Consider the following 72,089-nt stretch of genomic DNA (forward strand, 5'->3'; position numbering starts at 1 on the left):
CAGGGCTTTTGCTCTGAAGAGCCATGAATGGGGCCATTATGAGGGGCCGACAGATAATTAAGATTCTGAGAGGGGCAGGCTGCTAAAAGCGTGTTTAGTGAGGAAATTACAAGGCCAATAAAAAAATGTCTTTGCGAGTTCCGAATGTATTCTTTTCTTCACTGGGTCTAATTTTTCAAGGTCTGGCTGGATCGTGATGAAGTTTTCTTTCATCCTTTTTTTTTGTCTCTCTCTACAACAGGAGCTGAGGCTGGAATGTAAGTCCAAGTTAATGAAGCAGCCTCAAAGTTGAGGAGGAAGAGAATAAACTGCAGCTCTGAGGCACAGACCATTGGAGATTCCTCTTTCAAACCCTGCCTTTGCCACTCACTCGAGTTATTTGATTTGGGAACAAGATAAGAATTCACAATATCTGATTTGTAGAAATAACCTGGAGGAAGGAAAATCAGTCAGAAATACTAATTTCAGATATAATTTTTGTCTCTCAGTTTTCTAAAAGTCTTTCTCGTGTCTAATAGCATTAAGCAAATACAAAGTACAGATTTTGGGGAAGTTGTGCACCGACTGACAAATGCATCTCCAAATAGCCCACAGTTCAGCACTTCTTTTTCTGTCAATACTCCGTGACCAGGAAAGGTTTGGAGCATAATTCTCTCCCAGTAATCTATCTTCTCCCTTTCTCTCTCTCCCTGTCTTTTTTTTCCTAGTAAGAAATAGACCTGGAAATTCATTGCTGATTTCCCAGGAGTGTTATTCATGCCAGTTTATTCATGTATTTATTATTCAAGTGCAAACTATTGCAGTTCCTTGTGGTAAACTGCAAATCAAACTGATAGAGACAGAGGGCTGGCTGTCACACCAAGTGCTGATGCTGTGGCTGCTACTGCCCCTAAGTGATTAGGTGCGAGGACAATTCAGCCTCCTCGGTGCTCAGGTCTGCCCAGGCCTTGGCTAGAGATGGAAAAGAACAGTGTGCCTTCACCAGGATTTAATTGTCTTCAGCAGGACATTTAATACAATTATGTTTTAACATGTGAGCATAGTAGTTTATTGTGTTTAAGTGCTGGAACTGCAGCTAGGAGAAATCTATATTAAGGCTGATAAGAAAGGGGCAACTTTGACTTGGAATGTGGTCAGTTGCAAAAAATAAAGGATGTCTCTAATGTAGTACTTGTTTCTTGGCTTCCTTGTTCTTATTCCTGATTTTTCATGGCCATTTCTCATAATTTATTCACATCCATGTTCACAGTCCTTTGTTACTGTGTGAAAAACCTTCACAAAGGCAGTTCATTGATTACACAGAGGAAAAAGTGAAATTCCTGTCAATGCTGAAAGAAATCAAATTAAAAGAGTTGTAATTTTATTTTATTGACTTAGTATTGTTTCCTTTCATAACAAAGGATAAAAATGTGAGTTTGAAATCGTTGTGTTCCTTTGTGTGGTATCTTGATTTTCATACAGATATGCTGATTTACACTAGCAGAAGTCCCAATTGCTTATTCAAATGCCATCTTCCTATGTCATCTTGGTAGAGACATAATGTTCCTGTATTTTTCATGTGACCTTGTCTCATCTGCAAAGCTCAAATTTCATTGCCACTCTGGGAAAGGTTACTGGTGAGAAATGTTTGAGCCTTAAATGGATTCTTAAATTTGAATAGGACCCATTTTTTTATGTGTTGAAAACCAGGCTTAGATCCAAATACCTCAGAAACTTGAGAAGATTCAAACTTGATTTAGGCTGAATTGTGCAACTTAAATCTATTTCAAGTACGTAAATAATTCAGTGTGCAAAGAGTGTAAATCCACATGTACATGTGTGTGTGTGTACACACAGAGGCACAACATATGTGTATTAATACATAACCACACAAATGTACATGTCTTGCGTTAGTCTCACACTTGGAAAGAATAAGTGACTTACATATCTTTCACCAGAATTCCTTCAGTGTTTACTCTACTTCCTTAAAGACAATTCAAATTTTAAAAGTTTTTAAATAATTTCTTGAGTAGATAAATAATTACTGATGAGAGAAAATCAAACCAAAACAAAGGAATCAATTTCAGTTTTTTGGAAAATTTCTCTCATTGGCCATGAACTAGATTTTAGACATAAATGTAAGTAAGGTATTTTAAATGTTTAATAGTTCCTTATCATTGTTCTATATGGAGGTCAATATAGATTTAAGTTTGAGTAGGACCATGAAAAGAAGAAAGCCCTCTTTATGTGGCTAATACAAGGTAAATAAATTTTGGAAGTGTGATGTAGTGATTGGCAGGCAGAGGGAAAGGGTGTTGTGTGGGATGGATGGCAAACCAGGGAATCAAAATGTGGAAATGAAGTAGACATAGAATGATTCTGGTTGTTTTGGAGAAAATCTCTGTCTGACTCCTGGTTCTGCAGAAACAAAGACAGGGTGGCCTGGATTTGAATCCTTTTTTACCAGCAAATCTGGTCTTCAGGATAGTTTGCATAACCCATTCCAGCTTTGGCTCATGTCTGTTCTGAATAAGCAGTTAAGCAGTTTGGGTATTTTTCAGTTCCCTGTGGGCTGGCAGAGAAAAGATATGCAGCACAGAGGACTGAAGGAGAGGATTTGTTTAACTTTTGCTGGCCTGCATGGATGCACCTCCCTGAAGCGTTCAGCCACCCTCATTCCCAGCAGTAACTGGTGTACCAAGTAGAAGGTGCTGGTCTCACAGACAGAAAATGTTTGGTGCTCAGTGCTTCAAACACCTATTTACAAAAGTTTAGGAGCACAATGGAGCTGTCTGCTAAAAACTCGGGATGCTCTGAATCTGGTGCTGGTTCCAGCTTGGCAGGAATGGCTCCAATGGGCACAGGGAAGACAGAGAAAAGCAGACAAGTGTTATATCCCTCCCCAAACCCTTATTTATGAGCTGGTGCTAAACCTCAGCTGTACGGCAGATTCTTCCTATGAGAGTATCCAAATATGTTGTTAGCAAACCAAATCACAGGAGCCAAATTTCATCAGCAGGTTTGTGGCTGAAGCAGTGTTTTTGAAGCAGGTTTTTTTTTGTGTGTAATTTTTTCCATATGGATGTGACTTTGGGAACAGGACACCAGATATTAAACGGGAGAAAATCAAACTTTGGCTTAAGTTTGTCTCACCTATAAACATATAGAAGTTTAAAAAAAATTGACTGAACTGTTGAGAAAGTGCAAGGCTGGTGTTCCTCAGTGTGCAAAGATAAATACTTGGTTAATACCTGCATTCTAAGGACCTGGACAAGACTTAGTCCTTTGGTGCAAAGTGCCCTGCAAATCCAAAGTATGAGACAGCTCCTGTCTGCAGGAATTTGCCTTCTCTGCTCATAACCTGCAAGCAGGGAGGATATCCTGCCTGAGGCATTGCAAGCGGCTAACTGGAAAGCTGAAAGCAGAACCCAGTTCTCCAGCCCAGTGCCTTGCATGATGAGCTTCACTCTGGATTGGTTACTGTTTTCCCACAGCAGTGCTCTGCTGCACTAATTGGGATTAGGTCCCCATTGCACTTAATGCTTCCTGAGCACAGAGAAGGAAGCAAATTCTGCCATGAAAATCTCGACAGTTGTAGCTGCTTAATTGATGGGGTTATTTTAAATCCAGTCAGTTAAATTGCTACGGTCACCCTTTATTATAGCCTAGGCAATTTTATTTCAAGTTAGCTTTAATCAATTAGGAATTGATTTTAGCTAAGTCAGTATAAGAACATCTGATCTGGTTTAACAAAATTGGTTTTAGAGAAGTGAAATGGGTGCAGATTCAGCATGAGCCCAAAGTAGGTTTGCTTTCTCTTTTTGCCTGCTAATGATCAGGTACAAGATATCCCAGTAAAACCCCAGATCCTGCACAGCTTCAGCAGATCCTATCCCAATCTTAAGCCCTGGCAAAATAAAACATACAGAAAAGCAGATAATGATGGTTGCCTTAATGCAGGACTCTCTCCTCAGCAACTTGCACACATATGCACAAGCACATCCTCGTCCTGACTGCTCTGGTCAGTGCAGGAGCTTTGGGAGCAGCAAGGGACATGCAAGATAAGAACTTGCTAACTCTGCCTGCCCAGGCTGCAGCCCTCCAGGCCACTGAGGCAGCATCTTGGTCTTCCACTATGTTTTTTTTTCAGCCAGTTTAGTGTTTTGAAGAGGTTTGCAAAGGTGGCTGAGCTGCAAGTATAGCAAGGAAAGGGGCTGGGAGCAGGTGGAGGTAGGAAGAGAAAGCAGCAGTTCTGCTTCTTGGCAAAAGTGTGGCACTGTATTGTGAAAATGGAAATCCCAGGAGAACTGAGAATTATCAATAGAGAATTTGAGCTATCACAGTTTCTAATGATGTCTTGCCTTCAGGGCTACGAAACATTTGCAAGATTTTATGACACTTTTGAAGGTTATTTCTCCAAATGACTATTCTGATATTTTTACCATACTGTAAATAGATACTAAGCTTAAAAAAAACCCCTATCTTGTTCTCTTCAATTTGCTGCTTTTGTTTTTATCATGATTGTTAAGAGTTCTTATCTAGAAACTCTTTATCACTGAATGTTGGAATCTTCCATTTCTGTTCTCATAAATGGTAAGAATAAAGCTACTGAAGTCAAGGACCCACTATTTCTGGTACTATCAGAAGAAAAAAGCAGTATTTCTGCCTGGGACTTGTTTACTTTGTGCCAGAGCCATTCCCATCCTTGACTTCTTCTGTAGGTACAAGTAGTGTTAATGAGGTGTTAATGTGCATGTAGGCGTCGAAGACATAGATTTGCCTTTGATCAGTCGGTGTTGTTTCCTTTTTTTCTTCCTTTCCCCCCCCCCCCCCCCAACCTCGAAAAGCTGTTTGCACTATGAAAGCCTTCTGACTTAACAGAAATTTTTCCAGGAGCTGAAAGAAATCTGAAAACAATGTCTAGTGAAACTCCCACTGACTGGAGTGGGGTCAGTACTGCTCCTTTGATTACAATTGTTTGAAGAACAAAAACACTCCCAAGTGTTTGCCTACATGTAGTGTTTGTACTGCTTTAAATATAGGCTTGAAACTAGTATGTTGAAAGCAGTATATAAACCCTAGTACAATGCAATTGTGCTATTATCAGGAATTTATGCTGATCTTGTTTGATCCCACAAATGCAGATCATACCACAGTCTCTCCCTATCTGTATTAGTATAATAACTTCAATGTTTTAGTTTTTTTAAATGCACACCTAAGGAGTTAACTTTGCACAGAGATTGGGTGTGTTAGTTTCTTGGCTTATAATTATTAACACACACGAAAAAATGAAAGCAAGACATTTAAAGTGAGAAAGTTCCAGAAGATAGAAAAATTATGCTCTCATCTTATTGATGTGGGCTTCCTTATCCTGTTGCCTTTGTTATCTCTCTTATTCACTCCTGCTGACTTAAAGCAGCATCACCTCCTGTTTATCTGAGTCTCATGAAAAAAACAATTGATTGGGGGGTGTGTGTGTGGCTTTCATAAAGCAAACACGTACAAAGTGAAGTTGAAAAGGTTCAGTGCTCATCCTGGGACTCTGGGGCCTGGCACAATCATATATTCCAGTGGAAGACTGCGTGGGTTTCTGCATATGTCTCTCTTGGGACATCCTGTTTGCTGCAGTCATGCCTTATCAGCGGCCAGGAAGAGACTCTACTGTCCCAGGTGCTGCAGAGCCAAGCCAGAAGGCAGGTCCTGCTCTCTGCACAGCAGCCTGAGCCGTGCTGCTGGCCTGGCCACGCAGCAGAAGGGAGACGTGGAGCTCACAGTGGGAGACAAAAGCATGGTCACAGCAGCCAATGTGCTGGCACTGAGGCTGTGGAGGGCTGAATATGGGAGGTTTCCCGAGAAGAGAAGCTGAAAAAGAAGAGGGAAAGTGAAGTGAGAATGAGAAGCTGGGAAAGATGTATGCTCCAAGAAAACTGTGATGCAGGCTGGAGGAAGCAGCCCACTGGCACAAATTGACAACCCAGTCAAAACTGTATAAAAGGCTTCAGGAGCAGCTGGAGGCTCCCAGTGATGATGGCTCTGTAGCTTTCCCTCCTGGCTCTCTACTTTTCCCTCCTGGCTGGGGTCTCATTCAAAATTCAACTTTCTCCCACAGACCACATGGCAGGATGGGAATCAGGCTTGAAACGTGGAGAATTGATTTAAAACAGCCAAGCTGGGCTCCTGTTCCAAAATCCTGCTTTAGAGGATTTCTGTCTCTCCCTTGTAACTATAGAAAACCCTGGTTTGATTATCCTTGCCAAACTTCAGTCAACCTTTGGAAGTGCTTCTCTTCCTCCTTTTTCCTAACTCTGACAATGAGGTAGGAGGGTAGGAGAGGTGGCTCATTGCAAAAAGCTATGTCCAAGGGTTCTAAAGATTTAGAGTAGCTGGAGGACTGGGTCCCAACCCCCTGAGTCCAGAGGTTTCTGCCTTATCTGCCTGTAATGAATCCAGTTCTGCCTGCTTGTTTAGAAGAACACAACAACTCCTAAAAATAGGAAAGGGAAAGTGTAAGCATACTAGCAAAGGAGAGGCATAGCAAACTATGCACATCTCTGTGTATAACTCTTATTTATAAGGTTTTTTCCCTGAACTTAAGCAAGCTTGCAGCAGCAGAGGTAAATCATGTGGCCCTGGAAGCCTTTGCTGTTTCCTACATAAGCAACAGCTTCTATTTCTTTCTCCCCCGCCCCAGTTTGTTTTGCTGTCCCAGTTGGAGTTTAATGTGCTTTGCAGTTTCCTCTATTTTTCTTTTTGAATGTGTTTTGATTTTTTCATGTTGAAGTCTCTGCTGACAAAAGGTGTCAGCCCATTTAACAGCTGCTGGGAGACAAGAGCTCCGTGGATACAGACAGCATGGCAGCGTGGGAGGCAGACGAGGCATCCTTTGGGCAGGCAAGCACCATGTGTCCTTGGCCTCTGGGTCCATTTTCCCCTTCAGCTGGGATGCTTAGAGCACGTAATGGACAATGCTGATTTTTGGAATGGGAGCTCAGTGCTTTGGATGTGAAAGCATGCTGTGTGTTTTCACACCTGAAAGCTCTTCAAGGAGACATCTGAGATCTTTCCTTTTATGCGCATACATTGAACTTTCTTTGACTGGCTTCAGACTATTTTTTTTTTACCACATATGGTGATTGCTTCCAATGTGTGCTTATAGAAACTGGAGACATTTACATTCCTAGTTTAGGGAAGACTTGACAGATATTTGATTTGAGTTGGTTTGTTATTTCTAGTTCTGGCTTATTGCAACCACAGTGCCTACTGCTGTATCTCTATTGATTGCAGACAGACATCCTGAGGGATAACTCTGTCTTCTCTTTCATTTAAAAAGGAGAAAAAAAGGCATGTCTCCAGCCCTAGTATTTGTGAAGACAGACACAAATACCTAATGCAGGCTGTTTGATGAGACTGAAAGTGTGTTACTGTGAATTCTAAAACGTCATCATTTATTCACCCTGACTTCTCTGTCATTCATTGAGGTACCAACAACACTAATGTGCAGAACTGTGCTGAAAATGCTGCAGAAGAAGAGTACCTGCAATTTTTTAGGTTAAACTAGCAGGAGAGTGCTGAAGTGAAACCCTGAAGGTCACCCAATCTGAATTCAAAACTCTCCCAGCTCTAGAGCAAAATTGGGTCTGACACCCCCTACTCACACTCCCTTGTTTCTGTCCAGACAGGCAAATTCCATTTGTCCCCTGGATTTAGCAGGTTTGGGAAAGTTTCCTTGAGCCTTATCCAAAGAAGAAATGAGGAGATTTGGTTTATATTTGCATGTCTAGAGCACAAGAGTCCTTGAGAGTTTTTCTGGCAACCCAGATGTTTTTCCTACTTGAAAAAGGCCCTGACCATGTCCCATTGTGTCAGTAGACCAGGGGCGAAGGACAAGTGTGGCTATCTGCTGGCACTAAAGATCTTGCTTCTGTCATTATAGAAACTTAATCAAAGAGTCTGTTCCAGTTCTTCAGCATTGCATTCTCTTTCCTGACATACCTGGGCTGCTGTTCTGACTTTCCTTTAAGACACTGCAGGGTTTGACTGCTCTGAAAATGAAGTCAGCTTGTACTCTCAGCACAGGTGAGTAGCCCAGGGGTTCACCCCTGGCCTCTCTGTTGTACGCTGCCTAAGTGTTTGTGGGGGTCTCTGACGTATTGCCCCATGCCTCCTCATTTAAAGCCGGCATGGCCAAGTTCTCAAAAACATTGAAGATTCCCACAAATGCAGGACTCTGTCTCACAGGGTGAGAAGAGAGTCAGTCGTCAGCTTTTTTTTTACCTCTTTCCTACAGCTCCTAGAAGTGAAAATGAGGCTAGGAGAAATGGCAAACATCATACTCCAAGCCCTAAAAATAAAAATTTGCGGTTGCTGTGGTACAAATCTTTTAGAGCAACATGCTTGCTCTATTTCATTTAATGAATTGATCTGATGGCTTATGCTCCTGTGAAGCTGCTTCCTCTTGCTCATTTAGTTTTCCTTGTTCCCTCTAAGCCCCAGAATTTAGACCTTTCTTGTCACACTACCTGTCTATCAGAAGGAGATCTCCGCTCATTCCCGCCAAATGAGAGAAAATCAAAGTCTGTGCTGAGCAGCAGTAAAAGAGCAATGTTGCTGCCTGGAATTACATCAGGAGCTCCTTCCGTATTAGACCGTGTAAGTGCTACAGCAGGGAAACAAGTAGTGAGCCTGTTCAAAAGCCTATGAATTCTTTCTTGCATTAAGTTAATTAGTGAGAAATGAAACAAGAAGCTGGTGCATGAAAGAAAAGGATTAGGTATCTTGTATCTTAGTAGCTCAGTGGAATTGCAAGGAAAAGGGATCCAACTCATCAGTGATAAGAAATAAGTGTTTTATCCTTGTTTCAATTTTGAGCAAAATTAGCTCTGTGTTTTACCTGCTGATGGACAGAGAAGATTCAGCTGCTGAGGCAAACATGATAACAGATAATCCAGGAAAATTTGTGTGACCACTCAGTGTTCAAGCACAGTCCCGTCTGAGCCATGTTCTACTGGCTGAGAAGCACCATCTAATTCCCTTCTGCTCTCACTCTAACTGGCTGATTCAGGGAGTAGGAAACTCAGAAATGAACACACTCTCTCCTCCCCAGCACTTAGCAGCACCAGGAAAATATGGCAAACAGATGGGAGTCAATGCATCATCCAAATGAAATCCCACCCTTCAAGAAAATGTGCCAGCTGAAGAGGAGACAGGATTCTTATTGGTGTCCTTTGCCATAGATAGCAAATGTGAATTTTTTGGCTCAAAGATAGCAGTGAGTGCTTTCCTTTTTTCATCCTTTGGGTGCTTGTCATCTTGGCCAGGTGGTCTTTGAAGCTTGGGACATGCAGAAGCATGAGACTTTCCAGAGAAAGCTCCAGATGCCCTTGGCAAACTTGTTTCTCCTAAATCCTCCTTTCCTGCTGTGTCTGTGGCTTGGGTTGAAATTTTCACAGAAAAACTTGCAGGATAGTTAAGAAAAATCTAACAAGCTCTTGAGCTGTATTTTATGTGGACAAGATGTATTTCCATCTGGAGTTGGGGTGGCAGCTTTTCCTTGCCTTGCTGACAGACTTCATGTTGTCATGAACAAAACTTGCTTTTAATGGGTATTGGGTTCCCTTTCCCCTTCATGTGTTTCAATTGTGACATTTGGAAATATTACTCAGGAAATCTCTCACCATCTGGGTCTCCAGCAGCCTCAACACCTGCACCACTGATGTACCTTTGCCTCTCTCAACAGCACGCCCATCTCTTCCCCTGCAGCTGTCCCCTTCAGGTTCTCTGCCTCAGTCTGTCAGGATCACCAACAGAAGCAGAATGACCAACAGAAACCAGCTTATGGATCCTGTTCAGTCCTTTTTCCAGCATATAAGCTTGACAGGGGACTTCTCTATTTGCTCAGTTTCCATTACTTGCCACAAAGTGGAAAACGTTCCTGCAACATTTGAGGAGGTACAGATTTACCTGGAAGTCTATCCACCTGCTCATAGGGAGCAAGATGTCACTTATCTTCAAAACTCACAAGACAAGTACCTCTTCAGTCTGAGTTTTGAAGGGGGCAGCTTAGGGCTGCATCTTTCCCTTCTCAGCTACAGTGCAGCCTCACTATGCCCAGAAAAAAGGCTCTTACCCTCAGCTCCAGGATCACCTCTGCTTTGCTGAGCATCTCCATCAGCAGCAAACAGCCTACTGAACAGTCCTCTGCCTCCACTTCATCCCCTGAGGGTTCAGGTGAGGGTGGCTAGGAGGATGCTTTTCTGTCACCTCTGGAACAGCACTGCTGATCTCTTCTCAGGGCTGATGGTGAAGCTGAAGTCACCCCATGGGGTACAAGTGCACACTCACACACTACTGCTCACCTGAACAGCCTGCTGGCACCTTCATTCACTGGGGTGGCTTCCTGGTCTAGCTAGGCTCTGAAGGGCTTATCTGCTCCACAATAAAGCTGGGGACTGGCAGGAAGTCTTGACTAGCTGTGCTCCTTGATCTGCACTCAGGGTCCCAAGCAGGGTAAGCTAACAGACTAAAAGTGGTGGGTGGATATGTGCAATTTTAAATGTTATACATGTTCATAATTATATATACTATGTATTTATATATGTATATAGTTACATACAGATATAAAATATTTGTGTATACTTACTGAGGAGAACTATGAGCATATCACTCAGAAACCATCCAAATTATAACAACACAGCAGAAAGCTGGATCAGCTCTACTGAAGCCAATGGAACAATGAATCAGATTAATGTGCCATTTTCCTTGGGTAAAGAGGGATATTTACATGAAGTACAGCATTTCAAAATGGTCAAGGGTGATTTTAAGTCTGTGAAACATTGTTGTTTAAATATATGTGTAAAATTTCCTTTTATAGCTGGTAAGACAGTTGCTAGGGAGTTTACTAGCATGAGTGGTCTTTTCCAAATTAATGTTATATTTTAATTAGAATAAGTACTGTACAGCTAGAATACAGAGAGAATATGGAAAGAGCATTAAGTTCACTCCAGTTCCAGGTTTCACAAGTAGGTATCTTATGTTGAAAGGTGGACATACTATGGGAGTCCTAAGCACTGCTAGCAATTCCATCTATCTAGTGAGTTTATGTAAAATCATTGACCTTGATCTGAGGATAGACCTCTTTAACACAATCAATACAGGTGCAATCAGATAAGAACATTCTACTGTTTTATTAAAGTGCATCTAATTCAAAACTCAATAACTCTCACAAATCCTTAATCAGAGAAGACATCCTGGGAGGTATTTAGGTGAGTGATCTTATAACTCTTGCTCTCTCCTTGTTAGGATGGCATTTTACAAATAGACATGTCTGTTTCCTCCTTACCCTCCCTGCCATAATTCTTTCACTATACAGTTGTGTTGATTATCACACATTTATCAAGTATTTTTGCCTTCATTTATTTAGACAGACTGAGTCAAGTGACAGCTTCTCTTTACCCTGTCCCCCTGTGTCAGTGTGGCCAAGCATACAAATGCAAATGTGGCTCGTTTGCTGGCACGCTGGGTCCTGTCCTCTAATCCTTGGCTTAGATGTGTGGCGCTATAGGAGGTGCAGTGTTAATGCAGGCTCTCTAGCTCAGGGTGGCCGGGGATAATGAAAGAAAACAGTCCATGTGCAGCATTATGTGATAGTTTAAGCAGAATGAAAGCCAAAGGCAATGACTGTATTTTTAGAAATTATTTTAGATCAAAATGATGCATACAGAATAAGACAAAATAACCGCATGGTAGAGAGCTCTGAGAGCACTGCTTACAGTGAGGTAATTATTATTTTTTCCAGGTGATCCTCAGCATGTTCCTCGATAATGCAAAACAAATTGTAATTTGGAGCAATTGAGCTGAAGGCAGATTTCTTTTTCAGTCATTTAAGTTCGTGTATGGCAGACTGAGGGGATCAGGTCTTTAGTGTGAGTGTGAATGGCTACACATGCCTAACTAGACTCCTGGTTCCCTGCATTACACAAAACAGCACTTAGCCAGTCCATAGGATAAAATAAGAAAAAAAAAATCAAATTGGTTTGTAACAATGTACAGCACAGAGAGGCTCAAGAGGTTGCAGTACTGAAACAGTCTCCTTAACATACATGTCCAGTGAAAAGAGAGGATGTCTGGATTGTGACTCCTCACAGTCACATATTCCAGTTTGATTCTGATCCCTTTACTCCCTCAGACTTAACCTTGAACTTTTATTCCAATAACTATATATTAGTTATTCTAATAACTTCTTCCTCAGTCTATTTCTACCTCAGTTGTTTTAAGACCTAAGTCATTTGTTATCTTGTTCAAGATGATGCCTACAAAGGACAAAACTACCAAGTTCCAATTCCCACATGCACAAACACACCAAGATCTGTGCTTTCCAGGAGCAGAATTCTGTGTCTCCTATTCCAAGTGGGCCAAAGTAATATCTCCTGAGGTAGAAACAACAGGATTTGAAAGGGGATGGACTGGGCTAGTTGGTTGTGTTCTGCTCAAGTTCTGCTGTCTGGGAAAAACTCAATTATCATCTTTTTCTAGCAAGGAATGTAGCCTGGGTCATCTTCTGTTCTAAGGAGACAGACTGAGGGCAAGAGTGGCAAACAGCAGAGATCCAGGCAACCCTCCTGAAACTGGTTTGGTGATGCTACTACAGCCTATGGCAGCAGAAGGAAAGAATTGATCCTTCCTGCCCAGCCAACACAGTAGTAATTGCCATTATAGTTGTTCTGTTCACACCAAGAGCATGAATTTCCAGGGCTCTGGTACAGGCAAAGCAGGGCTCACAGTTACTTTGCTGTTTCTGGCTGCCTATTAAACTAGATAGCTTTCTGCTTGGCTTGTGCTTCATCCCTGCAGTCTCCTCTGCTCTCCATGTCCAGAAGTGTGCTTGCTCCATGTAGTGATGATGGCTCAGTGCTTCCTGAGGCACTTCAATACCTCTCAGATACAGCATGATGCTGTGTTGTCTTAGCTTGGGTCCTGAGGTCACTGAAGAATTAGCACTGCACAGTGCAAGACCCTGTCACTTCATCAGCATCATCTTCTCCAAAATGCTGAGGTGATTTATCAGATTTCACACAACTGGAAATAAAGTACTGAAGAAAGTGCTATGCATTTGTGTTGGGTTTTTTCCTGGTGTTTTGGTTGTATGTTTATTTGTTTTATAATACTGAGCTTTTGATTACCTCAAATATCTCTTTAAAGTACAGTTTTGAAAGAAGATGTGCTGGACAGTGGAATGGTTAAATGCAAAGGCACGCTAAGTATCTTGGCCTTTGCCACAAAAAGCATTGCTGATTCAAGACATTACATAAAAGCTTCTGCTGCACTGCAAACTCTCAGTAGTTAGTCTAGCTAGCCTTTTCACTCTCCTTCTGCAAGGCTAAATAATGCCCTCCTTTTATTTTTTGTAATCAGAATTTATGTCATATAATCTCTGAAAAGTACTTTTTGTGTGTTTCAACTTTGATAAATGCAGCCACCAGTGGAACAGAAATAAAATTAAAATTTATCTCTGCACACTTCTGTGTGCTGGGCCTACAGTTCAAAAGCAGTGTTATTTTGGAGAGCTTGGCGAGGGGGAGATGCTGGTGTTTGGATGTACATAACACTTTAGACAAAGAGTTAAAAAGGAAAATGCTATTTCTTAATGCTAAAGGGAGAAACAACAGTGAAAGAGACTGAAAAACCGTCCAGATGCTGCATTATATCCACAATGATATGTAACTGTTCTGTATTAATGAAATAAAGCCATAGGCTCTGACTAAGTTTGTGCTTTTTACTGATCTGTTGGGCTCTGAAGGATTCCCACCCCCAATGGAAAATAAGGATACAAGAGATCTAATTATAAATGGGAGCTTGAGAGGCACAAGACTTTAAACTCTTCTTCTCCTTAATAGAATTTGCTGTGGTGCTAAAATAGTATTCCCCCCTGTTATTCTGACATGAAAAACATTAGTGAATATTTGATTTTATTGTGGAACAAATTATGGTAATAATGAGTCTTTGAGAGAAAAAAAAATGCTCAAAATGGTACAATCTCATTTAAAATGTGCATGTGTAATACAGAAGTAGCAGATACACAAAGTGTTGTCTGCTACTTCACCAAGAGACTGTAATTTTATGAGCTGCATGCTCTTTCAGCATGGTGCTCAATACGTACCATTTGCCTGTCTCAAACCCACTCTTACTGCAAACTCCTTTCTTTATATAATTTGGGCATTGGGACTGTATGAACTGTCACGTTTCAGCTCCTACTCAGCAATCCAAAACTGCAAGGTCAGGTATCAGTGGGCAGAAAATTCTCCCTATCTTTCCAACTGATTCTCAGACATGATGGCATCAAAGCCTGATCACTTCCAGTCAAAACGTGAACAGCCAAGCAACCATTTATGCTGGATTTGTTAAACTTATTAATTTAATTTGTACTTACTGTTACAAGAATGAACTCCCAGCAAGAAAGTAAGGAAGAAACACTGGAGATGAATGACTTAGAAGGATTATTTAAAAACATTGTTTTTTGGCTATCAATACACCCATTGCTGAAGTGGATGCTGTCAAGAGAGATGTCTCCTGCTACCTTTTGCTTTTAACATTGCACTGATTATAGAAAAGTGTATGAGAAAATAGCTTCATCTTGCTTGAGGATGAGATGAAGAGTGACTAAGCTTCCAAAATCCTGCTCTTGCAAGGACACTCTCTATACCCTATACCTTGACAGTAGGGCTTTTGACCTCCCTTTGACTTTTTCCTTGGTAAAATGAAAATAATCCTGTACTTGCAAGATTTAATAACAGGAATGTGTCAATGAAGGTAAGAGGTACTTTGGTGCATGCTGGGATCAACAGGAAAAGTTTCAGTCGTTCCAGTAGGTCAGGTCACATTGTCAGTATGGGAAGCTGTAAAATAAGTTTTCTTGTCCAAATGAGACCAATGGATTACTTGGTATATTCTCTGGGAAGCAAAGAGGTGGTTCTCCTGTCACATCTTCTCAGGCTGCAAGGTTTAATGGGAAGTTTCTGTAGAGGAATGTACTGAATTTATATTCTCGACACACTGGAACTCCCTCTTCAGCAGACCCTGCCCACTTTCCAGAGTGTCCTGGCCCTTTTAGATGTCTGTGAGTATGATTCCAGGTAGGTGTATGTGGCAGGGGTGAGGGGAGAGCTACTTTTTGCCCCCATAAACTCTCATAATGCCCTTATGATGGCCTTTATCAGAAGATATCTCCCGAAAACTGCAAGGTGACCCTGGCTCAGCCTTTGCAAATTTCTGTGCGCATTTTCAGCTATTTTTCTTTTGCTGGCTATGAATGAAGATTCCCAGATTCCCTGAAGGTCATAGCTCAAATAAACCCTTAAAAACCAAAGAAGTTCACTGAGTTTTTCATCAGCATGAGAGGACAATTTTGTTTTTCTGTCTTTAAAATCAGAAGTATGTCCATGTTTTGTATGGTTTGGGTCACATAGTTGAACACACATGTAGACATTACAGCAGGGATAAAATTTTCCTGCAGATGTTATTAAGGTGACTTTTGCTTTATTTTGTGAGGCAGAGATTCTCAATGTTACTGTCTTAATGACAAATGAATGTGAATGACGAATGTCAAATGAAAGATCTTTTTGTTATAGCTGGGTTGTCTTATTTTTATAAAAGCATCCAAAAAATAAAAATAAAGCAGGGTATAAGTATACGTTCTATTCCTCAGAATGAATCATATAAGCCCTTTGCACTCTGTTGAGTGATTAAATGAAAATGACTTGGGCCAGTGAAGATGTGAAATGGATTTTTGTCACTGAGCAAGCCTACTGAAATCACTCTGTTTCACAGAGCCAGCAGCATGATGTTTAAATGGAGTTTGTTTTGGAGCATGGGTCACTCTGGGGCAGGTTTGCTCACATAAGCTACACACAAATGTAGGCTAAAGAAAACAATAAATGTGAGCTGCCAGAAGATCTTATTAAGAATTTGCAGAAGATCTTACTCTTAAATAGGATGGAGGAAGGAAATATCTCACAATCAAAGGCTTCACTATCTTTGTGGTTAGCCTTTGTCCCAGTCAAAAATGTAGGACACTTTTAATATAATCTCACTGTATAATGTAATCAGACTGTCTGAGGGATATCTTATGCTACTCTGATAGTCAACAATCAAGTCTGGTCAAGGACAGTCAAATTGTTTTATAGCACATAACTTGGCAAGGGCTAAGGAAAAACGTGTATGAATTTAATGGCTCAAGGCTTTTATTACTTCCCCAATAGGTGATTTTAAAAATGTACTTCCTTGCCTTCATGTCAAATGCAAAGTGAAATGGATGGCCTTAAAAATCATAAGTTGGAGAGAGAAAGAGAAAGAATAACATTCCTCAGATGTGAGCCTACAAATTCAGGTCCTAAAGAGGACCTGAAGTCCAGCAAAGGTTGTCCTAGAAGACTCAGGACAGCTGTAAAGGGTGACACCACAGGACACGTGTCAATTCATGTGCAACAGACCTGTTATTAGAGGACTAGCTCATGGAAATTTCAGTAACCACACAACTGAGGAAAGACTACTGCTCTGCTGCTCTAGAGGTACTATAGATGTCCTGTCCATCTCACTTAACCTTCCTTTAATGGAGACAAGTCCAGAGGGACTGAATCAGAAAAACAAGGGATTTGCATGATTCATGTATGAGAATGAAAACAAATGTTTGATTTGGGAGAGAAGTAACAAGTTTGGGAAATGCATTCCCGTTCTATGGAACTGAAGTTTTTTTCCCTAAATCATCATCAGATTGAGGATACAAGAAGCAAGCCAGAATTAGTTTTTTCCCTTTGATTACAAGGTCCAGGTTACAATGTTAGTAAAGTGAAACTTGAGTGACAGATTTAATCTTTATTAAAATTCTGCTAGCACAATAGAGCTAGAAATACTGTTCATACTAGATTTGGAAATAATTATACACTGACCAATATACTGCACTTTTAAAGCATTTGTAAATGTTTTCTCTTGTGTACGTCAGGCAGCCAGAAGAATTCTTTTGTCAACCCACAGCAGCGCCCCCAAGTGTAGAGATTATTTTGTTGATTTGAGATGAGATTATTTTGCTGATTTGAGATAGTAAAGAGCATGACTAGCTGGAGTACAGCTACCCACAGTGCAGCTTCAACAGGAGGTCATAGCTGGTATGTTACACTCCTGCATAAGTACTACACAGTCTCTGTCAGCTGAGAACAACAAAACTTTATTTTAATTTCTGTCGCAAAAAGGCACAGCTCTGGTGCCAAGCCTCAGACAAGATTGGCCATTGAGTCAGCATTGGTCAAAAAGGCAGAGCTCCTCCAGTTAGAACATGACCTGCAGAAACAACCCAGCTTTTCAAAGACAGTTTGGTCTTTGACCAAACCCTGTGCATCCTGTAAAACTTGGCAGGATCATGCTGAAATGGCTTTAATGCAGGATTTTGTGGAAGTGACCACTGACTTCAGAATACTCAGACACGTGAGGTAGGCTGGCTGACTTCTGTCAGGAGATATGTCCTGGAGGCACTACTAGAGATATTTCTTCTAGTGGAAACAGACATGAACATTGAAGACTAATTTGTAGTCCAATTTTTTTTTTCTAGATTATCTCTGACTTTTATCATGAGTTTGACATCGTTCATACGGTCTTCATAAATTTATGCTGTACAGTTAAAGTTCTTTGAGGAGTTTAAGTTTAAAGTAGAACTGAAATAATTTAAAGGACTTTATAATGACATATTGGAAGCACAGCAAATCCCTTGATATCCTAAATGGATGGAAACATTCTAGAGTACAAATGAGTTAGAGATTAATTCATGGCACCTTGTGCAGTCTTGGGGAATTCCATGTGTTTGAAATAGTTTCACAGCACAAGCAATCTGCTGGACAGTAGAAATGTCCTTTCAGCCTCTCCTCACTTCCCAAAATGGCGGGGAAGGAATCTTTCTTCCTTTGCTGTCCTCCCCACTGCAGCCTTTTTATTGTCAAAGAAGTTAAAGGACATTCCTCTCTGTACTGCAAGTTATGGAAAACATGTCATAATAAGAATGCAGAACCCAGGAAAAATACTGGTTCACACTTAAAAAATTGTAGACTAAAAATGGCTAAATGCAGCTGGCCATAGAAGGAAGGTTTAGGATTACAGATCTGCTGAGACAAGTGACCAAAATGTCCAAAATGTCCCATGGTAGTTAGAGCCAGGAAAACTTTCTATGTCCTTAGATGCCCAGCTGAAATTAAATAAGAACTTGGAAGCAGATTTGCATCTTTTGTTTGAAAGAACAAATTGAACTAAACAGAGTGTTTTTAGAATCAAAAAGAACCTCTATATGGTGTCATTGCTGGAGAATCTTCAATTGTCCTCCACTCTATTTTTTATTTCTAAGAGAAAGGACATCAGGACTGGGGATTCCAGGATCATTCAGATGTCTCCTCTTCCTCCAAATGATCAGCAGAAGCTGAAACTGGTATTTCCCCTAGGGAAACAATATTTTTATTTATGTGTTTATTATTATGTCTGCAGAAGAACTATGTGAAACACCTTTTACCTTTCCCAGTACTTCCTTTGATTGAAACCAAGTACATCCTCTTGCAGAGACTCCAGGCTAAGAAAGCCCATGTGCTGCTGAGATTTTGGAACATTGTGATGGGCTCACTTTTGTGGTGGGTTAGGCTTTGGCAAACACCCAAATTTCCATCCAGCTGCTCACTCATAACCCTTCTCCATGAGGCATGGGGGGAAAATAGGATAAGAAAGTTCATTGGTCAACATAAAGACAGGGAAATTGCTCACCAGTTACTGTTGTAGGCAATACAGACCTGGAGAATGTTAATTTAATTTATTGCAAATTAGAATAGAATCTGGCAGTAAGACACAAAGAAACACAAAGATATATCCTCCCATCCCCTTCTCTTCTCTCCCCTCCCTTCTCCTCTCCAGACTCCTGTAGATGGTCCCCAAGTGGTGCCAGGGGGCAGTTATGGTCAGAACGTAGAGGTTTGGTGATTTCTCTCTCCTGCTCCTTTCCTCTCACACTTTTCCTGTGCTTTCATGCATATTCTCCTTCCAGTCTTTAGTCCCTAAGGAAATATCTATTGCCTCCTGGGCTCTCCATGGGCTACAGTTCCTTCAGGTGTACCTGCTCCTACTCTGACCTTGCTGCTCCCTCTGCTGTTTCTCATTCCTTTTAGCTCTCCTCTCTCCCTCTGTGTTACCTTATCACAGAGGCACCATCTGATGAACTTGTCTGTGTCCTGCAGGGGTCTGGCGGAGCCAGCTGGAGCTGGATGTGTCTGCCATGGGTCAGCTCCTCATCTCTTGGCTCAGACTCATCCCTGCAGTCCTGCCTCTGCCAACAACTTGCTATGGACACTCAACTTTGAAGTTAGGCAAGTGAGGCAAATGTTTGTCTATTCTGACCAGTTAGCTTTGGAAAATGAACAGTTTTGCTCACCGCACTGTGACTAGACTTCACTGTGACAAGACTTCTCTGTGACAGACAGGAGAGCTTTTTGTGTTACTGGTAACTAGGTCTAATTGTTTTAACTGTCCTGTTCAATTCAAAGCAGGCAGTGACTCATCCAGCCTGCACCCCTTGTCGTGCTGTGCTCCAGGAGAGCTCTTGTTTGTCCTGCAGCCATGGGGATTTGGGCAGGTGGCACATAGCTGGACTTCTTGGCATTCCTATCTGAAAGCACACCCTGCTTTTCCTTCTGAAAAAAAGATACAGAGCTCCTTCCTAAAACAGTGTTGCCCAACCACCTTTGGGTGATTGTTTTAGATTCTTCATGAATACCACTTTCTGAGCACTAACCTCCTACCCACACTGTGCTGGATTTATTTGAGCTGTGGGAGAACTGGCAGACAGCTGATGAAAGAGTTGCTGTGAGGTGGGCATAGGAGCTCCTGCCTCACCATTTCCTTTGTGAAGACTAAAGGTGCAAGGGTGTCAATCATCTTCTATGCATGTCTGAAAAGGCTTTCAGAGCTCAGTATTTTTAGCTCTTCAACAGATTATCTCTTTTATTTTTAGAGGTAACAATAGCTCTTAGGTTAAGAGGGAGACAAAAGCTTCATTAGTTTTAGAATTTCAAATGAACTCAGTAAGGGATTGAGGAGAATATTTTTTTTTTCCACAAGAACCTGAAGAGTTGCTTAAAGGATGTTGTGAAAAAGAAGGGAAAACCTCCAGCTTAGGGGGTCTCTGTGCTCATGATATGCATACAATAGGAGATATTTGTTGAAATATTTTCCTTTTTCTGTAGTGGAGGTTTTGCTAAGGGGATGTCATCTCCTTACTCTCTTCCACACTCTTTCTCTTCTGTTTTTTTAACCTCATCCAGATTTTTTTTGTTGTTATTTATTTTGAGGGCTATCCAGGGTGTTATTTGATTGAAGTTTTCCCCCTCTAAGATATGATAAATTCAACCACTTCCTTGCAGATTCCCTGAATCAGGAAACTGGTTCTCTACCATGATAGTGTTTGGGAATGGAAGCACTTTTTTTAAATTGATATAAAATCCTTTGTGCTGAAGCTAAACTTTTGATGAAGCTCATTGATGCATGATACTCATCCAGCAGATCCTGGATGCATCAGTAAATCAAGTGGCTGCTCCAAGAGAGAACACTTGGGACAGAGTGGACCAGGCTCTTTGGTGTCTACTCAGGAGCATTGCATTTCCATGTGGCATTTTGCTTTTTGTTTGGGGAATGCTTTTTGTTGCCATAACTGAGTTACTGCTGAAATCCTCTTCCTTTGCACTTTCTATACTGTGCAAAAGAGAAAGAAAGGAAGCATAAAAATGTATATTAGAATTACACTGAGCACATTTCTTTTGAAACTACAATTTATAAAATTGAGTACATATGATTTTGCAATTATAAATCTATTAAATAAATGCATTAGTTAAGAAATTAAGCTTTCAAAGATGTTCATTATTAACCAAATGCATTTTACAGTGTTTAAATGAACACTTTTTCACATTGTGTTAATATCCATTAGCTATATTCATACTAGTAATGCTAATATTGTGCAAAGCCATTAGTTAGCTTCAAAGTCAATAATGGATGATATTGATTCCAAGCCTTCACTGCACTAAAAGATACATATGGGTTGCTTTTTTTTATTATTTTTTTTAATTGGTTTTTTTTTCTTTGGTAGAGTGAGAAAGATAACCTGAGTTTTCACTTGGATATTGTCAATGAATCTGTTTATGCTGATTACACAGATGAATGTGGAGTCAGTCAGTTATTAAGAGCCTATGGACAACACAGTGCTCTGCCTCTGTCTACTTGGAAGCAGAAAGTGGGTTCAAAATGGATTGCCCTGCTCCTGAGGAGGGCTCTGAATATATTTCTTCATGGACTTTATCTCAGCTGCCTTGCAGATACAACTTCTTCACTAGTAATTTCTCATTAAGAAGCTTCAGCAACACTTCTCAGACAAGATGTTTTTAAGGAAAATTCTGGAATATTTCATTCAATACATTATCTGAATGGATTTTCAGACAGTTAATCCTGTTATTCTTCCTCTCAAAAACATTCACTGTTATTTTGTCAAATATCTCTCTAAGATGTAATCATTGTTCGGGTGGCGGATTGAACTAGGAATGGTTATGTATGTGCTGCATTTTGCTCCTTGCTTTAGGAAAACTTTTATAAGATTATTTGCAAGTAAAATATTTTATTATAGTAATATCAGGAGCATTTTATGCTACTAGTAAAATGTGTGCATTGTTTTAGAGGCTGGATTTTAAAACTAACCATATATCTTGTAAATCAACAAACAGAAAGAAGAAACTGCCATGGTTGTCTCAGATATTAAGCATACAGATTTTAGTAACAGGGTGTCTATGTTTAATTTTTAATTTATTTAGCCACAATATCTATTCTAACTTAAGGCTTACAAAAGGCAAATATTATAAGCTCTTTAATACAGAACACACACACATAGACATTTGACTTCCAGTTGGTATGTTTCATCTGCTTCCTCTCCTTTTGCAGGGTGTTAACTTCTGGGAATAAACTCCTCTCAGCTGTAAAAATGAACCCTTAGCCCATGTGTGCACAAAATGGATTGAGTTCATTGTGGCGCTGATTTACTGTAACTAGATGCAAGATTGATGCATCCAGGAGAAACCATTCCACATATCTCATCTGTCTCTGGAACTGCCCCTTTAATCTCTTTACTAGATTTGATTGTTCTCTAACAAACCAGCAGATACCTCTAGAGCAGGTGAGATCCTTCTTTCCATGAAAGACCCAGATGGGATGAGCAGAGTTATTGTGGACAGGACAGATTAAAATGTCTCAACTTAGTGTAAGCATCAGCAGAAATGGGTTTGGGGAAAAACTCCTTTGTCTTCTTATTCTTGCACTGACGACAGGAAAAATGGAGTGGAGGGTAAGACCCAATGCTGCATTCTCTTCCTGTGATCCTGATGCTCTGTTTCTCTGTCCTCATTCAGGCTGTGACGTGAAGACTGACTTGTGGGACTTTTTCTGACGTGTGGATTTGGGGCCCCATAAAGAAAATAAAATCATAATGCAGCACAATTAGAAAGCTGATGACAAATACAGCTCCGTGGAGGATCATGGAGTGATTCCTCACCAAAGTGAACTAAACCAGAAGTAACTCCAGTAAGGCAGGCAGATTAAAACCTATTTGGAGGAGATCAGAAGTGCGCCCTATGTGGGAAAACACAAAGCACTTCAGATAATTGTGTGGAGAGCAGGGGGTAGAAAAAAAGTAATATCCTACCTGGCAGAAATCTTGATAACCTGGAAAACTAGGTGAAAGCCAGGAATGTAAACATCCTGTCTTGAAAAAACAAAAACCTCCAGACAATCTCTTGACATTTAAGGAAGACTTGATCTCCTAATGAAATAAATACCAGAGAAGACCTAACATATCTGAATAGTGCTTGTGGAGGTTCCCCAGGGAAAGAAGGGAAGAAGGAAGATGGAGCATGCATAAGAGCAATCCTCCTTTGGTGCTGGGAGGAAGGGACTGCCGGCTCGGGAAGCCAACTTGGAGCAATCAGACAGAAGAACAGTGATAACTTTTTATTTCATCCCATGAAGTCAATGGCCTGGACTTAGCTCCATTGGTCAGAGCATTGTTCTAATAACACCAAGGCTGTGGGTTCAATCCCTGTATAGGTCGTTTCCTGAAGAGTTTGGCTTGATGATTCTAGAGGGTTCCCTCCAACTCAGAATATTCTGTGAATCTGTGAAAAAATTATTCACAAAAAAATGCTCCTACAGAAAAAGGAGGAGGATGGGTATTAATCTCCTGCAGATCAAGGAAATACTTTGGAAACACAAGTCAAGTCTCCTGGGGTTTGGATTCTAGAAACAGATTCCTCTTTCCAAAAAAAAAAACAAACAACCAAACAAGAGTTTGGGTTTAGTCCATGGTACTGCCATTTGGGGACCAACTATAATCTGTTTAGGCTCATATTCTGAATTTGCAAGTACTGGAATCAGATGCTGACAGTTCTCACTAGTGCATAATTAAATTCTTATTCCCAGTTGAAGCCATTGGCAAAACTTTCACTGACTTCAATAGTGCTGGATTAAGCTTTCACTGAATGACATGAGAATTTGAAAAGCAAAATCAATCCAGATTTTGCAAAGAGCCGCTTGTCTTTGTTGTGGATCAAACCAAAACCATAAAGAAAAAAAAAAAAAAACCAAAAACTTTGCCATGAATGAAATAGGAATAAGAAATCATATTGGTATCCTGAATACTTTTCCAGAAGATAGACAAACTGAGTCACTTGGAGGTCTACAGTAATAATAAGAATTGTGGAAGTACTGTGTAGCAAAAGATATTTCTTGGTTAGTCTGCTCTTTTTGGCACAATCCTTCTGGCAGAAATGTATAAATTTATTTTGTTGTTGCTCAAGAGCTCCTGGTGAGTAATTCCTGCTCTGCAGATGGTATATGATGTAGATGATTTTTCAAGTCCAATTTCAAACTGTAGTGCTGTGGTTTATCACAAAATGTTTTGCTGTAGTCTAATGGCTAGAACTCTGAGAAGCCAGATTCCACTGTTAAATTTCAAATAAATCCCATCCCTTCCTAGGTGTGTCTCTCATTATAAATCTGCAATTTAAAACCAGTGAGAAACAGGAGTGCTTGGCTTTAGAGGAAGTTCTTCCTTTCCAAGCCCCATCCTACACCATGTGAGTGAAGGCTGCAGAAGTTTGGGAAACTGGTAAGACTGCAGAGATTTTTCTCAGGGAGAGTGATACAAAATAAGTACCATTCATCTTACAGTAACCCCCCCTCTAAAAACCTGAAAACCCCCAACAAAACAAACCCAAACCAAATTCAATAGAACAGACTAACCTTATGTAGAAATAGCAAATGTATTCGGTCTATTAATAAACCACAGTTAGAGATGTGTGGAATGGAAGGTGACCTGAGTTTCCCTTGATGATTTAGGGGATTATTCTGGTGCTCACTGAACAGAAGCTTGTCAATAATTGCTGCTCCCAAACCTATGCTTTGTCATAGCGGTGACCTCTGGTCCATGCTACGTTTCCCTTAGGATCAGAAGGAAATTCTACCAGGAAAGATCAAGAGTCCATTTCTTCAGAGATGCAAAGGCTAGGAAAAACCCCATTAACATGATTTGCTCCTGCTCTGCTGTTGTTACATTCTTAAAAGAGGACTGGACTTTCCATTCTCACTAACTGAACTATATCGGTAACACTTCATCCTTCAGTCCTGTCTTTGAGTTGTCAACATTTTTCTTTGGCTTTAGTGGTGACATAATGGGCTAAGTAGGGCTCAAACAGATACTGCATTTCTAAGGGGGGCACCAGAATAGGATTGCAACTGCTGTGATCACTCACCAGCATGCCAGGCCTGGACTGCCCTTCTTGGCTGTGGGCTTGCTCTCCTGTCCCCCACTGCCCCAATATTCCCAGCTCCCCATCCCTTGACAGAGGGAGTTGTCAGCCTCTGCCTTAGCCACATCTCAGTCTCCTTTTGCCTCCTGCTCCTGCCTGCCATGGTCCAAGGGTTCCGGGTACACAACTACAGTGTGTAAATACGGTTATGCTTTCTAGCACCTCCCATAAAATAGTATCAGCTCTATTTGTGTATCAGTAATTTCTGACTACACCTGAAGATTGGAAAACATGTATCCAGTCAAAATGTTTTTACTTAGTGTGTTTTGCTTTCTGAGATAATTTATCCCTGCTTTTATTCCTATTGCATTTCCACAGTTTTCTGGCAGGTCTGTTTTCTTTTTCTGAGTGCATGAATTTTACCCATCAGATTGCACAGGAGAAGAAAACATTTATTTTAAAATGTTTATGGGAATAAAATAATAATGCTATTATCTACACTCTTGATTACCAGGATTATCTCATATATATACAGATCCTCCAGATAGGCAGATTAAGTGATCAGAAGGTTCTTAGTGGGCCCCAGGCTCGGAGCATACACTAAAGAGGATCAAGGCTGCTTTAATTCATGTGCTGCTTTGCTAATGCTCCTGCTCTTTCTCAGGAGAATTTCTGAAATATGTTATCTGGGTCCCAGTGTGGTCCCAGTGAATTGGATAGACAGTCTTTGGCTTTGATGGACAATAAACTGGGGCTGACTTGGAGCAATAATGTGTAAAGAAACATGTATTTTGCTTATCTGGGGCTTGAGCCATCACAGTCTTTGCTTTTCACATGTGTTGGCAGACCTTGAGTATCTTGTTCTTGCTCTGTGTTGCTAACAAACGCCTCTGGAATCTAGTGAGAATGCCTCTTTGCAGCCATTCACAAATCCAAGGTGTTTGAGGGAGCACAGGAGAGGGCCAGCTGTGTCCCTTAGAGAAAGGAAGAAAAGGAAGGAAGGAAGGAAGGAAGGAAGGAAGGAAGGAAGGAAGGAAGGAAGGAAGGAAGGAAGGAAGGAAGTGGTATAAAGGCTTTTGCTAACTGATTTAACAGTTTTTAGGCAGGCAATGGGACTTTCTTATAAAGAAAGTTGCTGAGAAGCTGACATTTCTCCATGGCCCAGCTAGGATGTAGCAATTTGAACAATGAATATAGGAAACCACCCTTCAAATATGATTTATCCACCAGCTTTTTTTAAAAAAAAGGACATGATTGCTTTCTGACTAGGATATGTGCTGTGAATTGCTCAAGAATTTTGAGAAACTTCCTTTATAGAGCTTGAAAATACAATAACATAGAGATGAAAGTCTCCTTTAGAATTAATGATGGGGACAGAACTGAAGTGACATCCATGTTGAAATGCCACTATCTTAAATTGTTATTTTCCAGTTACTGTGTTTCTGAATGTGCCTGTGGCTCCCAGTCTTTGTCATGTCTGCTAGCAAATATTGGAGCTAGAAGATGACAAGAAATGTGCAGCAGTGGAGAGTGTTATGGGGTAGGAGTGAGCTTTTGACACTGAGCCTAAGAAAAAAAAGAAATGGAAAGATCTTTTTGCTTAAGAATATAAAATTACATGAAAATTTGGGCTGATAAAAGAGAGGTAGAGAAGAATAGGTGAATAGATAAAGTGCCTTGAAAGGAACAATGAGGGTGGATGCAACTGCTGAGGAAGGGAGGTCCTGTGGATGTGAGAAAAACTTCACTGCACCTCATAAACAGAGGTAGAAGACTTGAGTTTAAAATTCAGGAGTAGGAAATCATTGGAAAAGGGCTCTAGAAAGTCAAGGCAGCCAAGAAGGGATGACAATAGTGTGAGTTCAGTAGCAGCGTTTTGAAAAGATTAGGCTGTAGTGATTTCATCGGGTAACATTCCTTTCCTCACTTCTCTTGTTTCACAGGGAGGAGGGTAACCTCTCATTTATTTATAACTATTCCCCATGTGAGATGAAAGTCAGAACTGGTTATGTTTGGCTCCAGAGTCCACCACAGGTATAGGATCCTGTGAGAAATCCTTACTTGTCAGGCAACCTTAGGCCATTGCAATAAACTCCTTTAAGACCCAGCGACCAACCCAGTTTAATTTGACCTTCCATGAATGCTGGCTTTTGCTGTAGGAGCAGTGCTATGAAGCAGAGGTGCACTTGTATGACTACATCCTCAGAGTGAAAACTCAGCCTTCCAAAATAGCTTTTGTCAGTCCTTTTGGTGGTCTGCTTAATGACTTTGCCCAAATAAAAGGAGCATACCTTCTCAAAATATGATAAGGGAGGCAGAAAGCAGTGAAGCAGTGTTCTCTCCCAAGGGCAAAGCTGAGAATCAAAAAAAAAAAAAAAAAAAAAAAAATCACTGTCAAGCAAGACCCTTCTTTCTGTTTTTAATTTCAGATTTCAGAAAAGCTAGTTTGGTAAAGCTTGGACTGGGTGGCTTTCAAATACAAATCCTCCAGGCTACTTTAGACGAACTTGATATCGTCTTTGAGTCAGACTAGTCTCTTAAAATGCAGCAGGACCAAAAAAGGACTTGTGATTAAGGAGACTGCACATCCTTGGTGTCCTGGAAGCATGCCAGGGTATGAGATGATATTTCAGTCCTTTGCATTCCTGAGAATGTCCTTTTGTCCCATGAAAGGCTGACATCGTCCTGTGTCATAACGAAATGATGAGACAGGGAGGGAGGTGTCTGTCTAATGAATCAGTCTGGAGACCAGCTAGGTCTGCTGGTGGGGTGATTGACTGTTGCCTTTCTGGGCTCTCCGATGAAGGGGTGTCGGTCTCTGATGCTCATTCCTGTCCTCTGGCTGCCCCCTGTTGGCTGGTCCACCACATCGGCAATGGACCTGGCATCCCCCATGAGCAGAACTTGGAAGGGCTGGACACAAATGAAAAAGATTTTCAGAGGAAGTCATCACTAAAGTTACACAATCGTCTTTTTGTGTGTCCCTTAATGTGAAAAAAAGTGTTGCGGTGGGGTTTTCTTTTGCTGTTGTTTCTGTTTTTTCTCTTGCCAAAATCTGTATGGTTAAAGTTTAAAAGGGTGATGACTACACAATTAAACTTTTGGAATGCTGTGCTGGAAGCTGGCTGCTGCTTTCATTTCTGCTTAGACTTACTTTCATTTCTGATTCATATTTTCTTTTAGTGGCTTTCTTGCATACAAAACTTCCTGTGCCAAAATCATTGCTAACTTTATAAGTATAAAATGGCTGCATCTGCTAAAAATCACCCTTGTGTGAAATAGCTGCATTCAAAATTCCAGACAAGTAAACTCTTCTCAGGTTATATTAAACACATAGAAATGTGCATTCCAGAAGTTCTACCCTCATCTATTCAAATGCAAGTTGTACTGCAGTGGGTGGGAACTTCAACAAGCTTACTGAGGGGAGAATTGAGGCATTTCTGCTGTAAAGGACCTGGGCAAGACGTCATTTTTCTGCTACCAAAACCTATCTCCCCATAGATCCTCTTTTAGAAGGACATGAGAACTCTCTTCCTAGATTAGAGGGCCATCTAGCTCAGTATACAAGGCTGACAGGGCTACCAGCACGCGCTTAGGAAAAGTACATCAGCACAGACATATACAACATGATCTTTCCTTTGGTGAATCCTCTTAACATCTAGAAGCCACCACTTTTGAGACTTATTATGCAGAGGCTGGGTAAGGTCTGTCACTGTTACAGCCACCAATGAGCTAACTCTGTGTCTAAAAGTTGCCCTGTTACTCATGGATATTCACCAGTAGCCCTGCTAACTTTGGGAACTCCATGCAGCTCTAGATGCTCGTCTCTACTGTATTTGACTAATATAACGTAAGTAATGCAGTGAGCTAATCTCCCATTCTGGAGCACATTCCAATTCTATTTTCTCAACTAAAATTCTCTCATGCTGCTCCTCCTCACCCTGGTGTGTGTGGGCAATTCACATCCAGCTGTGCATGGCAGCTGGCCCACCTCACAAGACAGCTCTGTGCAGCTGTTTTTTCAAGAGATGCCAGGTGGTCAGTCACCTGACAGGCTGTCCATATTGTTGTTTGTTATGGGCAGAAATTGTGTTCTGTGAGTCTCTGCAGTGCGGAAATACATGGAATGATGGTTCTGGTTCTTTTTTGGTGCTTTAAGCACACAGAAGGAGCAGGAAGATCCCTCTTCATGACTCCATGCTGTGTGCAATGGACATAACTCCATGATGGATCCCAAGGTGTCTACAGGGATGATCACAGTAACTTAGATTTTAACCTTAGCAGCCTTACCCTGTGTGACCACATTACAAGGTATAGAATTTGGAACTATTTTTCGAGCTCAGTTAGATTCCTGGGAACAGCAGCAATCCAAGATGCAGAACTTTCCCAGTCCTCCAATTTAAAGTGACAATGAGGTGAAATGGAGCCAAGAAGAGCCAAGTAAGAACCTCCAAAGACTCAAGCTGTCACAAGGACCATGTCCTTTTAGCAGAGGATGCATCGGAGGCCAAGAGAAGTGGGATAAGCGACAGTGCTATGACACATTTCCCCATGAGAAGCAGAGCCCTGCTCCCTAGGCTTTCTGAGAGTCCTCTCTGGTGGCTGTGCCAATACGTTCTGCACTGCACCCCAAGACAGCTGGAGGCTGGGTAATCTGACCTACCTGGTAGGGATGTGAGACTTTTCAGCAACTGCTGACTACAAAAGACAAAGATCATGCTGTAAAGCAGAATTACTCTTTTGAGACAGGAAATGGATAGAAATAGGATTCAAAGCTCATGCCCAGAAAAGGTAATGGGAAGAAAACATGCACACAATCTATGAGCATGGATTCTCTGGTCCAGCAGGTGCCAGTCTGCTGCATTTGCAGATGGTATATCAAGGGAGCCCCAATGGCTAGTTAGAGCAATTCCTGCACTAATGTGAACAGAGATTTTGATTTCACGGTCTGAAATAAAATGACCCAAATATAATTATGCAAGCTTATTAATTTATTTGCTATGGGTCGGTAACCCTTCATAGTCTATGGCATGAGGTACATGAAGGGCCAGGGGGATTGAAACTCAAATTTAGCAGAGTCGGATTCCTATATGGAAATTGGAAGAAACGAAGCACTAAATTGCATGTTTTATGATGATATCTTATTAAGAAAAAATTAATGCCCAACTTTGAAAGCACCAAATTCATTCTGAGCAGAAGCAGTATAAAAAGAACAGCTTCATGAAGGTTTGAACTGAACAATATATAAGCAAGTTACGTCCCCCTGTCCAGTACTGGAAACACGGACAAACCTTGAAAGTTACCAGCTCAGGATGGCCAATATAACATGAGCTTTTTGTTTGCAGAGGCAATTTCTACAGTGGTGCCAGAGGCAGATTTAGTAAAGCCAGGGTACTGCCAGGGTACTGTGTAAAGCGTGCGTATTGGTTTTCAGACAAGTTTCAGGAGAAAATGCCCAGGAATGAACATTTCCTCTAAGCATAAAGGGCTTCAATAATTCCCTTTTCTTTTACCAATGAGAGAAATGGATACCAGGGGGTGAAAGTGAAAAAAACACAGTTTATTAACAGAAAAAAAAAAAAAAGAAAGAAAAAGGAAGGGTGCCCACAAGGCACAAGAACAGAAAGAAAAAAAAATTGAATAAATGCTAGATATTGAAATTGTGCATGGCAGCCTGTGTTCCTCTTGATGACATCTGATGCTTTGTCCTCGGGGCTCTGTGAGCATTTCAGATTTCAGTATACAGAAGTATTAAGATCCTTCTCCTACAAAATGGGAACGGGGTTATTGGATCAGACTTCTTCCATTCCCAGTGCAATAGGCTGTGATGATATAAGGTGTGTGCACTGAGTGAATGACTATGGTCTAAACACACTGCACGATGTTTGGAAGCTTAAACAAGACAGAGAGCCTGTCCCACACAAAGTCAAAACAGAACACAGATGAAAGGTGTCAGACATTTATTTGGGTGCTGCCAAACACATGTGGAGCCTTTATTGACACTCTCAGGAAATAGGACACTGTTACAGCTGTGTGCCAGAGTGGAGGAGCCCCTTGATCAATGTATGGATCACAAAATTGATTAGGATCTCAGAATGTTCTGAGTTGGAAGGGACCCCAAGGATCATCAAGTCCAACTCTTAAGTGAACGGCCCACATGCAAAAGCTGGGCCTGCAGGCCCTCCCAGCTGGACCTACACGTCGTTAGGACCTTCACTTAGAGCACCTCACAAGGGCACAAACTTTGACCACTGTGAACTTGATTTGAGCCTGAGAGCCAGAAGCAAGAGAACTGCACACCTGCCTCAACTCTTCAAACTTCCTCTTAAGGGCTTTTATCTTACATGGTAATAGAAAACACTACCTTGTGTTTCTTCCTTCAAAACTGTCTTGTTATGTCTGATGGAAAATCAAGGGAGAAAACTTCCCAGCAGGGATAAAAATTAAACCTAATTAATTTTTCTCTACTTTCTCTGTTCATGAGGAGGTTACATATGATGGCTATGTCAGTGACAATGGTGGAGTTCATGGTTCAACCTCAAAACACACTTCATACCTATGGAGGCCACCTAAATGGCATTCTGGTGGCCTCCATAACATAGGCCTGATCATAAACTCAGTATTAGACAAGACGGTTAAGTGTCTTTCCTCAGAAGAAGGAGCTGTGAGGTTGAACCCTTTTAGGTATAAAGAATATCAAACTGGAACTCACTTCCTGGGTAAGCATCCTAAGGTGATGGGAAAGGACTGTGCCTGAGGTGTGATAATGTTCCAGTTCCTCTTCCAGAGTTACTGCTAGATTATTTTTTTGAGGTATATACATCCAATGGGAGCAAGTTCCAAAGCTCAGCTTTAGTTTTATAGAATTTTTTGTGCCATATACTGTAATTAGGACTAACCTTGATAATGATGATTTCTCTAGCCTTTTGATGGAAAACAGCCTTGCTGTTAAATTAAATGACTGCCTTTTTTCTTTTTTTTAAGAGGCTCTGGACTACTACACATGGCTGTAATGCTCTCCGAAATGGAAGTAAAGATGATGCATTTGACTTAGGCAATAAAACTGAATTCTGCAGGTGATTATTTGATTGCAATTCATAGAAGTTTATTATAGAAATGTAAGAAGGAATAACAGCATCACTTTAGAAGAAGATAAAAAAACCCCCTGACCCTAATCTTCTCTCTGCACTGAAATGTAACCCAAAGTTATTCCAAATTAATTTTATAGAAGGAGTCTTATCAGGTCTCTACTCATGCTTGACATTTTACCAAGTTCTTTCCCTCCTGGTGCTTTTCTCACAGGACACAATGAAATTTAGCATTCATAAATTGCTCAGGGCCTTTTGTAAAATCCCAGTCCATGATATCAGCACCTTCTCTGCTTGTTCTGAAGATCTTGTTGCTGAACTCAGATCTTTCATCAGTCTCTAGCTGGGGTCTGCTTGACGTTGCATCCAAATCCCACATCTTCCAGGGCTGATAAGTTGCTGAGGATGATTCAGCACCTCAAGACACACTGAGCAATGGGCTTTTTGATGGTGGTGATAAGGAGCATGCAGAGAAATGTGAAGACTGGTTTATGCCTCAGTGGCTTCTGTGTAACACAGAATCATAAGATAGAGTCATTTATGTTGGAAAAGAGTCTAAAGAACATTGAGCCCAAACATAAACCCAACACTGCCACGCCTAAACCATGTCCCTACGAGAGCATACCACATCCATTAGTAGCCATTTACCTTACCACAGTAGGTAGCACAGATAAACCAGCATTGCAATAAAAAAAACCAAGCTTGAGGGATGCTCAGTGCAGCTGCAGCAGAATGCAGCAAGGCATGGATTGCACCTCAGGCTGGAGGTGCTGAAGTAGCTCACACAGATCCATGCTATATCAACCTTTAGGGGTATACAAGCTCTCTGGTTTAAGGCTCTGTCTGCATGATCTCTGCCTTCAGTGCTGTATACTCCACGGTTGTAGAGAAAGAGTGGGGACAGGGATAACAGAAGGCTTTGGTTAAGCATTGAGCTAAGGAATAGATGTAAGCCTTCAATTTTCCCTACTCTTGAGATGTTCAGTGGTGATGCTCAGCTTGTAGGAAGGAAACTGTAGGAGCCAAAACCTGACTCTGCTAGGGGAGGAGGTTGGGCTGGCAATGGTTAGGTTAAGCCCCTACTCCCAGGAAAACACTTAGGAGAAGCCCACTCACCATGGCTGCATGGGCTGGACATTTTAAAAGTGGAGTTCTTATCTGATAGCCTTTCCACAGTTTTTTCCCCTTGAACCTGCATTTGGCTGCCAAAGGACAGCTGATGTACTGGCGGTGTTGCTCCCACAGTGCCACAGTCGAAACTCTTCTTCTGTTGCATAACAGAACTCCTCATCAACACCTCATGGCTGCAGGGTCAGGATTTAATTAAAACATCATAAAGATGTCTTTGGGGAACTGGACACAAGATTGTTCTGAATTCAATGCAGTATTGCAGGAAAAATGTGTCTACTTGTGTGTACCAGTGCAAAATTCAGGTAACCAATAAAGACTAGACAAAACATATAGGACCAAGTAGATGATACAGAGTAAGCTTGGTTTCATCAAAACATACATAAGGTGGGCTAATTTCCAGTAAGCTTTTGTAAGCAGCATTTGCTTGAATTCTACTTGAGAATAAAAAGATGCTGCCAAAATAAGAGTGTTGAAGCCTGAGAAGGGGAAAGAGCAAAATCAGTCTACCTACTTGAAATCTTGTTTGAAACACCTTAAAAGGTCTCTGATGTCAGGTAAAGTTTGTAAACAGAATTTAATTCCAAAAAATCCTAGGAACATAGTTAGTGACTAATTTAATTAGCTTCATTTTGTTATAAAATACCAGAGTATGAAGTGAAGAAGGACAAACTGCTACCACAGTTAGCACTGTGCCTTCACCTTGAAAATTATAAGGACTGTGTTTACTTCTGACTCTGGTCCACTCCTGTTAAGTTGGATGTGTGGTATCTCCCACACCCCTGGTTTTGAGCTTTATTCCTGAAAGACTTGATTCACCACCAGATAACTTACTTATATTTCACACTGCCATAATTCCACTGATTTCAGCTAAATACTGTGAAGTTATTTGGTGATGATAGAGCAGTAATTAAAAACAAAAATCAAAATCTTGTAAAAGTCTTATGGATCCTTTTTGATTTTAACTAGTTCTTTTTAACTATTTGTGGTTTCGGCTCTTAAGAATTAAAATGATCCACTCAACAGATTGACAACAATGCCTTTGTCACCTTTTTCTGGTCTGTGTGTGAGAGAGAGGGGAAGGGGTGGGAGTTGTCCCTGAGTTACCCGAGTGATGCATTTTGTATGACATTTACTATTTTTTTAAAGGAAAAATTGTAGAACAATGTTTCCTTTCTATCCCAAACTAAGGTTCATGGCCAACTTTTAAAATATACATATTAAAATCAACCCTTTAGGAAATTTGTAGTATGAGCCAGTCAACCCTCACTAAGCCATATTTCCTCTAGTAGCAAAAAAAAATCATATCTCTGGGGACAATATTCCATTTATTACATTCTCGGGGGAAATAAGGGATAAGAACTGTAAAGATGAAGTTGGCAGCCAAGGCTGAGGATAAAGACTCAAAAGAAACCCATCAATTCCCAAGGGAATGTGCAAATTCCTCTAATAGACCTGTGTCATCTTTACTGGAAGCTGTTTAAACATGCCTAAGACTGTGAATGTTTGGCTGTACAAGTGTGCCTCTGTTAGAAGCTAACAGCGGTTTCAGCGGGTCAAATGCCTGACATAATTACTGCCTGGCTCGGGGTGCTTGGGAGGCTTTCTCCTCCTTCACACAACTTCTCCCATGCCATGGTGATGAATGGCTGCTTCACTTCCTCAGCACCACCAGCTCTTTGCTCACACCAGCCAAGGGACTTTCTCTGCTCCATTGAGTCTGAAGGATTTAAAGTGGAGGCTTTTGTCAGATATCCACAAAATGCCTTTCTGCTCCCTGAACTTCTTCATAAACCATGACTGGTCTACTTGTTTTTCATCACATAAAACTCCATTTCCAGCACATAGATTCCTTGGGTCTCAAGCAAGTGTGTGCTCTGAAGCATTAAATTTCAAGCATGGGACTCATGAGGGTCACGTGTCATTTTGCTGTCATTGTCTTTCTTGGGGTTTTCACCCTAATAACTGCAATGGTTTTTCCAACATTGTAAGATGCAAGTTGGAGTATTAAATATTATAATAACAGCTTAGATTTTGTTTTCTCCTATCTCACCTTTGTCTCATTTTCACAAGTTGTTTTTGTTGTATAAAAGATTCTGCCCTGTTTTTCCTTGAATTTATTGCTGTCCTGGTTAATAGGCAATGTTAATTAAGTCAGCATACAGAGAAGTACATTTTTTTTCTTCATATTATACAACTTGCTTAACTGCATTTACCTTGCATCTAATAAGAAGTTGGTTTTATGTGTTCCTTCAGGAATAATTAAAAAGTGGAGTTTTTCTGTTTATTTGGTTATTTAGCTTGGTGGGGGGTTTTCAGCAAGCAGCAAGGAAAAGTTTTCTCCATCCCACAGGCTGGCTATGAACTCACTAGTACAGGTAATGCTTCTTTATCCAAATTTGTAATTAATTCTGTAGACCTGAGGGATTCATCTGTCTGTCTATTCATGCATCTTTTTTGCCACAATTATTTATATTTCCCTGTTTGAAAAGGTTGCTATGAGCATGTAAATGACATGATGTAAGCATGTAAGTGAGCATGTAAGTGACATTCTCACTCTACTGAGAGGGTTTGTCAGTCAAATGTGGTTGGCAGTGTGCATTGCTGTGCAGAATATGGATGCTTTGCTTTCTCTGCAGTGCCCAAGAAGGTCCCATATATTTGATAGTTCATGGTCCTGCTGATTGAAAATAGTTCTAAATTTACTTTCTGAGGTAATCTATTGATGGTGTTTTCCTCAGGATTTTTCATTTCTATGTGTTCTTTTGGATTTGCAGCTGATTAATATGCCAGAGAGTAAACAAGTCACACCCGCCCAGTTTTACCTCCCACCCTTCTGTCCTCCCCTCAGGATAGATTCTTTCCAGTTTCTGCTTCTCTTGTTCCTTTTCTCTGATTTTTGCAGGAGTACAAAGGACATGGAGAGAAAGAGATGGGTGACCCCACTTTCTGAGATGAGGAAAAAGATCTGCATTTTTAAAATATAAGGATGGAATAAAGTGGTTTCTTCTCCACATATATAAAGGGAATTTGGGATCTCATCCATCCCTTCTGGAACCATGTTTATGACCTCTGAATCTATCCCTGGGAAGGTTCTCTGAAGATGAACATGGTTCTGTCACAGGAGTAAGTTTTGTTGGTTTTATTAATTTTTTTAAAATTACAGTGTGACATGACATTTGAAGTCTAAATGACGCAATGGTTTCAGAGGTGATGACCATCGAAAGGTCGAACTGGCTTCAGTTATGTACAGTTATTATTTACAGTTCTGATACTCAAGGGACCAAACTAACTGGGAAAGTCACCCAAGTCCTGAACTGTGTAACTGAAGCCACACATATTTGAAACCTCAGCTCTTGGTGCTTCCAGGTCATCAGCAAATGACATAAAAATAAAGAAACTTCAATACCTAGAGAATGAGGCCAAGTGCTCTCTCTAGATGCTTCTAAAGCATTTACCACTGCAAGAATCCACTCTCAGCAGTGAAACATGGATTTTCTTGATTTTCTTTAATGTTTAAACTTTTTCTAACTTTTATGAAAAAACCCAAAGAAATATAACAAATAATGTTGAATGTCATTACCAGTCAAAATATAAAATGCTTTTATTGTACAATAAGGCAGTGATAAAACTGACAGAATAACCGCCAGACATAAAAGATTAAACAAAAGAGTTTGGTTTTGGCCAAGGACAGGTTAATTTTTTGTAGCAGCCATGCAGAGGCAAAGTCTGGAGCTGTGTGAGTGTGGCCAAGACTCTAATATTATTTCATATCATCCTAAGTCATTGCTAGGAGCTGAGGGGAAAGGGGCTCTTGCTTTCAGGAAAAAAAGGTCTTCCTTTATGATCAAGGGAAAGCATGGGCACAGGGCAAAGGGTCTGTCCACCATTTTTTTCCATCATCCCAGGTTTGGTGAGCATTTTGTATGTAAATCACCCTCTCTTTGTACATTTTTGTGACTAGTATGGTGCTGTTACTGTTAGTTTTCTTACCTTGTTGCTGTTTCCAGTAAATTGTTCCTATCTCAGGCCAGGATTCCTCAATTTAGTACCACCCATAAAAGAAAAACAAACCATGAGCTGCTCCCCTCCTGCCCTTCAGTTACTTTTTGCACAGTGACACAATTTGATTTTGAGCAACAATGCTTTCATATCCACATAGCCAAAGCTAGGCTACAGCATGGTGGTCAGGGCATTCTCCAGCCAACTGGAGAGTGAAAAGTCATCATCTTCCAGCATGCAAATAGTATTTGATACTGCTGGATACGCTGTGTTTTCAGATGAATTTAGAGTTTCTAGTAGGTACAGTGTGAAATCTTATCACCCAGCTCCAGTGTGCCTGAGGAATAGGTCCTTGGCTGCTCTAATCTGCACACCCTGCCCTGGGCATGAGCAGGCTCCAAAGCAGGAGCCATGGGAGGCTGCTCCATGGAGTGACAGTGCCAGCTGGTCAGGGGTTTTCCAGAATCAGAGGGACTGCATCCCTCTGTGTCCCCCTGGGGCAAGGCAGGAAGTCTGGCGTTTGCTCTACTCCCAAGATGAAGTGAAACTCTTGAGAGAGCAGAATTGACTTGACTTCTCTTTCTCTATCCATATAACATGGAACCAGATATTGTCTGTCAGTACTTGCACTGCAGATCTCTCAATCAGAGCCATACCTTTGCATTCTACACAGATGCTCTGGGTTTACATGGATAAAAGCTCCCTAAGGGGGGACATGGCCCAGATCCGATAAAATATTCAGGTTTCTCACTTCCCACTTTAATCAATGATCAGCTATTAACTGCCAAGCATTTCAGAAGTACTCCTGGTGCCATGGAAAGATCAAGGAGGAGCAAGACCTTAATTTGGTAGTGAGATATTTGTATAAGGAATGAGTTATTTCCAGAGACCAAAACATATACAAGGTAGAAAAATAGACCAATAGAAAGAGAGGAGCCATAAACTAGATTCTGGAATTAATGAAGGAATTCTGTGCATCCAGTGTATTGTCTGGGTGGACAATGATTAGATGAAGAATGAGAAATCAAGAGAAATATTACTTCTGGATTAGTTCAATTCTATAATTATTGCATTACCACAGAAAATCAGTCTGAATTTGGATTATCAAAAGAGTTTAATTTACATTAAAGCACCAACACAGCAGCACCAATGATGATAACAGTAAAAATCTTCATCTCAGATTGTTTTGAGAAATAACATATAATACTGTAAAAATTGATGTGACTGGGATTACCCAAGTATACTTGGAAGAAGCAGGAAAGCAGGAAAGAAGGTGATCTGAGGAATAGTATCAGAGATTTGAAGCTTATAAAAAATGAGAAGCTTCTAGAGAAAAAAGTGAAAAAATGAGGAGATAAGAGACATAAAAGCCAAGGGAGAATAGGATTTGACGTATGCTGAAGTCACCTGAGACAGCCAGAAATATTTGACAATTATGAGATTACTGAGTACGGAGGTCCCTTTTTCCCTTTTTTTTTTTTTTTTTTTTTGTTGACTGCTATAGGGGTATTGGAAAGAGTCTATAGTAGAAGTGGAGGAAAGGACTTCTGATGTTTACTGCAAGAATCATATTCAATAAAGCTAAAGAGAAAAAGGAGAGAGTAATGAGAAAGCAGGGAGTGGAGAAGCAGAGCCAAGATTATTTTTTCTTTCTTTCTTTTCTTTTTTCCCTACGACTTACTGTGAAAGAGGAGTAAGAAGAGACTAAGCTGCTGAGGAGTAAGCTGCAGAAAGGTCTTATAAGAGTTTGTGTCATGAAGTGAAGCATCTGTGGCAGGTAGATGGGCTGTGAGAGCAGGGGGAGCACCAGTGTTTGGCTGAGAGCTGTGTTTGGCTAAGAGGAAGTGAAGTGGATGGTCCTTTCCATGGGCAAGAGGAGTTATGAAGGAGCTACAAATGTGGTAAAAACATGAGGGAACAACACATGAAGCTGCAGATCAAGAAAGCTCATTGATACTGAGGCTGACATCTCAGATCAAAGATTGAGATGTAAAGAACCAGAAGAATCCAGATTTAAAATCAGAGGGCAAGGCTGATGGATGGGAATTGGAGAGATAAGGGATGTCAAGAAAGGTTGAGGTGAAAAGAAGTATCAGCTAGAGTGTTGTGTAGAGGATACAGAATGAGAAAGGAAAGGAGGAAACTTAGAGAGGAGGTCAAACTTTTCCACCACAGCCAAAACCAGGAAGGGGAGAGGGAGAAAAAGCTTCTGTGAGTGAAGGTAGCTGCAGACAACAGACAGAGACTTAATCTTTGCCAGAAAGAGGTTTTAATAGCTCCTGATGGAAAATTAGGAAAGCCTGCTTCCTCAGCTCCCAGAGGGTAAAGAAAGGGAGGGAGAGAGAATAAACTTAACAGTGTCTGTGAAGGACTTAGATACAAGGGGATAGGAATGTGCCAGAAAGAAAGAAGGTAGATTATAATCCTAAAGATTTTCTTTTCAGAACCTCATTAACCATATTCACAGCAAAGCTGAGAGAGATAGAAGTGCAGAAGGAAGGTTTCAGGAGACACTACTTTAAAATATACCTGCCAGGATCTAGTTCTCAGAAAATAACTTTAATTTCCCCTGAACTTGTCTGGATAGAGTTCAAAAGCCTTTTAAATCTCGTTTTGGCCTCCTGCCTTCATAACTGTTTATTTCCTATGACTTTTATCCAACTCAAACTTTGGGAGCTACTTCACTGAGCTGTTTAAAATTTAGCTGAGACATTCTGTCTTTCTTAGACCAATATCTTAAATGAATGGAATTCCATAATGGCATGAACCTTTCTGTGATAAGTGAAAGGAAACAGTGATGCTGGTTGCTTACTAAAAGCCTGGTGTCAGACAGGACAGTCCAGCTTATAGACAACCTTCAAACAGAGCTGGCAGCAGAGGAGACCTTCTGTCCTGCAGGCTTTTGATACAGTTCCACGTGTTTCTTTCATCTAAAACCAAGACTAAAAAGTAAAAATATAAAATTTAAAACTTCATATAGGAGAAAAGTTCTGTAAAAATTTTTGTTGTAACTCAAATTTTCAAAACATTAACCTTCACTTCGTCACACATTTACCTCCAAAATTGAGTGAATATCTCTGGAGCCCTTGAGGCAGAGCAGTGCATCTGTGGCAGATGACGCCTCACAGCTTCAGGGTAGAGGCTTCCCCAAGTGCCGTGGCAGGGAATTGTTATGTGGAAATATCATCACCATCACAGCAGTTATGTGGAAAACCCAAGGCTGTTCAAACAGAAAGGACCTTCTAAACAGAGCAAAATATTTTTCTGCAGGGGTTTGTGGAAACAGTGTTTTTCTAGGTGATCTTTCCTGGATAGCTTCACCCTAGCAATGTCTCTACCTGAGAAAGAGCATTGCCTTCTGTGTGGGCTTGGCTCACCTCAGCCAGGGCTGGCTGGCAGAGGAGGGCCTTGGACCAGGGCTCTAGGGCCTCCAGAGAGCCTGGAAGCACCTGGCCCATTATACTTAGAGCCAGAGTAGGAAATTAGAGGTGACCAAGAAAAATAGCTGTGCCCTTTAGGTTTTTCTAATTCTTTTTTTCTTCCTTAGTATATAAAAAACCCTGAAAAGTAATCTAATTTTTCAGCTCTTTACATTGACAAATCTTTTTCAAATTGTTACTTGAAACCTGTTGTAGACCAGAAGAGAACTAAAGAAATGGAGAAGTCAGAAGACTCAAGTGGAGGGAAGCTGAGGAGAGAAAACACCTCTCTGCCTTTTAAAGGCAGGCAGTTTAAAATTCCAGTGATGCTCTTCTTAACACCTATTTATCTTTAGTGGATTAACAATTTAGGTAAATGGCACCAGGGTCAAAGAATTACCACCTCAGTCCTGCAGCTGTGGAGACACAGAGACCACATAAGTTCTCAGTGGGCATGTCCACCTGATTGATGATACTGAAACACCTGTATCAATTATAAGTCCTGCTGGTTTTTATTTTGGCTGAAACCTGTATAAAGGAACTTTCCTGTTGGCACTGTGTAAGTTTATTGAAGCCAGTGAGTTGGTTTATAATGAACTGGAATATTTGTATTTATGTTATTTGCACCAGCCCAGGAAGTAAAGGATGGCTGAGGGAGGATTTCATAATTAGGGGAGGTTCATCAGAGACTGTCTTGCCATCAGGAATCACAAGCTTACCCTCCACAAGGAAAGGCACAACTTGTATGCAGGGCTGAGTGCCCCTTTGGCAGCAGTTTAACCACAGACTGGCCTAAAGCACCCATGAAATCACAGCCTCGTAAGCTTTCCTTGGTCTTTGGGTTTTAATACATGGAGAAGATCTGAGACTTGAGGTCCCCTGCTAAATGGAAACAGAACAAAATAAGGTGCTGGACTCTTTCTAAGCAAAAGAAGGAGGAGGAAATACTTCCTCAGGGAAATAAATGTCCCTCACTTTATCCCATAAGATTGGTTAGAAATATGCTTAGTGGTTCATCTTTTTGACAGGAACTTCCAGAAGAACCTCAGGAGCTCTGGTGCACAGATCTCCTCACCAGGTCAAAAAGGGAGTTTCATATTTTGAGGCTAACTGCACATGGTTCTGCACAGGTTGGTAGTTTTGAAAATGTAGGGTTTGTGTTTGCCCTCTTAAGCTATGGCATAAAGGTTTGATTTGGTTTTATCCAGACGACAGCTAATGTGGTGAAAGTACCTCCCTGCTAAATCCTGTCTTGAGACAGGGAGCCTGTGTTTAGTACAAGAAAGCCACAGAGCTTTCCTCTTTAAGTATAAAAAGCTGTGTCTTTTACCATACACAAGAATTATTATACAATGAAAACACAGTGTAGGCAAGGTTCGTAAGTTTTACCAGATGAAAACTTACTGAAGTGAGCCCCATAGCGGGTACAGGGCTGATCTTAGTGAATTCACCCTATTGCAAATCCACAGCACATTGCCTGTGCTGTGCTTTTACCTCTGCCTGCACAGGAATGTTGCCTGGCCGGGGGTGGGTAACAGAAAGGACCAATAAAAAGACAGTTTAGGTGAAGCCAGAAGTCTCTCATCACCTGTTTCATGGGAAATTAAACTGTCTTGGTCTCTGCTACTATTATTGCAGCAGGACTGGGAATTCGTGCCAATTATCATCAGCAAAATAATCTCGGTGCAGCAGGGCTGCTGCTCAGGCAGAGGGAAGGAAAGCCTCCATGAGGGGATTGCTGCTAACACGCCCTGGTGTGTGCAGCACGTCCATCTGCATTCTCAGACACATTAGAAGCAAAAAGCCCCAGCACACTGAGAACTTAGTGTGGGCTAAGCTGTAATGCTCAATCTCTGCGCAATGCTGTTATCCTATAATTTTGCCTCAGGACAGGCTTAGCCAAGGCTGCATACATTTATCTGTATGAATAGCAAGTATTTAATGGAAAGCAGGAAACAAACCAGGTGGGTTTGCTGGCCAGGGGACTCGTGGTTTTATTTACAAGGAGCGAGTGCAGATAGAGTGCCTCGCTTCCTATTCCCTTGTTACTTACAAATCCATCTGGTTTTTGCAAAGGCCCTTTCCGGGGCTTGTTGCTGGAATCCTGCATGCTGCTGACAACGGGGAGGTCTGGGATGGTGGGCCACATTGGTTTGAAGTATGTCAGCTTAGCTGCTGTTCTCCCGCTACCATGGGTAAATGCACTTAGGAGCTTTCTCCCTCTTTCACTTCTCCACTATTTTTTCCCCTTTTTGGTTGTAGACAGAGGAGCCTTTGAAAGCTTTTGATAAACTTATGTAATTGGGTATGTTTTCCAAAGCACGTCTCTGTTCTTTCCGAGGGCTTAGCTAAGAACTTTATTCCAATTCTTCTCTAGGCCTTCAAAAGTGCCGATCCTTTCAAACATGTGCAGTGTGAAGGATTACAAATTTGTTTTTCAAAGGACCCCAAATCCCTGCTGCTTTCATCCTTTCCCCTCCTTGTGCTCCCACTTTTCTCCCCTCACCCCAGTCTCACAGCCCCAGCTCTGAGCTGCAGAATGCCGACACTCCCTCTTCTCCTCTCCTTCCACCCCTCACTTTTTCCTCTCCTTTTCAGCTCCCCCCACTGCTCATGCTCCCCAATTTTATTTTTTTTTAGATATAAAACAAAAGTGTGGAGAAGCATTGCCATGGCAGCAATGCTGCAGCGGGCCCTCCCCTCCGTGTGCATGCGAGCTCTAAACTTTTAATATAATGGCCTGAAAAGAACAGGAAGGGGACAGCTTGAGGCAGAGAAAAAGAGTGAGGGAGAGTGCAAAAGCAATGAAAAGTGGGACAAAACCATTGGAAATGCATTCAGGCTGACATCACCACCCTTTCCCACAGTGGTCATTCACTTAGGAGGCTCCAGTGTCCATTCACTGGCTTAAAACTAGCTTTCTAGAGCCCTGGGAGACCATCTTTCCCGGCCTGAATGCCTTTTTTGTTGTGAAACAGTGAACTGTTTCTGAAACCCTGCATAAAGGGCTGAGTAATTCACTGCAGTTGCCAGGAAGTCTGAGCCACTTGTGAGCTAACAATAGTTAACTTTATCTGCCGGCCCGAGCCCCCCTTCCAGCTGTAGGTCCTGAATTCTAATAAGGGCTTTACTCATGCCTCTGAGGTTATGGTAATATTTTATACATCTTTTTTCATTAAGACACAGTCATAGCTACTGTTGAGGCACCGGAGGCAAGTGCTGTCAAATGATGTGGGGTGAGGGGGAAAGGAGGGAAAAGAAGGAAAATAGCTTTTTACATCGGGCAGGCGGTTTGGTCATTTTATACTAGAAATATAAACTTCGTTTGGGCAAAACCAGGGATCATAATTTTTAAAAATTCACTTTACAGACCCCAGAGTCAAGCAAGACGTTATGATTGTTTTCTAGCTGTGAAACAACCTCAGCTTTCCATAATTCGGGGTTGCTGGTTTTATTTTTTGCTCTCTTTCTTCTCTGTCCCTGCACTGCGGGCATGATGGTGACAAGTGAGTGAATCATGAAGGAAATAGATGAATTTGTTTGGGTTTCCCTTTTAATCCAGATTTGGATGTCGATGTGCAGAAAAATTCTTCACAGTGACAGCACAGCTGTGTATGAGCAGTGACACAAAACAGTGATTCATGCAGTGGTTCTGCAATGCCGGTAACGACAGTGTGTCTTTGAGAGATGTGGATCATCAGTTTTTTTCTTTACCTTCTGAACTAGTTGCTTTCTTGATAGCCAAAAAAATCAAGCGTAAGAGGAGCTCTAAATTGTCCCTTTGGCCTCCAGTGTTTTGAAAAGGAAAAGAAAAATCGCTTATTTCTCACTTTTAAGCAAATGATCACTCAGAGTGGGATTTATTTCAGAGCATCACTGTGACCATTCCTGTTCAAGGTAAAAGACAGCTTGAACAACTCTACCGTGTCTTTAGTGTCAGTGCCTTACTTGCTATGCCTTGAGAAAGAGCATTAGAAATGCCTGGATGGAAATAAAAGCACATATTTCAAGGCCCCACACAATACTTTATTAATGTTTATAAAAAGTGATTGAAAGATGTGTACAGGTTTTGTGAAACTAAACTACCACAGAAATGTTCCTGATGTATTCTCCTATCACAGCAATACTTTTTCTTCATCTGTACTCATGACACCAACTGATGCCAGTGGGAGCTGCAAGTGTTGTGGATGAGGTCATTGCAGGGTCACTGCATAGTAAATAAGTTGCTTGGCTTTTTGGTTAAGTTCAAGTATTGAATCACTTTCATACCTTCTCTCCAAGTGACCTTTACCAGGGGGAAATACCATGCTCTGATGGAGTGACAGATTTGAACTGCCCCTTTTACTGTCTAACAGCAGCGACTTCTGAGCTCCTCTGTAGGTTTGTCTTGCTGAGAATGAAAAGCTGCTTTTGGTGGGTGGAGGATCACGGGCCATGTGTTGTGTGTGCATGCACATAGATGTGCATACATCCACCCCTCCCCAAAAACTCTTTTTCACTAATACAGATGAACTGTGAGAGCAGTCAGATATCAGAATTGACAGAGTCCACAGGTAGCAGGCAGAAGGGAGAGTGGAGATGCAGAACAGGTGTTTTATAGAGACTTTTATTAATAGTGAACTAACTGTCAAGTCATCAAAGCTATCCCCATGGTCCTGACTGAATGCTCTGATCTACTGGTAGTGTGGCTTTCTCTCAGCATGGGCTGCTTCTGCTCTTGAGATGAAACATGTGACCTGAAGCTGACTGCATTGCATTTTGACATCCCATTTAAATAAAATTAATCTATTTGCTAATCCTTTGCGGGCAGGGAGTATAAATTAGAGGGACTAAGAGCATATGATGGAGAGAAAAGGAATCCAGCTTTCTAATTTACAGTGACCTTCAGGATTCACCATAAACCTTTACCATTCACAAATGAACATTTCATCTCATTCTGGAGATAAGTTTTGAAGCATGAAAAAATCTGTCCAGTTTTTTACATGTCCAAATGCAGACCAAGCACTTTTGAAAGTCACGACCTGTGATCTAGACTTACAATTTGTCCCTTAATATATTAATTTGTCAGATCTGTCTGTATGATGCAATCCCTCTCTAATCATCTCCTCCCTTTCAGAGCAATGTAAATACTCCAAGCAGCTACATGCCTCAATTAGATGCAATATGATTTCATTCTCTCACATCATGGGCTATCTGCCCTCCAAAAAGTGCAGTATTGAAGAAACACCATCAAATTTGAGTGTTATAGAATACCAGGAAAAAGCCAAAACAAACCCTGAAAAATATACAGTAGCACTCCTGTATTTCAGAACTGATAGGAATGATGTCTTCTGGAAAAAGATAGTGACTGAGAATTAAAAAAAAAAATTCTTGATAACCAGATCAAATACTTTACACCCTGCGTCATGAAACCTCAAAACTTCAGCTGTGGACTTACCTGGGATGGAACGTCTCTGGGCTTTTATGTTTCACTTGTGCTTTCAAGTTCCATAAATCAGTCTCTTTCATCTCAGTGCCCTACTCAGCCCCTTTTCCCTCCTAACACTTTGTCACCTGCTTTTAGTGACTTGGATTTTTCCTATTTTTAAGCCTGGTCTCTCTTTCCTTCAGTTCTGACAGATCCTTCTCTCACTTTCAGAATTTTCATTATTTAGCAGGATTCTTTGTCCTCTTCTGCCACCTGGACTGTGTCTCACTTGCTCTTGCTCACTCCCACTTCAAAGGCTTCTTTGTTTCCAAGCCTCTCCTGCTGGACGTGGCTTTCTGTTGTATTAGACACTTCTGACACAGAAAGCGTCAGCATCCTGAGAAGGACCATCTCAGCTCCTGGAAATTATGTTCTACAGCCCTAGAACTGCTCAGAGTTACCTTGGAATCCAAAACTCCGGGGAGAACAAATAGCTAACAGCTCACTCAGAGCTCTGCTCTTCTCACAGACTCCGCCCTGGGAGAAGAGAGGTTGCTGCTTTGCCTTTCCAGGAGACTCCTGCATGACAAGATCCAGTAGCTCTCCACCCATCTGTGGCCTGGGGACAGCATGGAACCCCAGAAGCTGAGCTGTAAGAACAGACTAACTTTTCCATCAGACTTCAATGGTTCCCTGGGCTTTTCTACATCTGGCTTAAGAGAAATGGACTCTGAGCCAGAAATGGCAGGAGACCCTTGACTTAGTGTCAATAGTACTTGACACTGAGAGCCACAACATTCCTCCTCACTTATACAAGGACCAAGGAAAAACAAGTGTAATGAAAGCTATAAGAGAGTTTTATACATGAATAAAAGAATGTTTCACTCTGTGACAGTTCTTAGCTAGAACCCCTCTTACAAGGAAAGCTGAGGCAGAAGGAAAGGCTTTTCCTCTTTTTACATCTTCAGAGAGTAAATATTCTAAAATAAAACAGCACAAGAGACAGTAAAGCCAGTGAAAGTCTCTGTTATATCCAGCATTAGCATACCAAAGTCACCAGCATGAACCCAGCATGTGGAGCTTGCCTGTTCATTAGCTGGATTGCTCTATTTTGATGGTGCACTGGTTTAGCACTGATGTAACACCTTCACAGTCAAACACTGTGAGCCTCGTTTGAAAGACTGCAAGCATTTCCTTCAGGTGGCTAGGCAAGCAAAGTGAAATGAAAGCTGCTGGTGGGTGACAGGAATAAAAATACAGGATAAGAGAGTGCAATATTTCTCAGAGCCACACTGGGAACGCTGCAGGAATCCTAAAGAACACATCCAAGCTGAAAGGAGAAAGGAAGAATTTTTGGCGGGAGGTGATGCAAACAATTACTGTGCAAGCACTAAGAGCAGACCTGCCTCTTGTTTTCTGGGTTTTTTTCAATGGCTCAGGGAATAGATTTGGCAACTCTGTTTTCTAGCTTTTAATGCTCTGTGAAACACAACCAGAAAACTTGATGGAAAATACCACTTAAGAATTGAGCCACTGGTCATTCACAAACCTGATGTTTGTCCAGCTATTCTCTCAATTCATCTTCACCAGCAAAGTTTAACTTCAACTGCATGTGTGTCTTTATCATTTCTGAAGCAGGAAATATTAATCACTAAATCTGATTGGTCTCACTGCTGCTTGCCCCAGGGCAGCTTTTTTAGCTTATGAAAACCAGTGTCAGTTGACATTGTCATCCACATGGCTTGATAACTAAGAGCTGAAGATAGGCTATTTCCATTTTAACTAGACAATAAAGCAGAGAAGCCCATAAACACTGAGGTAGGGCAGATTTCAGCAGGGAGGTTTTATGAAATGAAGTTTCTCATTGGCCTCATACCCACCCTATCACTGGAAATGGAGCTGCCTATGCTTATCCTTTTAATGTTTTTATTAAGAGATGTCAGCAAAAGATGGGAGAAGACTGTGCAGCCAACTGAAAAACTTAAGGGAAAAAGGCTTATTGTTATATAAATGTCCTTTCCTCCCACTTTTGCAGAGCAGCTCTTGATCCTTTCAAAGCAGTCTCCCTTCAAGAAACGAAGATGCTGTTAGCTGGAATCATACAAAGAAGAAATTACAACAGTTTGTCTTTTATGTTAATATTTTAGTCCATTAATGCTATTATTACTTATCTAGCTGTATGCTAGAGGCTTTCCAGATAGCAAACTCCATGTCCTGGTGTATAGTGCATGGGTGATATATGCAGGAGGATGTGTGAGTTGGCATCTAATTAGGTGCTGGCATGTACCTGAGGAGATGGGCACTGGGCTCCTAGCTCTGCAGCACAGGGGTAAGCCAGACTAAACAAGATTTTTAAAGTTGTTCCACTCTCAGCTTTGAGGTATGAGGCCTGATCTCTTCTGGGTGCATTACTTTTCCTGCTGGTAAAAGAGAAGCTACTGTGGTAAAAGAGAAGCTACTGTGCTTTGTCCCTGTGTCTTTAGATTTCAGAAGGTGTCACAGAATGTAACTTCCCGTGTAGGTAAGGACTACTTAGCATACTGAGACATGCTCTCATTAAAGGCCTTCATGCACTGCTACAGCATGAGACCTCAATAAAGGTATTTCTTTCTCTGCCAGAACACCTTTTCATTTTCTGTGCTTGGTTCCACAAACAAGCCCTGAAATTTCACCTTTATTTTTAATGAGTGTGCTCCATATCCCCTTTTATTTTTTTTTTTTATTTGAAGGATGAATATTTTAAATTAAACAGAAATGGAAAGGGGCAATACAAGTATAGGGGCAAGGCTTACAATGCTGAGGATGAAGTTTATTATAATTTCCTCCATTTTTCCCCTTATGTACTTATTTAGAGAGAAGTTTGAATGGAAAATCAGGCAGAGTTGATTCTTGATTTCTCTGGTTACCACTGTAGAGGAAAATTCATTACACCTAATTGCCTAAGCAATTGCCTAAGCAGGTAATACCTTCTGCTCTCAATAGATAGGATTTTCTAAGCTGATGCACTCACCTCTTCTCTAACAAAATCTCTGAAAACTGGAGATGTATGGTTGACCTGGTCCAGCAGGTCTTCTCCATTTTGCATGGGAGGACTGAAGTTAAGCACCTCCACAGGGTTACTGTGCACACATTCACACTTCAGAGAGATCCCCTTCAACAGAAGCAGCAGGTTAAAAACAGGGCAGAAAGGGAGAAGGAGCTGTGCTTCTTCTGAGCTTTCCCACCTGCTGCAGGCATTGCAAATGCCAAAACAGAGGTGACAAAAGAGCAGCAGGAGTAGACTCCTCTTTGCTTTTTAAAGAGGATCAGGGCTGGTCCTGATGATCTGGAAAGAAGTTTTCCAAGTGCCCTGGGGCATCCTGTGGCTTCACAGACAGCAAAATGCTAAATAGGGATGTCTTCAATTTTGAGTTTCATACAGCCCTTTCTGAAGCTGAATCCCTTGTGCTATAAACTCTGACATTAAAGACCCTGAGATCCAAGGTCCTGTGTAGGGACAACTGTGAGCAGTCATCTCTCACTCCTAAGCCAGTCCCCTAGGGATTAGTTGCTGGCATATTGGGGAACATGGGCTGGATGGTCAGTGGCACTGACCACACCATCTCTATACAAATCTACAAGAGACACGCGTATAAACATAGAGCCTATGTTTAAACTCAGCATCTCTGAAGTCTTTGGGTTTATAGTGCAATTCAGGGTTTGGTTTAGCTCAAATAACCAAACAAACAAACATGTTTGGTTTGGAACACCTGCCTATGGCTGAACCATATTACAGTTTTGGCCTAGTATCTCTGACTGCGATCTAATCTTCCTTTTTACGCAGGGTGATGCCTGTGTGTGCACAGAGCAAACACAGAGAAGCCTCTGGGGAAGGTGAGCAGTCAAGTGGGGAATTCTGCATGTTGGGAGCCCACACAGAGCCCAGCTGATGAATAAATAAAGGAGTGCTGGCTTCTGACTGTGCCAATTTCTTAACCTTTGGGATCATTAACGGCTTCTCTCTTCCACTGGAAAAAAAAAAAAAAGCCAGCAGTTCCTGTATTTTTCTGAGACACAAGCAAAGCATTTAGCACCACAAATAAGCTCATAATTTGACAGGCAAAATGCCCAGAAAAGTGAAAGCAGATTTCTCCCTCCAAGTCCCTGAATATCTTAGTGATCCTTTACTTGGTTTTCAAGTGCTGTTTCCTTTTTGTTTAATCACAGGTTTGGGTCAAGCCACTCTTCAAAATATCATGCCCTGTCCATGTGCATTTTCTTAACCTTTAGTATGTTCACAGTTTCCTACTTTGCCAGCAAAAATAGACACCACACAGAAATGCCTACACATGTCCAGAGCAGCTGCTGAGTAGCTCTCATTTTTAATTTACCCACCATCCATCTATGTGTTTTTTCCCTTACATGCAAATCCAGCATCCACAGAGTTGGCATATGAATACTTGGCATAACAAGTATTCAAGAAACTGTATTTGCTGTGAAACTGAGCAAAGGGAATTAAATACAGTATGTAAACAATAACTTCATAAAGAGTTGAGGCTGGTAAAGGCCACAGCCAGGCATGTTCATGGCCCTTGAAAATGAAGTAATGCTGTTTCTTTCCCAAGAGACTTCCAGCCAAGGAGCCCAGTGGATTCTCAAAAGGGCTAAGGAGCAGGTGGCACCACTGCCTCAGGATCCTCAGGTTGAATATAGGCCTTTGGGTGCTCTCTTGGAACTGCTCTGAGAGGATTATTGTGCATCCCCAGAATCTCTGAAGGACCAGACTTCCCTGTCACACATAACCATCCAGTCCTGGATAAACATGATACTTCAGCACACTGGGTTTCCCAGGGTTACATTACCTAGGGAGGTGGTTCAGGAAAGACAGTATTGGAGCATGGGGCTTTGCTGCCTTGCTGTGTGGCTGCCCCTGCTTCAGAGAAAGGGGATAGCTGCATTTGCATCAAGTCACAGTAAGAAATTCTGACTGAGTATGAGGAAAAAAAGAGCAATGTGAGAGTGCTTCAGGCTGTGCACTTTCCATTCTGGGACAGCCAAAACTCAACTGGACAGGCCTCAGCAACTGCTTTAAATTTAAATTTACCCATGCTTGAGTGATGTTTGGACTGGAGACCTCAAAGCCCCATACAACCTAAACTGTGCCATGATTCTATGAGAGAGAAGGACAAGAGCAGCTTCCCCTTTCCACCCCTCTACACTCCTATATCCTCTCCCCCATTCCCCCTCCCTATGCATCCTTTGGATTAGTGTTTGACTACTTTTCTGCTATAGAGGAAAGTTTTGAAGGTAACTCATCACATCCACATCTGATTTAGAGGAGAAGCCCACACCCCAGTGGCAATTTTATACAAAGTTTTCAACAGTTAATTACTTACTAAAGACCATGCAGTACATTGGCAGCTGACCTGGTAGTCTGAGGACTAATGGTTTGTAGCTGGAGGATTCACACTTCCTTCTCCCCCTCAGAGGAAAGGAGAGGGACATTTCTCTGGGCAGCCTCTGTGAGGAGCCTGTCACCCTGGTAAAATACCAGTTGTGATTATTCTGTGTAAATCACCTGAAATCCATGTGTAAAGGGGCAAAAAATTAACCTTTAAAGTAACCAATCACATTAAAGGGAGAAGAATGGTATATTTAATTTTGTTTGATAGTCATCAGGGGGAAAACGGGCTCCAGTCTTCCAGTCTTTTCCATTAATAAAAACTTTATTAATTTTTTAAATAAAGGTTTGAATGTTTCACTTACACCTATTTCTTGGATTCCAGATAAACTCATCTTTGTTACCAGCTTTTGCATTTGCTTTTGGGATTTCTTTTCTTTTTTCTTTTCTTTTCTTTTCTTTTCTTTTCTTTTCTTTTCTTTTCTTTTCTTTTCTTTTCTTTTCTTTTCTTTTCTTTTCTTTTCTTTCCTTTCCTTTTCCTTTTCCTTTTCTCTATTCTATTCTATTCTATTCTATTCTATTCTATTCTATTCCATTCCATTCCATTCCATTCCATTCCATTCCTTAATTTCTCCTCGTCTTCTTGCCAGTAAGTTCTAGAGAAGTTTTCAGGCTGCAGGACATTGCTGCAGTTGGGATAGCTGTAAGAATGAGGGCTGCAAGCTGGTTGAGTTGCCAGCAGACGTGGAGCTGTTTCCCCTGCAGCCCTCGGGAGCCCCCCAAGCCGCTTGCACACCCCACTCGATGCAGAGCAGTAGCTACCAGCACCGTGCTGGTAATGAATGAATGAATTCATTCATTAATTAATCGCGCCATAATGAGATGCATGGATGAGGTGGCTGCTGCAGGAGTGCTTTAGGGAGTAAATGCAAAGCCAGGCGCTGCTGCCATGCAGCCACAGCCTCATGAGCGGGGCGATGAGCCCAGCGGCGATGCCCGTGTGCTGTCTGTGTCCCGAATTGCGACAAGGACATCCGAAAGGGCGCACAGGGAGCAGCGGCGGGACTGCGGCTGCCCCCGGCCCTGCCCGCAGGCCGCGGCACTGCCCGGAGCCGCTCCTGCTTCCCCAAACAGATTTTCTTTAAATGAGGGATAAGCGCCTCATGATGGGACACCGCGGGTAGAGGGAGGGTGCAGTGGAGGGTTTTTTTTTTTAATAATTAAAAAAAAAAAGTTAAGAATTTAATTGTTAATTTTTGTATTTTTTGCAGAAGAATTTGTAAGCGTCTTCTTGCCGCTCAGGATTTTCATTCTTTCCCCGTTCCTTGAAACTGTGAAATTTCCTGAATTGTGAAAAACACAGGTCCTTACTCAGGTTTTCAGGTCAGCAAGAAATCCATGATGGTCTAAGATGAAATTTCTGTGACTTTTCCCGGGATTAGTTTGTGATATGCCACATTCAGGGAATGCATAGCCTGCACCTTTGAAGCTGAAAGATGAAGTTGAGGGAATAGTTTCAGATTTGCCTGCATGTAACAGTGGCTTACTCGTCCAAAAGCTTGGCATAAGGGAAATCAAAAATTTCTGAAGTAGACTGTACAATTCTGTCAGACAGAAAGGGGAAACTATAGGCCCACTTCTCTTTCACGAGATATGATTAATTCCCATTGATTTAATCACTGCTGGGATGTGTGTCAGGTGGGGATAGAATGGGACAGGGAGGAGAGAGGACCCAATAGCAGGCAGCCATTTATGATTATCTTTAATCATAAATTTTCCTCACTGGAAGTCACTAAAAGGCCTTGGCTACAGGATAACGTTCATACACCCATTTTCTCCTGCTGCAAACAACAAAACATTTTTTGTACAGAGTACAGAATATGGATTGTCAAGTCAGGACTCCAGATTACTTCACTCCTTAGGGTAAAGTGCTGCAAGTCTGGATTTGAGAGGTAGCTGGTATGGTGCTGCAGGGTCTTGATACAGCAAACAAATCTCTGTGAAAATGGAGACACCTTCCCTGTGACAGGAGTGCCATTGCCTACACAGCTATTGGCAGCCTGCAAAGCCTGTCTAATCGGTCATGGGGATAAAGGACAGAAATATTTCTAGATGCAGCACTTTCCTGCTGATTTCAGGATCGTCCTACAAAGTAATGTGACCAGCCACACCAATTCAGCCCTTGCATGTTCCCTTCTTCTTGAGAACTAGCCTTTCTTCAAAAAAGAACAGTATCTGTCAAGGACAACTAATCCCTATTGCTTGCTCTCAGGGGGTCCTCCTTTCATGTGGCAAGAAAAGACCACAGCTTAGCTGAGTGAAAGTGGGCTGATGTTCTAATTTTGTTCTTCTACTTTCCTTTTGTTTTACAATCTATTTAGGATTAGAAATGTACTTAGGAGACGTAATTCTCCTGAAATGGAGTTTCTGTCCAAAAAACCCCCAAAAATGTCATGACAAGGAACAATCTTAAAAAGTTTGAAACGTCTTGTTTCAGCAGTCTTTGATGGAATAGTGCTTAAAAAAAAAAAAAAAGCCCATGAAATTGCTTTGTTTTGACATTTACCAAGTGAAACTTTTGGACCTTTTGTGTCAAAATGGCATTTTTCATTTTAAAAGTGACCTAAACGAGAAGGAAACAAAGTTTAACAAGAGAACTAAATACCTGGAGAATGAAGCACACATTTCATTTTGGGTTGAATAGTTTAGTCTGAATTACCCCATCAAGAAACTCAAAATAATTTACTGTAATTGGAATGGCATTTTCCTGACCTGTCAACAGAACAAAAATAACAAAACCATCTCTTAAACACCTCAGCTTTAAGCTGAGGATGAAAGAAACATTTTTTGATTTGCAGCAGCAGCAGCAGGACAAGGCAACAGCAAAAGAACTGCCTAAGATGCTTCTAATTTCAGTGGTGAGTGGGAGCAGGTCAGCTGAAAAAACACAACAGCAGCTTACCCAGCCCCACAGCTTTTGTTGATATGAGAACTATAGCTGCAGACAGTAAATTGAACATTAAAAAAAATTAGTCTACAACTAAATTTCTGAGCCAAGAGGCACTACCTATGGCCACCAAATCTTTTCAACTCTTGTCTTGTCTTTTTCCAGCAAAACACAGCCCTAAGAACTTTGATTGTGTCCCTGGAGGTCTGCATTACTGACCTGGTCACCCCAGCTTCCTTGGAGCTCTCCCCACATGCTCCTCAGTGCTGTGGCTGCTGCCCATGTGCATCGAGCCTGGGGGCTAAAAATACCCATCACAAATGCTACAGCATAGCAGCAACATTTTTTCCTCTGTATGAAATCCCTCCGTGTGGGTTGTGTTACCATCCCACCTCAGCTAGCACATGCTGTCTGGGATTAAGTGGCCCATGAAACTCAGTCCTGGCAAGGAGCAGTGCAAACCCTGCTCTGCCCACACTCCAGAGCCCCACTTGAGGGCATTTGGGAGGCTCAGATGTGTTCTTATCAGGTGCTTCTTCTGGGGGTTGTTCCACAAGGGCTCACCATCTATTCAGACTTGGCAAGAGGTGACCATCAGTGTCCCCCTCCCCAGCTCCCATAGGGACTTTCTCTTCAGGCTCCCTGGCATTTGAGCTCTGTTGTGTTCCCCTGCTTAGTGCTGTCACACAAACTTTCACATGAGGACTTTTCTCCTTCCTTCTTTGGAAGCTTTTCACATCTTTGGAGGAATGGGCAGGGGACTTGGTGAGGCAGAAGTGTGTAGATAGAGCAGGGGACATGTGTGTAGGAAACTTAACTCTGTGTAGGTTATCCCATCCAGACACTTTGTCACCCCAGACACTTTGTCACACTTTGTCACTCCTTACCCTGTAAACCTAGAGTCTTACTAGCATGAGTAGAGGTTCCTTTTTTATCTCTGCACGAGGTCAAAATTTGTAATGCAATCTCTCCTTGCCATTGTGTGCGTATGTGTATATATATGTATAAAAGTAGCCATATAGATGCTTATAAACTAATGAAGTTCAGCAACTCTGTGAATTTAGGAACATACATGTCACTGTAACAGCTTGAAAAAAAATTATGCAAGGCTTAGCCCTTTTAGGCTATCCTTTCTTGTTGCAACAATTTCTGCAACAGGGTGGCAGGAGGGACTGGGTGACAAGAAGTTGATGATGAGGTATGGGGCCCTTCAGCCTTGCCTGTCTGGTTCAGGTGTGACTCCATCCAGCAGCGCCTGCAGCTTTCTTCCATTAAGAACAGTTTTTTATTTGTGTTATTTCTTCTGGACAGAGACCCCTCACAAACTGTCAGAACCTTTGTTCTGAGGTCCCCCTTAGAAAAAAGCTTGTGAAGAGAGTATGGGAAAGATGGTATTTCTTTCTTTTTTGTAGTTAAGAGCCAAGGTAAACTGGCACCAAGGGCACAGCTTCACTTGCCCTGCCCTGTCCAGTGAGGGCTCTGGGGTTCTGGATGTATTTGCAGCATGTCTCATGGACACTATCCCTGGGTGTATAAAAGAGCAGTTTACTACAGCAAAAGCTCTGCTGATAGCATGGTGCCTGCAGTGAGCTCACAAGGATGGCTGGATTATTAAGGGATGTAAAAAGAGCCTTTTAGAAGTGTCACTCCTACACAGTAGGGTACAGCAGGAGGTGCACAGCAGCGGTCTGTGTGCCTCTCACAGCAGGGACTGTTGGCACAATGGCTTCTGTTTTTGCTGCCTGTTCAGTATTATTTGTTTTATTTTGATACTGTCAATGCACTTAAAGAGATTATATATTTTTCCCATGGCATAAACAAAATGACTTGCATTTTGCAAGAAGAGTAATGGTAATGAGAACTCAGGCTTCAAGGGGAAATGATAGTAAGGTTGACAGCAAAGAGAAATAAATCTTGTGCATTCAACTTAGTCTGAGCTGACTGTCATTTCCTTAAATAAATTAATAAAGTCAAGTCCCCATGTTCTTACCTTATGAGGATGGAGAGAAGAGGGAATGAGCTGTGACCTTGTGGCAGGCAGTGTTTTTAGTAGGTGATCTCTTACCCTTAGCTCGAACCAAGCTTCAAGCAAGACATGAGTTTGGTGGTTCTCCTCAGGCTGATGTCAAACCTTTGCCCTCCCCTTCCATCCAATACTTTGCAGCAGCCAGAGCTACACATGATTACAGAGACAGAGGATGATGTAAGGAGTCTCCTGAAGCCAGCTGGGCTTAACAGGTCACTTCAGGAGCCTCTCCAGCCCTTCTCCCCTCCCCACTGTCACTCCTCCCGTTCCTTGCTGAAGTGTGTAGCCGTGAGCAAGACTGAAATGGGGAGGGGGAGTCATGCTATTAATAACTCTGAATCACTGCTCCCTGGAAGATGCTGAGCATTTGTTTATCCTTTGTTCCCAGGGGACAACATACTGTATGCTACAGCCATTTGTTGGTTTGTTTTTTTTTCCCCACCCAAATGCAGAACAGTGGCAGCTGAGCCGCTGTATGAGAATAGCATTAAAATGTGTAATGCACCATAAATAAACAGAAATAGACAGCCAGGAAGCTGTGGTAATCACTGCTTTGATGTAGCATGAATTATGATGTGTGTATATATGTGAGCGAGTGTGCAGGGGCGGGGTTTCAGGGTTTCATGTTTCTGGCGGCGCTTGTTTTGACTCAGCTGCTGTTGCTCTGGGAGGAGAGCGAACCCAGTCTGTCATTTACCTATCTCCACCTTCGCACTGACAGCTGTGCATGTCCCTTGACTCAGAGGAAAGGGATCTCATCCTGCACTGCCAGCTTCCTCGGAGTCCCTCTCCGCCTCCCCCGTGTCCCCTTTGCCCCGGTAGCAGGGCAGAAGGGGTAATCCTGGCTGGCTCCCAACACCGGGTCACTCCTCCTGCAACCTGGAGAGGATCCTCTTACATCCCGGGCTCCGACATCACCTTCCAGGAGCAGCTGATTTATGTTCCTCGGCTCTACCTTAGGCTGTTGGTTTGTTTTTTTTTTTTTTCTTGCTGATTTCCTGCTGCTGCTGGGATCGTGAAAAAGGCAATGGTTGTGTCAGCAGAGACAGGTGAGGTTATTAACAACTCGGTGTCATGCTTCCCTCAAGACACCGAAATTAAAAAGGTGGCTGTTGCAGCCTAGTGCTCTGTGAGATACACACAGTAGGTGGAAAGAGAGGAAAGCCAGCAGAAAAAAAAAAGGTAGTACGGGTGTCTCCTTGTTGATTATCTCCCATCAGCTTCCCAGGGACTCCTTTAGCTGGCACAGCAAGCTGCCTGTTTGGAATTATCTCCTGCCCATTCCTGCTACAGCAGCAAGACAGCTTATTAAAACAGCCCGGCTTTCTTTTTGTGCTCTTTGCATTAACTTTTTTACCTGGAGAGCCAATAGCCTCGCTCTGAAAAACTTGTTTGGTCTGAATAGCCACAAATGAGTCTAACAGCGCTTAAGTGCTGCTCGGGTTCAATGAATTCTCTGACCTTATGATAATTTCGGTGTCACAGGGCACCAATAAATGCCAAAACCTGTCCGCCAGTCCGTAACTAGCTGCAGAACCACTGCCGAGCGCGGCGGTGCTCGCTCTGAGGCCTGAGGCCAATTAAGGAGCGGAGCAGCCGCGGCCCTGTGCGGCCCCGCGCCCGCCCGCGCCCTCTGGCGGCGCCCGCCACACAGCGCTCCTGCCCGTCCGGTCTGCAGAGCGCCCCGGGCCGTCCGGCCCGCACATCGCTCCTGTCCGTCCGGCCTGCAGAGCGCTCCTGCCCGTCCGGCCTGCAGAGCGCCCCAGCCCGTCCGGCCCGCACATCCCCCCTGTCCGTCCCGCCCGCAGAGCGCCCCGGCCCGTCCGGCTCGCACATCGCCCCTGCCTGTCCCACCCTCACAGCGCCCCGGCCCGTGGGGTCCGCACATCGCCCCTGTCCGTCCCGCCCGCACATCGCCCCGGTTCGTCGGGCCCGCAGAGCACCCCGGCCCGTCCGAGGCTGCAAACACCGGCTGGAAGGCTCATTTTTCTCAAGCAAGAAGCGCCATTTCCCAGCTGGGGCGAGGCAGGGAAATCGCAGGCCTTGGCTCTGCTGAAAAGCAGTTGTCTCGAGCAGGGAAAAGATTTTAAGAACCCAGAAAACTAGAAGCACCTAAATTCTGTGAAAAATGAGTATATTGTGACTGGCTTTTTGCAAATTTTAAAATGCATGTTATGTGTGTTGTGTTAGAAAGTTATGCTGTATTAATTTTCTTAAGTAGTGTGTTAAATATAGTTTTAGGTTATAACATAAGGTTAAAATAGAAACTATGCTATGTAGGATACTTTTTTCCTAAAGAAAGGACTCGCAGCGAGACAGCAGCCACAGGACACCTAAATCTTTCAGAGTAAGAGAATTTATTGCCCCATTATCAGAAGAAAAGAACTTCTTCCCACCTCGCTCAACCCAGAAGATGCCGTCAGGATTCAGAGGAAGAAGTTGACATTGAACAGACAGAATCCTGTGTTTGAATGGAATTTATGCATCATGTATGAGATGTATGAATATGCAACAGGCTATTGCTTTTAAGGGTTAATCCTCTGTTAACGTGTGTCCTTTTTGGGCTTATGCTGCCCAGCAAAAGGTACCCAGACATCTGTAACTCTTTGTTTCTATTGTTTCATATTGTCCTAATCCAAATTGTCCAAAATTTTTATTACTCTAATTATATTGCTATTTTTATAACAATTTTATTAATATTAAACTTTTAAAATTTTAAAAACAACTGATTGGTGTTTTTCACAAATACCTAAAAATTTTTCAGCCGAGTCAGTCAAGCCTGACAGGCTTAGAAAGTTCTAATGGACTGCTGAGCATGGGCAGAATTTTCTTGCAGTGGTGATATACTGACTTAACCAAAGACCGTGCAGAAGCTATCTGGGTGAAGGAGTGTTTTTTAGCTAGGCAGTTTTAATGGGAATTTGGTGTCTACATATCTCTGAGCATCCAGAGGTGTATTTTTCTCATTGTTGCCACTTAGTACAGTAACACTTTATTATCATTTCAGCGAAGAGGAAAGGTTTTACATTGAAGTCTTTCTACATATAGGGACTGCAATACACAAAAGCAAGAGGCAGCTCTGCAATTTTTCTCTGAGGAATAAAGGTACACCTTGGTAGAGCTGACTTAATGCTGTAACTAATCTCTCCCTGACTCGGCAAGGAACTGAGGGATGCGCTTAACTTTATCCACAAACTCTAAGAAGTTTGTGAAACAGATGAAGCCCTGTTGCTGTGTGGCATAGCTGCACACTAATGGATGCATTAAAAAATGCTGTCACAGCGCACCTATATTGCCACACATGGTAATTAGTCAAATTGCAAGACAATTATCATTCCAGTGCTGAGATTGCTGACTTGCACTTGCTTCCCAAATGCTTGGAAACACCTTCCTCATTCAGAACTAGCAGGCCTAATTCTGTGTTATGTTGTAGCTCCATTGCCCTCCAGCAACACAAAAGGCCTGAAGAGGCTAGAAATAGCCTCTGGAGAGCAATCTCTGACATAGGATGTTCATCCCAGCCCATCTGTTGGCATACCACAGCTCCTCAACACTAGCTCACTCCAACTGTCTCACAAACCTCTGCCTGGGGCCCTAGTTGGGAAGGGGCCATGTGTTTGACACGTACAAGCAGAGAGCACTGCCTAGCAGTAGCTCAAAAGCAGCTTATGTTCCTAGGGGCTAAATTAAACTCAGTTCAGGAGGCAATAATAATTCATGAAGCGCCCCTTCCCTCGCTCCTATCCACCAAATAGCATCTCCTCCTTCCCTTCTGTTCCCTGGCTGTCCCCCACGAGATCCTTGCTAGCCCTCTCTCCTGCAGAGGGGTTGGGTTGGAGCAGGGGGATGGTGCAGGACTAGGCAAGGAGCCAGTGATGGTGTATTTTGGAAATGATGGTAAGCAGGAGAGGGAAGGGAAAAGCAGGCTGTGTCTCCTTCATCTCAGTGAGCGTCTCCATGCACAGAGTGGCAGCATGAGCCCTAGGAAGCCCACGGTGAGTGAGCCCCTGTTTCTGGAAGCAGCACAGTAAAGTGGAATGTCTCTGCCTGCATTCCAATGTGCCAGCTCACAGTGAATGGGCAGAGGGTTTTGGGCAAGAGGTGGGACTCCTTGTGCTTTAGAGCCACTAACCACTCCCTGCCTTTTGCCCTGGACAGAAATGCTCTCCTGTCTGGTCTTTCAGGCTGCCTGTGGCTCTGTCCTCCAGTGGGAATGGAGCTGTTGGTGCTCTCCCACCATGGGGCATTGATGGCTCTGGGCTTTCCAACGCTGTTGCCAAAGTGCAGAGCAGAAGGTTGCCCCACTGTCCACCTGCCAAGCACCAATAGCTCACACACTGGGTGCCCACCTCTTATCCTTCATTTGGATGTTGCTCTCAGCATAAATCCTACTTTTGTTATGCACAGCATTTTCAAAACAAAAATTATATAAGCATGAGAAATAGCCACTGCCCCTGATTTTAGATTGCTTTTCCCTCATTGTAAAGATAGGGCTTGATAAACTAACAATACAAAATAGCTTCTCCTAAGTCATATCTCTTTTTATATTAGCTTTACAGGCTCAAGCCACCCAAGAAGAACATGAGGGTTTTAAAGGCTCTTTCTTGATCAGAGGAAAAGATGAACATAAGGGATTCTGCAGTGCAAGAGTTATTTGACAATGCAAGCCTGATATAATAAATTATTCTGCTCATTTCTGTAAGCATGTAAAGCATATGTAAACCAGCCCAAATGTCAGTATATTCAGAATTTTTAGAGTTTTTAATTTCTTTTGCATTGCAGAAGAAAAATACATTTTATTAAATGAAAAATTATTGACACTTCTGTTCTCACTAGCTGAAATTAATGAAAGCTTTGTCATTGTCTTAAATGAAGTGAGAATCACACCATTGCAGTCCTGTTTCAGTGTCATAAAATTGTCAAGCTGCCAGTTTCCTGTTGGCATGTTAATGGCTTTTTTAATGATATTTAAAGCAGATAAATTATTTGTATAGTGATTTATTCTATTTTGCAATTAATTGCAGTCATTGAAATATGTTTTATCTTACACTGGGGTTTTATTTTATATGGCGAGGCCATCACATTTCCATTTTTTGTGGTATTTGAGAGCTTTATATTTGCCCAAAAGATGTAAGTATGGCAGTTAATGACTGGATGCAAATTCAGTGTTCTGCTTTCAGATAGTTTATTACATTCAGTCAGTGTCTTTGCTGAGTAGAGATTTACATTTTAAGGCTTTTTTTAAAAATTTTAATCTTCTGACATATTATTACTAGGATTTCAGATAAATCCAATATTTTTACACTCCACATTTTTTGTTCTTATTTGCTGTGGTTCTTTTTTTTTCATTTTCAAGGAATTACAAGAATGAAATGTATATATAAAACAAAGATACATCATAAAACACATCATATTTGCTTGAAGATACTGCTAGCATGAAAATATTAGTAGTTATAAATCCATCTCCAAGAAAAATTACTATATTTCTCTGCATTCAACCAGCTGTTCATTAAATGGAAAGATACTTTTTCTAAATTGTCTAAATTTTAGGGTCATGTATCTCCTTGTAATGGCTCAGTCTTTGAAGGAGCATCCTTCCAGTTGTTAAACTAGCTCTCAAAATAAAGCCTTTTCTACTATTTATGTGCATGCAGATGAAATTTGTATTCACAGAGAGAGCTAAACCAAGACTTATATTCTTTTTCGCCTGAAGATCTACTCTCCCACCTTTTAGATGCTTTTGCTTTTGAGGTGTGGAGGTGCATGTGAATCACAGCAATTGCAAAAGCAGCCGAAACTGCAGATTTCTGGTATTTCTCTTTCCTTCATATTTTACAGTGCTCATTGGGCTCCTGAACTTGACAGAAGCTTGGCCATTCATACTGTGAATACCTAAATCTAGGAAAGCTGGAAACCATGAAAAATAAGTTGTGCTATCCCTTGGATAACTGTTTATAATGTATGGAGGGGAATAGAGCATTACATTGTTGGGGAGCTTCACTGGAGTTGCCAAGGGGATGGAGGGACTGACCTTAGAGTTATGTCAATGCCCCTGGCATTGCAATCCTGCTCAAAGGCTCTACTGGGCAAAGAGCTGGGCCTCTACATAACCAAAGGCAGCCCACCTGGTACAACTGAAAGCACTTATGCTGATGCAGGTGACACAAATGCAAAAACACTCCTAGTTCTGGCTATCAGTAGCCTGTCTATAAACAGTCTAGAATCTGGTTTTTTTTTCCTTAAACAATATGAGAGTTTTTGTGGTATTTTTATGATAAATATTATTGAATGACAACTTACCCCCAAAAGCAAGATTAGAATTTATTCAGGAATGCTCTTCTATTTAGTAGTTTTTAAATGAACACATAAATCATTAGATAAGCTTGTTAACAGCTCTGAAATAAAATTAATTTGTTGATGTAAATTGTTACTCAGCAGGAATGTCAGGTCTGCAAAATAGCTGCAGTTTTAGTCACTGACAGTCACAGTGCCTTAAATAAGTCATTTCCTCAAGTTCCATGAAACAGCTTATAGATGTTTTTATTTAATGTTAATATTTTATATTATTTTAATGGTAAAATTTGCTCTTCTTTCATAAAACAACTTCTCCTAGACACGAGACTCCTGGGAGAATTGGAAAGAAAAACAGGAAAATGAAATCACTCTAAAGCATGCACTCATCAGCCCTGTATCATAGGGTTAAAATGTTAAAATTCAGAGATGATAATAAACTTTGCTAAAAAATAAAACAAATTTAGCCATGTGACAGCAACTGATGTTTGAACATTGTAGCAAATAGATGATCTCTGAATTATAGAAATTAAAGGTCAATCATTCAAATACCAGTTATTTTATTTGATTCACATAATTAGTGGCCATTACTACCTATTTAAACTGACTGGTAAATATTTATTTACTTTTGCATCATGTCCCCACAGTCTCAACACACTGATGTGTCTAGCAGCAGAAACCACCCACACTGAAATAGGAGGTGTCCCTGCAGCAAGGGCAGAGACAGCTCTGCCCTTGGGGTGCCACCAGAGAGATGCTCTGCATATGGTCCTTAGTGCATAACAGCTACCTCTGAATGCACTTGCCATTTCTAGGCAGATCTGTCCAATTTATCCCAAACTCCCAGTGCCACAGTGTGCTGCTGCCACTGCCCAAGCTGGTTTCCTCAGTTCCAGTACAAGTATGTCTGTGCCTGCTGCCATCATGGCTCTTGGCTCCATGAACATGCCCATGGAAACAGAGATGCACCAAGCCTCCCTTTTGAAAATGCTTGCACAAGATTTGTGCAGCCGAGACCACTGATGAAAGACATTTTCTGTAAATGGAAAGAGCAAACCATGGAAGCATGGATGCAAGTACAGGGACTGCAGCCTCCCCTGTGCTCTGGGGAGTGCAGTGACTTCCCTGCTGTCCATACAAGTTTGCTCAGTGGGTACACAATGTGACTGTGCAGATCCTTGTTTGTGAAGAACAGTTCAGTAGCCCAGTAGCCTCAAATGAGATTGCTTGCAGGGAGGGTGGGATTTTCCTGATACACACAGCTGAACTTTAGGAATTGAATGGGGTCCAAAGTAACATGAGATAGATCCAGTGATATGTCCAGTGGATGAAACTGTGTGAAGTCAACTGCTGTCCCTGGCTGGTGGGAACTTTCAGTGAGGATGGAAGGACAAGGCATAGAAATGACTTGTTCTTTATAAACATGATTATTTATAATTAATTGTTTTTATTTTATTACAAGTAGAATTTAAGGTGAAATAAATGATTCATAAAGCTCATCTTCTCTTATCTCTGCAGTTCTTTCTTGGGCTCACTGCTGAAATAATTTATGCTTGTTTCTCCATTTACTGCAATTGCCCTTTATCAGAATTCAGGCTATACTTTGCTGGCTGATTCTGATAGCTGGAGGTAATGCAAAGAGGATGTTTTTAAAGTAGATTATTACAGGGAAAAGAATGATTTTCTATCACCATGATGGTGTTTGCAAAGGGGATCTAAATTTTCTTTCAAACAATACTCTAACTGCTTAATCCTCTCACCTCTATGAATATTTATAAATACAAGAATCCGAGTTTCCTTTCCTGTTACTCCAAAACCAAACATATTGATAAGGCAATATGAAATGAAAAAATAGTTTTGACTTGAGAATTTTTCTCGTTGGTAGAGAAGGAGATATGAAAATAACTTAAATAATAAGCTGAATAAACTCAACTTAATAAGCTTCAATGTCAGGGTCATATTTGTGCCTGGTGCTAAGAGGGATAGTATTTCCTCATAGACAGATGAACATTCTGTTTTCTTCTGGTCTTAAAAATCTATGAAATCAGATCTCTCAACTCTGGAAAAGTGCAGCACTTTTCTCTGAACCAGAGAGAGCTACAGAAAAGCATGTCAGACCTGCTTCTTTAAGGGCACCTTGGTGGCTAAGTCAATGGGAATACTGCTAATGTGATACTTGCAGAACTCAAAGTGGCCTTTGAAGGCAGCACAAAGAGAAGCAGTCTTAGGTCTTTTGTGAAAATTTCCTTCCCCAGCTGCTGCTGGCAGGGGTCCTATGGGTTGGGAGCTGGTCTGGCTATGAAGGTTCAAGATGAGCAGCTGCCCTTGAGTATTTACTTGCATCTGAATTTGTAGCTCTGAGAAACATGGAGATGCATCCAAAGCACAGCCTCCCAGCCCAGGATGAAGAGGGAAGTCAGCATGGTGCAGGCAGATGTGCCCAGCCACATGCTGGGGCAGAGAGGCTGTGTGGCTCCTGTCCCAGGCTCTGCACCAAGTGCAAGAACCTCCGGACAGAAGCAGTGCTGGCCTCCTTCCCCCTGGCAGGGCACCAATTTGCAGACATTATCCCCAGGCAACAGGAGATGAGCTAAGCCAGATGAAATTTGGCCAGTTCAGGTGATAAAGCACTTTGCTGCTGCAGAGCTCATTATGAACCTCACAGCCCTTTCTGGACCTAGGAGATAAACAAGGGAATTCATTAAGTGCATTGGCTTATTAAGAGTGACTGACTTACCTTAAAGATTCAGTCTACTTCATTTGTTGCTCATCATAGGTAATTGTAGATGATTAAGGATATGAGGGCTATCAATTTTCCACATATTGGGTAATCACCACTGTCCTTGTCTTGTCCTAATTATTTAGATTCTGATTTACAATGACATACAATATTTTAACTTCTTACATTTTTTAAAAAATTTTTTTGCAACTGGCTTGTCAAAGACACATGAGAGCAATTTTTATTTTCAACAAAAATTCCAACACAGAAAATTTCAAATTTTAGTCCACTTCCAGTAGTAGAAATGTCCCTGGAGTTTGAGGTACAAACATCCAAGAGTCAATAAATAGCTAGTTGTTGGAGCAACTAACCCAAACCCCCAAAAGCCCAAATGGAAAAAAAAGAATTCTCAGGTCAATGAATGGGTGCTGTGCCAACCTTTAAGTATTTACATCATCTAAGGAGTACCAAAAATATGAAAAAAGCTAATGATGATCATGTTAAAGCTATGAAGATGGAGAATAACGTGAAAGTGAAGAGAAACAGTTAAAAGGGCCGGGGAAAATAATTAAATGCTTAAAAGGCAGCGTGTTAAAACAACAGAATAGAGAAGGCTATTGGAAGTAAAATACTCATCCGTTTAAATGTGGAAATCCTGTCCAAACGAGGAAAATAAAAGACAAGTTAAACTCATCCTGTTGAACATAGAACTCTAATGAGGCAAGCCAAAAAAACATTTTGAAGAGCAACTTCCTACAGGCATAAAAGTGACTAATAAGAAGTTTCTCAGAAACAGGAAGCCTTTTGGAAAGTCAATGGGCTGAGAGATGATTAAGGTGCAAATAGGATACTCCAGGAAGCAGTGCTGTGGTGAGAAAGTTAAATGAATTATTTGCATCAATGTTCTCTTCAGAAGAGGTCATGAAGGTTTCCACACCTGAGCCATTCTTTACAGGTTCAAGCCTGAAGAGCACTCAGAAATCGAACAGTCAACAGAGGAGATTTTCAGAGCAATTCAATAATATGAGCAGTAGCAAATCTCAAGGACCAGGTAGCATTAAACCAAGCATTCTAAAGAAGCTAAAATATGAGACTGCTAAACTACTAATTTCTGAAATCACTCTTGAAAGCAGAAAAATAGAAAGTCACAAATGTGATGCTATTAAAAAGAAAAAAATGTTTAAGGAGCAGAACAGCAAAACTACTGACCAGTAAAATTGATTTCTGTGCCAGACAAATTGGTAGCGATCATAGAAAATAGAATTGGTAAACACATCATTTTGTAGAAAGCAAACATGCCTCACAAATCCATTATCATCCTTTGGGGGAGTTAATGAGAATCAGACTAAGGGCATGCTGCCTGATATACAGTGGACCTGGGTTTTCACAAAGTGATTCACATCACCAAAGGCCTTAAAGGAATTAAACAGTCATGAGATAAAAAGGAGGTCCCCTCATATGGTTTAATGCATGACTAAAAGAAAAGTAACAAAGATTAAGGATAAACTGACATGCTTACAAAGTGGAGAAAGGGGACCCAATTGAATCCCACAGGGCCCCTGCTGGGACCTCTGCTGTTCTGAGTTAGATTGGATACAGGAATGGGGATGAAGACAGGCTATGTTCCAACTTTCTAGCTTTCAATTCTTTTCTTTGTTCAGGAATACAGTTTAATTTGAGTACAGACTGAACAGGTTGGTGCATAGGCCTTTATGACCAGGAGACATTGCCAGGCTTGTGTTGTTGAGATATTGTGGATTCGTGAGCAGTCTTGAAGAGAAAGGAAGAAACTCTTTCTTAGGTTAGAAGCAGCAGTAATGGCAGGCATCAGGGAATATGTTGTGTATGCCTCAGACTTTACAGAGCTGGCAGATATTCCTCTTGTGTATGTCAAGCAAATGAAATGCTAATATTGGCCCACCTCCAGCAAAGACGCTTGTTGACTGAGGATGGGAGAAAAGAAACTATTTGCCAATCTATAGACCAAGATGCCAGAAATATGATACTACAACAAGAAGCAACCTTTTGTCATTGAAACATCAGATTTTCACAAATTGTACACATAAGCAATTTTATTACTCTCTTGTATGAATCGACGCTCTCTTCTGTATGTTAAATTTGACTATCTGAGAAATGCAGGTAATATTTTACTGCAGGTATATGGAGATAATTGACTGTCAAAAGATAAATGGTCACAAGTAAAAATTATTTTCTCTGCTTTAATTAGTGAGCCTTTTCAGACACACTGAATCCTTAACCCATGAGAACCTCAGGGTATAAACAACCTTTGTATTGGCAGGTACACATCTATGTTCTTTTTTTGATATTAAACAACTGCAACATTTCTCCTTTAGAGATGTTATGGTCCCATTAAATGAAAGGCGCTTTCAAAACTTATCTTTCAAATAAACAGCACTATAACTGTTGCATACAATGATCATAACTCTGAACTACGAATCTATTCACAAAGTGCATTGATGATACTTAGGGTTATATTTCTAAGCCTTTTGCTTGCATAACAACAGCTGTTTTGGGGCTTGTAGTTAGTGTGGTTGTGTAATTTTTACTTCCAAGTAACACAGCAGCCTAACAGCAAGTCTCTTGTATGAGAAATGCCTAAATCTCACTTTCAGTGAAGCCGTGAGTATAGAGCAGGTAAATAAACCTTTGTGTGCTTTGGTATAGCTTGCATACATATGGACTCCCATATCTTCATATGTACTGCACACCTTGGGCAGCAGGGCAGGCTGTAGGGTACATGGCAGGTATGTGGCAGGTACTGCATATATACATTGTGTTATGTACGGGGGAAAACTCCCATATAGGACAATAATAATTTACAGACATGAAATTAGTGAAACTCCAAAGAAACCACATCACAGCACTGCCAAAATAGCTGTAAAAACCTACTTTCCCACTCTTACCAGGACAGTGAAGTTAGTGGAATTGAGGAATTTAATTAGATTGTCTTCTTGTGCTGTTTGGCATTTCCTCGTATTTTGTGGAATAACAGGCCCTGCCATCAAATTGCTCCAAGCTCTGGTTAGAACAAATCAGTTCACATCAATTCACATGAACAGTGCAATGACAGGTTACACCATTGAAATGTGGATTTAATGTGCAAGGCAATGCCAATCTGATCTGACAGTGGTATAGAGTGATGGTGAGCAGCTGTCAACAAGGACACATGTGCATGGAGACAGAAAGCCCGGAACATCCAACAGATTCTTCTTTTACTTATCCTCCTTTTGTACTGATTCAGTGAAATTGCTTGCATTTGCAAGGATACCAGGCAAAAATTAGGTCAAGTAGTACAATATTGTCCCTGAAGTACTTCCGTTGAAATGGATAGAATGATACCCACTTCTCTCTTTCAGGGCTAAATTCAGCCCATTATTATTTCTGATGCATTTTGCATAAAATGAATTAATCAGTTTACAGGTTTAGAGTCGGAAGAGATTTAAAAAAACCCCAAAACTAAATATGTTTCATGATGTTCCCAAATTTGCTTTAGGCTGAAAGAAACTTCTGTGAAGTCTCTATCTTTTCCTTGTTTGTATAGCCTTCCATAGATACCTGCTATCAATTACTGTTCATAACATGATGCTGGAAGACCTGAATTTTGGGTTGAGCTGTTAAGTCCATTCCTATATGTATGGTGAAAGGGCAACACCTTCCCCTCACATACAATTTCTGCAAGACTAGGATACTAAAACCATATAACTTCAATTCTGCTTATCTTTCTGAGAGATTAGGGAACTACAAAATGACTAAAGCAAACAGCTGCCTGAACTGATATCACAGCTGAATTTTTCACCATTTTTTTTCTCTCAGTATATTTGTTAATTTCTGTCCCAGCAAGACTACAAATGAAGCTTAGATGACCAGGGGAAAGTGAGAATAAGCAGTGAGTTTTTATCTAGGGAAATGAACATTTCTTCTGCTTGGACAATGCTCTTACCATTTGTGGGATGAGGTGAACAGATAATAAGTACAAATCTTTGTTAATGTAACCATAAAGTTTTACAGCTAAAATTGAAAAGGTCAAGTAGTGCAAAAATCAAGGTTTCTATAGCAATCTTTAACTTGGCTTCATTCCACAGCTGAAGTATTTTCTTTTCTATTTTACGTAGTTAAATGTGTCATGTAATGTATTCCTGTTTGACGCTAAATGCGTATGATAAGTACACAAGGCAGGAATTGTGGTAGAAGTAACTGTTGCCATGGGAACTTTAACTTTTGCATATGCCAAGTTTGAATCTGTAATAGTGAAATCATAAGACTGCAATGAAAGGGGGTGTGGCACGTCCCTCTGACCCACCCCTTGGAAGCAATCCCTTCTTGTGTGCCTCCCTACCAGCTCCATGCTCCCACATCTGATCCGCAGCAGGTCCCTGCGCTGGGGTGAGGAAATATTGGACTGTTCTTCTGCCTCTCTTTTTCAGAGAGTCTATTGAATTTCTTCCTGATACTGCCCACTTACAGGTGAGCCTCTAGAGGCTTGCACACAGGATCAGATCTGACCCATGTTGCCTTGTTCAGTGAGTTCACTAGCGTGTGTTTAGCAACACTTATCAGTTCTCTGGCAATTCCAGATGCATTTTCCAGATGCATTAGCCTCTCACAGCTGCAGAGTTATGGACCTATTTTGTGTTGTGAAGAGCAAGGGTATTTATTATATGAAAACTTCTACTGGACCCAGCCAGAATCTGGAACCCTATCCCAGGGGCTTGAACAAAGTTGTTTGTTCCCTAAGCATTTATGCCATCAGTTTCCTAGAGAAATACACTGCACATAAACATTCTTCCTTTAGGCCCTTTCCCTAACCTAGTCCTAAAATGGGAATTGCTGTCTTGCTGAAATTCTGATACAGCAGTGTTTGTTTACTCCCAGATATACCTCAAACCCTGAAATATCAAAAGCATGAAATAGAACTGCAGAGTGAAACATATTTGTAGATAACAAAACTGTTCATTTAGTCAGTTTCTGAAGACACTCGTCACCTTGTGGGGATTTTTTCCAATATCCTGTATTTCTTTTCCTTCCTGTGGCCCAGAGTGTCAGGCTGAAATGTAGCTCCTGAGGGATCTCTGTAGTGGGAAAAAGCCCAAACTTTGTATCTGTTGCACAATTCTGTGGGCCTCTTGTGACAGGAGATCCAAACAGAAATGATATAGGAATACATTTTCCCAGGGAAATGCCGAGCCACTTTTCAGACATTTTGGTACACGCTGGTGAGGTAGCCTGGATGGCTCCACAACCTCTGTGCGTATGAACCACTTTGTTCTCACCACTTTTCTGTCCGGTGATTTTTCACAGCTTTAAATTCAGGAGGAAGAAGCATGTGGGGGGAACTGTGGAGAAAGAGAAGGAAAGAAGGAAAAAAAAGTAAAGAAGGTTGGTCTGTCTCTCTTCCACAATATATACAATTATCAAAGGAAAGTGGCAATCAACAGAAACTGGGAGATAGCTTCCCAAGCAGCACTGTGTGCCATCACTTGAAGAACAAAGAGTTTATTCTTTTCCTCTTGGGATGATCACCCATGCCAAATATTCTGGCACTTTCTTGAGCCTGCTATACAAATATTATTCACTTCCTAACGGGACCATTTGTCTGTGGGTAATGCTCTAAGTTATACTGCAGGGGTTTGCAGGGCATGAGAATTTTCGGTGTTGGAAAGAGCACAAAAGGCCACCTCCTCTCTCTGCAGGCAAGCAGAGACTCTGCATTCTCTTCATGTGGGCTTTTCTTTGTCTTTAGGCCGGAGATTGTCTTAGATCCAAGTCAACCAGACAAAAGCTGATTATCTCACCTTTAAATAGAGGGATTACGGAGAAGTTGAAAATGGGTAACAGATCTCACACTTGAGCAGCTGAGGGGGATAACCCTTCAGACGAGAAAGATTGGAAGGAAGAAGGGGAAAAAAATTTCCAAGTTGAAGATTAATGCAGCGCTGTAGCTCCAAGCGTCATGCCTGACATTTGACTCATCATTCATAGTTATTTGTATCTGAATAAAAGGGAGCACAAATAAATAGTAATTTTAATTCATTCTGCAGCATCAAATCTGCTTTTTCTATAAAAAGTTCACCATTGGGGAAACTTCCTTGAGAAGCATTAAAAAGAAGAAAAATGCCAACGTCGACATTGACATCTTTATCTTTTCTCTTTCCACAGCACCACAACAAATGTTTTGGGTTTTTTATTCGCAACATATATTTCCTCCTACTTATTGTGGATGCTTTGAAACTAAATGGGCTGCAATTAAATTCTTCAAAATACCCTCCCTAAAACAGCTATCTTCTAGGACTACTGTAGAACAGGTCCCAAATTAGTGCAAAGAAATGCTCAGCAGAATTCAGATATTACATATGCGCAAAGGTAATTTTGAGCCACCTTTAATTTTCCCAGTCCTTGTTTACTTATGCTGATATCCTGAAAACTAATTTTCATCTTCACCATTGAAATACTGTTTAGGTGAAAGTGCTGATGGTAGCCTGGACTTCCTGAAAGAGATTTGGTGGCTCCTGTGTTTTCCTGGGGCACAGGAACACGTAAACTGTCTGTCTGTCTGACCACAGTATCTACATGGGTCTGTGCTGGGGGAGTTTTGGAGTTATCTCAGCATTAGTGTGCTCACAAAGGGTTTTCCTGTGCTGGTACAAGCTCCCTGAGTTTCCATGTTGCTTCGGGCTAGCAGAGAGGTGGAAACCTGGTTTTGCCTTCAAAATACACTAAAACTGAAAGCAGTTTTCTGGCATGACCACACTAGCGCTGTTTTGACTCTGAAATGGGTATATCATTGAGGATCATATGGATCAAGAGTCCTGGAAGTAAGATAAACTGGAT

This window comes from Melozone crissalis, unplaced genomic scaffold (assembly GCF_028551555.1).
Source record: "Melozone crissalis strain CALT ecotype California unplaced genomic scaffold, PUWL_Pcris_2 ptg000027l_1, whole genome shotgun sequence".
Classification (NCBI taxonomy): domain Eukaryota; kingdom Metazoa; phylum Chordata; class Aves; order Passeriformes; family Passerellidae; genus Melozone; species Melozone crissalis.